Genomic DNA, 63,872 nt, shown 5'->3' with positions numbered 1-63,872 from the left:
AACAGGGACTGGCAGCCTGGGCCCTGCCTGGAAGGAGCATGCCAGTGATCGCAGGGAAATGTGGGGAGCTGATTACAGCTCAGCGAGGAAAGGGCGATGGCATTTAGAGGTGAACTGCAAAGGGTGAATGAGGAGCCTGCAGGAGGCATGGAAGGTAGAAGTTCCTGGAAGGTTTCCTGGAGGAGGTGGCACCTGAACTGAAACTGGAAGATGGAGCAGGAGAGAGGCAGGAAAGGGGTTTGGGGGTTTCAGCAGAGGCAAGAGCATGCTTGAGGCCACGGAGGCAGGGTGAGTCAGCACCGCTCCAGATTGTTTCCTATATGCACAGCTCCTGGTGCACAGTGGGCATGTGAGTGTGTGTGTGTGTGTGTGTGTGTGTGTAGGTGTGTGTAGCATGATGATATAACTTGTGACAAGTTCAGCAAGTCAGCTGGGGAGCTGGGGATCTAGCTCCACCCACAGCCCCCAACTCACCTGAAAGTCAATGCTTTCCGTGAGCTTTTGGAGGAGCTGGGGAGATTCGGCAGGTTTAATGGCCCTTGAAAAAGTGCGTCCCTGCAGGGAGGGTTGTGACGGGCTGGATTTCTGGGAGTAACGCAGACTGAATAAGGCTGCCCTTGGCTCAATGTCCACCCTTGGCAAAAACCAACAGAGGAAAGCAATCTGCCCTCCATTAGGGTGATGTGGAAATCCTTGTTTGAAGAAGAAGGAGCTGTGGAAAGTGGGCGGTACCCTGGAATTGCGGTGGGTGTCCTGGAATTGCGGTGGGTGTCCTAGAATTGGTGTGGGTGCCCTGGAATTGCGGTGGGCGTCCTGGAATTGCGGTGGGTGTCCTGGAATTGGGGTGGGTGTCCTGGAATTAGGGTGGGTGTCTTGGAATTGGGGTGGGTGCCCTGGAATTGCGGTGGGTGTCCTGGAATTGCGGTGGGTGTCCTGGAATTGGGGTGGGTGTCCTGGAATTGGGGTGGGTGCCCTGGAGTTGGGGTGGGTGTCCTGGAATTGGGGTGTGTGTCCTGGAGTTGGGGTGGGTGTCCTGGAATTGGGGTGGGTGTCCTGGAATTGGGGTGGGTGCCCTGGAATTGGGGTGGGTGTCCTGGAGTTGGGGTAGGTGCCCTGGAATTGGGGTGGGTGTCCTGGAATTGCGGTGGGTGTCCTGGAATTGCGGCGGATGTCCTGTGGGCAGGTCCCAGTTCCACCACTTTTGTTCTGCCTGACACTCCCAGGCCTCAGTTTCTTCCCTCACCCTCCTTACCGCTCAAGGTTGACAGGAAAGTTAAGCCTAGTGATATACATAGAGGTTCTAGCAAAAGGCTAAGCAAATTGGAGCAATGCTCTGCCCTCTTCTGGTCACATTCTTTTGCCCAGCACACATTATGGACACTTAACTGTTGTGTCAGACACTGTGCTCATTACAGGAGCACAGAGATACCCAAGTCATAGTTCTTGCCTCCAAGGAGCTTGGGTTATGATATTTTTAAATGTCATAATTGCTTTTTCATTTGGGCTCTAATACTTTTTAAGTTGTAATGGCTAGTTACAATGTAATGATTATTTCTTCAGGAAAGTCAATAGAACTTTCCCCTTCAATGCAATGTGAACAGAAAAGTTAATATGTACTCAATAGAAAGTGTTTGCAAAGCCTTAGCAAATCAAACGCTTTGTGTTTCCTGAGCTGGCTTGGAGGCAGGGATGGCACAAGGTGACCTGCAGATTGAGTGCAGATAAGATTCACAGGAGATAACGGGTTTGAGCCAGAACTAATTTTCTTCCAGCTTTGCCTGTTATGACTATATTTTTGCTCTGCTTATCCACTGTCTTGACATCAATAGCCACACAGTCACCTCTTGTTGACTTCCTAAAACCTTCAATTCTTGATGTTCACATCAGGGATGGCATAGCAGGGGTCTATTATGAGATTCATTGTATTCATTCATTCACTAATTCATTCATTCATTATGGAATGCTTAGTGCATCTGAGGATGATGCATTAAATACTGGGGAATAAGGCACAATCCTGCCCTCAAGGATTTTTTTTTATTTTAATGGCTTTATTGAGATATAATTTATATATTATACATTTCACCCACTCAAAGTGTGCCATTCAATATTTTTAGCATATTGACAAAATTATATAACCATCACCACAATCTAATGTTATTTTTATTTATTTATTTATTTACTTATTTACTTATTTATATTTCAATAGGTTTTGGTGGAACAGGTGGTGTTTGGTTACATGAATAAGTTCTTTAGTGGTGATTTCTGAGATTTGGGTGCACCCATCACCCAAGCAGTGTACGCTGCACCCTATTTGTAGTCTTTTATACCTCACCCACCTCCCGCCCTTTCCCCCAAGTCCCCAAAGTCCATTGTATCATTCTTGTGCCTTTGTGTCCTCACAGCTTAGCTTCCATTTATAAGTGAGAACATACAATGTTTGGGTTTCCATTCCCGAATTATTTCACTTAGAATGATGGCCTCCAATTGCTGTGAATGCCATTATTTTGTTCCTTTTACGGCTGAGTAGTATTCCACAGTATATATTTACCCCAGTTTCTTTATCCACTCCTTGACTGATGGGCATTTTGGCTGGTTCCATATTTTTGCAGTTGCTAATTGTGCTGCTATAAACATGTGTGCAAGTATCTTTTTCGTATAATGACTTCTTTTCCTCTGGGTAGATACCCAAGAGTGGGATTTCTGGAGGATTTTTTTTGTTATGGAAAAATGCAAACATACACAAAAATAGAGAGAATGGTATAATGCACCCCTATATACCCACCAGCAGCTTTAGTTATTTTCAATATAAGACCAATATCATTTTTTGATACCTCCCAATCTCTTTCTTCCTGTGGAATATTTCAAAGCAACTCCTATAAAATATTTCATTTTATGTGTAAAAATTGGGAAAATATCATAATTGTAATAGCATGTCACACTTTTAAAAACAATAATTTCTTAATGTTATCAAGCCATTAACTGATTCCTAATCATTTTTTTCTTTGAATGCCAAGTGTATTCTGTACTTTCTTTTATTAACATCACAGTCTTTGCATCGAGATACATAGCCATGATAGCAGATTTCTTTTTAAAGCTTAGTATTAAATATTAAATATCTTTCCCCATTTAAATTTCACATTACTCTGCCAAGAAAAAACAAATTAAAACTCAAGTTACTTCAAGCCTGGACACACTTCCGTGATTATCTGGGTTGTGTAAGAGTTGGAGGCTTTATTTTTTCTGCTATGTAAGCAGATTCAGGCCCTAGAAAGATGGGATCAGGTTATACAATTGCTTTTGAAAAGTGTGCTACAAAAATGGATGGCCTGGTATAAGCCAGGATACAAAGTAAGGATGAGGGTAAGGGAGGGACATTTTCTTCAAGAAAAAAAGCAAATTTCTCAAGAGTTCCACTCTATAATTTTCCCAAAATGGTTGGGGTAAAATCTCAACATGAGGTTCAAAGTACTGTCTCTGTGGGGGCTGGTAGTTGCTTTGCCAAAGAGAGTGACTGCCGAGGAGGGGATGGCTAAGTTTCACCATGCCCCATCCTTGGCTAGGAGAGTGGAAATGGAAAGTGTATTGCCCAGTGGGTGTGAAAGTGGGCTGAAGCTTGGTTGGTACTGAAATCTCTAAGAGTTTCTTCTAGAAACAGACAACTCAGACTCCTCCTCTCACTTCAGTGAAGAAGTTATTTTTAAAAAGCACCTGGGCTGGGCACAGGGGCTCATGCCTATAATCCCAGCACTTTGGCAGGCCAAAGTGGGTAGATCACTTGAGGTCAGGAATTTGAGACCACCTTGGCCAACATGGTGAAACCCCATCTCTAGTAAAAATACAAAAATTAGCTGAGTGTGGTGGTGCACGCCTGTGGTCTCAGCTACTCAGGATGCTGGGGCAGAATTGCTTGAACCCAGGATGCAGAGGTTGCAGTGAGCCGAGATGGCACCACCTCAGTCCAGCCTGGGTGACAGAGAGAGACTCTGTCTCAAAAACTATAAATATAAAAATAAAATAAAAGCACTTGGGAAGTTCCTCCTCCACCCCTCAGATGGGAAGGCTCAGAGAAGGGAGTCATCAGTGCAGTCACCTTCTCGGCTGTAATGGAATTCCTAAAGGTTGGAGACCCCACAGAAGTGGACAAAGGCCACCGTCACCATGAGGACATGGAAAATCTTCTGAGACTGGAACCATATGTCTAATTTTCCAGGAAAGAAGCGCTCAGGAATTTAAGCAGCATAAAGGCCAGCTCTGGTGATGTACATCACAGCCACGAGGAAGAACCAGCCCATCTGGCCCACTGTGGTGGCCTTGACGAAGCCCTCAGCAATAGGAAAGTGCATGGTGGGCACAATACCGCTCAAGCCAAGTCCCAGCAACACCCCTGCCCTTGTCTGCCGGTGCTTAGGAGTGACAAACCGGTCCCACTGTCACAATGATGGCAGAGATGCCCAGGACACAGATGATGGAAAGGTAGATGAGCCATGGCTGTGGCGAGCAGTAGAAGGAGTAACAGAGCCAGGGGACGAAGCTCCTTATGAGCAGTGGAGCAATCCCTGAATAGTACAGTTTGGAAAAAGTCCGAGAGACTTTCTCTGAATGACAGTAGACAGTGCGGACGAGCCAGGAGAAGCTGAGGCTAGAGCACTGCACCCAAAAAGAATATCCTCCAAATCACCTTCTCCTGTAGAGGGGCCGTGAAGTACATATTTGGTCTGAGTGTGGTCAAGATTTCCAAAAAGAGAAACAGCACGAAACCAGGCAGATGGGTCCGGCTGTTGCCGGTTTCTGTATGGATATAGAAGATGCTCTTGAAGCAAGCCCAGAAGGAGGATATGGGTTGTCTATGGCTATAGAGCAGACAGTCATTGTCCTGCAGACAGTCATTGTCCTTCAGCCAGTCAGGGAGCCCATCATATTGATGGTGGCAGCAGCTTGTCTGGAGCTGCAGCTGCAAGGATGCCAGCAGCACGGGGGCGGGGCGGGGCAGGGCGGGGGAAATGCACGGCCAGGGTTGCATGCTCTGTGGAGCCAGTTGGGGCTGGTAACAGTAGGGAGCCCTGTCACCTACTGAATTGGTGGGGTGGGACCCCCATGCGTTCAGGTGCAGCTGCAGCCGCCCATCCTCAACTCCAGACCCAGGCATCTCTGTGCTGTTGGGGACCCAGGAAGCCCCTTGCTCTGACAGGCTTTAAAGTGCCTGCTTCCACTCCCGGTGTCCGCTCCAGGGTGGAGCAAAGTTGTGGCCGAGCCCAGGTGCTGTCACAAGCCAGGTGGGTGTGTGCACACTCAGAGCAGTGCTGACATGCCAGTCCCCTGCCGCCTCAGCACCCTCCGGACTTTGAGCTCCAAAAAGCACAGGAGGGAGGTCAAGGGGATGCTGAGGGAGGCTTGAGGTGGGTCTGCAGACACCTCTCGTCACAAACAGCTGGAGTGCTGTGGACAGCATGTTAATGGCAGGAGGCAGACAGTTTGCTGGGCTGAAAGTGGTGGATCCCCAGTGAAGCCCCACCTTCAAGCCAGGGACAGGCTGAAGCCTGGGGACTGGGCTGCCAGTTCTGAGTGGGGTTCCGTGGTACAGAGTGAGAACTTATGGTGCTTTTTCTGGGCCTGCCTATGACCGCCCATGGACCAATTCGCATGCACTTCCTCCCTTCTGAACCTGTACAATTCCTGGGCTCAGCCAGACTCCAAAAGATGTCAGGACAACCTGTCTGTGGAAAGCAGCTACCCACTGCATGTCTCCTGAGAGCTGTTCTGTTGCTTAGTGAAGCTCTTCCATGCCTTGCTCACCCTCCAGTTGTCCATATACCTCATTCTTCCTGGATGCAGGATGAGAACTTGGGACACACCAAATGGAGGGACTAAAAGAGCTGTAACACAGAGCTGAAACACTTCCCACTGCTCACCACGTTGTAGGCAACAAGAAGGAGAGAATAGCTGATCCCTTTTGGGGAGCCCAGACCTAGGGGCTCTCCAAGTCAGGGCTGTGACACCCTCTTTGGGGCTCTTTGGTTCCTCATGTCTCCAAGCTTCTGGATGCCACCATGTTCCCCTTGTCCAGATGTGGGTGCCCATAACAGAAGCCACGTGTGGTACATCTGGTCCAGCCACAGCCTTGCATGGAGCCAGCACCTGTGCCAGTGCCTAGAGCTGCCCGCCCCGCCACAGCAGCCAGCATGCCTGGCTGTGTGCAATGGCCAGACCCTGCACTCACTAACTCACATGCCCTTCTCCACTCTGCTCCTGGCTCGCCCTTGGCAGGTGTGGGATCCAGGCTGATAGTTTGAGCTGAGTGCAGCCTGCTGGGTTGAGTGGATGGAACGAGCCCAGCAGACACAAACAATACTCAGGCATTAGGTGCTGCTGACCACAGAGGTTTCTGGGTGGCAAAGCAACCCCTTCCCCCCAAGGATCCCATGACAATATGGGATGACCCTCCAACATCTGTCCCACTCAGACCTTGTACACAAACTCCTCCATCTTCTCCATGGTGTGGTGGGCTTGCAGGGGAAGTGTCAGTACCCTAACCTCCTCCTCTTCTTCCTGGGGCACTGGGCATGTTTGCTTTTCTTCAGCTTTGTTTGGGTTGGTGATTACCCATTTGCCCTTCTCTTGTAGCAGGGGTCACAGTTCAGAGTTCAGCCAGTTCCACCATGTCAGTTTCCCTGTTACTGGCAGAAGCCCCATTCCTATGCCACCACAGACCCTTTGTGAGAAGACATCTGGCTGGTACCTCGATACCCTGCAAGTTCATCTTGGGGAAAGGTTGGGGTCTCTCAGCCCCAAGGGGCAGATATCTCCCTGCGATGGTAGAAAAACCAGGCCAGTGGGCATGAACTGGGTCATGATGCCCCACGCTACATCCCGTGGCACTGGAGGTGGCCTGCGGCTGAGATACCCTGATCCTCAGTGTATCCCCATGCCAGAAGAGGTGTGTAACTGTGACCCTAATGGTTTTTTTATTGTTGATTTGTTTCAATTAGAATCCAAATAACTTCTATATATGACATTTAATCTCTCTCTCTCTCTAACTGAGGTAAAATTCACATTACCTAAAATTCACCTTTGTAAAGTGTTCAATTTGGTGACATTTAGTACATTCATATGTTGTGTAACCATTACCTCCATTTGGTTTCAAACTATTGTAATCACCCTTAAAGGAGATTCCTTACCCACTGAGTAGTCATCCCTATTCTTTCTCTCCTTAACCCTGGACAACCACTAATCTGCTTTCAGTGTCTGTGAATTTACCTGTTCTGGATGTTTTACATAAATGGAATCATACAATATGTGGCCTTTGTGCCTGGCTTCTTTCACTTAGCATAATGTTTTCAAGGTTCATCCACATTGTAGTGTGTGCCAGTGCTTCACTCCTCTCAAACAAAGCTGGGTTTGTTAAACTCTCTGAGCAAGGGAGAACACCATCTTGGCAGCTCAGTAAAGTCTTGAAAGAGGGTAGTTAAGGGAAATACAGGGTCTCATGGGCTGAGTTACTCTATGGTGGTTTCTGAGTGATACTTCGAAAGCATGGCCAGGATTTGTAAACTAAGCGAGTAGTCGGTGTTTTTATCTATGAAACCCATGAGTCTGTCTGGAATTACTCTTAGAAGCATTTGCTGTGGCCTTGCCTTGGAGCACATGGGTCTGAACATGCTGCTGTCAATACATTCTGGACCTAGGCAGTACTTGTAACAAGTCATGGTTGGGTATAGTTTACCTGTTTTGCACATACTGGTTCAGTTTGCTTTGCAAGTTGTGATTTTTGTTTCATTTCTTATTGGGATCAACAATTTTGGCCAGAGAGGATGCTCTGGGTATCTGGGGAGAGGATGGTCATCAGGAAAGGGCTGTTGAAATGCACAATGGTCAGTGGGGTTTTCTTTGTAGAGAATTGAAGCTTAATTTCTCTGTGCCCTTCTTGGCCACATCAATCACAGCCATAAGCAGCACCCGTGGGCCCAAGAGGGCGTCATGTATGTTTCTGGTGTGGCAGAGGCTGTGGGCGGTGGAGCTGGGGTTGTGGAACCCAGCCAGGTCTTTGACGTGTCTTGTTATTATTATTCTTTGTAATCCACCTGATGGTCCTCTAGAGTAGACGCTCTCCCATCATTCAAGAGCAGAGGCAGTAACAGTGATGCCAGGTAATTTGGCTAAAGTCATGTGACCAAGATCTGAACTGGACCTTGAAGGTTTGCTGACTGAAAGTCACTATGGAGAGCTGTGTGGCAAGAGGAAGGGCTCTGAGAAGAAAGGGGGAGTAAACAGGAGAACCAGCTGCATGGAATTTGTGGGCATTGTTTCCCCATTTCCCAACTGGTAGATCTGTGTAAAACGGATGTTGAGCAAGTGGAAGGAAGCCTTTTAGCAATATATGAATCATCCCATGTCTTCAACCTCAATGCACCATGCTCTATTCAACTTCAAAGTACCATCTTGTTTCCAGACACCTCTATCACCCATCAGCTCCTCTTGTTATGGCTCCTTGATGCCCTGGAATATGAAAATCCCATCATTTGAATGACTCTCTGGTCAATATTTTCAGATATATTTATTTTTCCTTGTGTCAGCCACTGATGGTCCCTCTGTCCTGTAGCCAGGGGAAATTTTGGCTCCAGTAGCCACTTGCAGTCTGTCCCCTTTTTGTCTATGTCTGAACTACCGAGTATACCTAGAACCACACAACTGTACAGGCTAGTGACACAGTAGTCTCCAGCCCCCAAGGGACCCTTATTAGTGACTGCTAGAACATCGAGGTTTCCTGATGTGTCCTCGTCTCCCCTCCTCCAGACTTCTGGGTTTTATGCTCCCCCATGATGGACTCAGCAGATAACATCTCTTTGTATGGCACAGGGAAAAATAGAAGTCATTTGCCAGGGGTGTCCTCACATTTTTGACAAGAAGAAATCCTGAAATCCATCCCTCCTGCCCAAATTTTCCTATTGAAGTTCAGATCCATAGAGCCCATTCTCTATTGGACTTCTCTTCTTAGATGGCCTACAGACATCTCCAACTCCACATGCCCACATCAGGACTTATCTTCTTCCTGCACAAAACGTTCATTCTGTAATGCTTAGCTCGTAGAATGGCATGTGGATTTCAGTTCCCCAAGTTCCCAATCCAGCAACTTTGCTTCCTTTCTGTCCCCCACACAATCAGCCATGAAGTCTCATCAATTCTGTCTAATAAATATCTCTCCAATTAGTCTCCTTTCCTCTCTGTCCTCTCCCAATTCCTAGCTAAGTCTGAACCTCTTGGTCATTCTGCTTCTCTTCTTTTCACCAAATCCACACTCAATACTGTATCCATCCTTCCCTGCTCAGCCACGGTGATCTTTCTAATGAAACGTAATCAAAACAGCTCCCCGTGTATAATATTCACTGTGGCTCATCACTCTCTGAATAAACTCTGAGATCCTTAACATGATTTACAAAGCATTGTCTTGTTCATGTTTTTCTCTTTAGCTCCACAGATGACCATGGTTCCCTCAAACATCAGTTATCCAGAACATAGGATCTTCTTCTAGCTCTGTGGACACACTGCACTCCCTCTCCTTTTCTGCTGGCACATCTCCCTGGTGTCTCTTCTTCACTGTACTGGATTTTGCATTTGAGGACAGCTCTTCTAGGAGACCAAACTTGACTCTTCTAGTCTGGGGTTGATTCCTGCCCTCTCTGGGCATCACGTACCCTACTCCTGAGGGCTGCTGTCACATCCGTGTTCAGTTTTCTGTCTTGCTCAACAAATTGAACATTCTATGAGGGCAAATTCCAGGTCCACTTTCTTAACCTTGGAATCCCCAGGGCTAGCTCAGGGCCTGCATTTGGAGGGTTGGCAATTTTCGTGGGCTGAATGAGAGAGTAAGTAGGTGTCTTTTATTGGTGTCAGTGCCTCTCAGGATTGGACTTCACTTCTGGTTAGTGAGGGAGGTAGTAAATCAGGACAGGTGCTGTCTTGTCCCTGCAGCTAGCGTCAGGAAGCCATTTAAGGGCAATAGCTAGTGACCAGCAGGTGGATGGGCCCTCAGCACCCAGGGGAGGGGGAAGAATGAAACTAAGCCCCACCCTCACAGATCTGGGGCCCAGACGCTCCCTTAAGGGAGGAACTCAGTTTTCGGCCAGCAATTTCCAGACCTAAGTCACAGAAGGGAATGAATGCTTGGCTGTGGTAAGGCTCCTTAGACACCTGGACTGAGGTCAGGAGGGACCGGGGGCAGGAGCTGGGTAGGTGGGTAGGTCAGAGCCTTGTCCAGTGCAATGCCATCCAGCCCCAGCTGAGTGACGAGAAGCCATGCCAGCCTGGATGAGAAGTTAGTTCACATGGAAAAGATCATCTCAGGAGTTTTTAAATTGCTGTCAAGGGAACGTTCAGACTCAGGAGCAAGCATTTCAGTGACTTGCTGACTTCTTACACATGGATGCACACAGGCATGCACACACTGTCATGGTTTCCACTTTACAGTTGAGAAAACTGAGAGTCAATGTGAAAAAATCCTCTTTGGGGGGAAAAGTAGCCTTTATAGTTCATATGGCACTTCTAACAGGTCATTCTTGGACCTCCTAGGGACCCCATCTCCCCATTCTCAGTCTTCCTCAGTGATCAGCTCCCTCTGCCCTCAACTGTACCCCCCCAGTGCTGGTCTCAAGTCCATGATGTCAACCCTTCTGTAGTCTGTACCTCCAGCCCCCTTGACTCCTGTCCTTCTGATCAGCAGTTGGCCTTCTTGAAGCCCACAAAGGGGCTGGTAAGAATGGAGAAATATTCCACAAGACGGGGGATTCCACAACTGTCTGTAAAGCCTGGAACCACCAAGAATTCCTGCAGCTGGATCTCCAAGGTGCTCATCAGTGGCCTGGCTGAACTGCCGTGACACTGTGGCCCACTCTGTGTCCCATTTTGTGCCTTTTCCTGCCCCAACCTGTGGCAAATATCACTAAGCAGGTGACTTTGCCTCCTATACTAGGAATCTTCAGAGTCATTGGAGGAGAGGAGGTCCCACCTGATCCTACCAAGAAACACACACCCTCACCAGCCCCCTTGCCAGGCCCTGCCTGCATTCCCATCACAGTGGAATTCTTGATCCTTGATCCTGGCCCTCCAGCCCTCCACCTGTTCCCTTTCCAGGGATGCTTCATGCAGCCTGGCCGACTGCTAATTCTGCAACTCCGAGTTGAAGGTGATGCCAAACCACCTGTGAACTGTAACTTAGGATGGTGTCAAACCACCTGTGAATTGTAACCTGAGGAGTTGTGCCACTCTGCGACCCTGGTTGCTTGTCACCCTGCCTCCTGAATCCTTTCTATGGTTATGAAAGCTTGCTCAAGGCTCTCACATCTGTCAAGCACTGCAGCTAACTTCAGCCTAGCACTCACTACCCACCACCCTCTCTCTCACCTCCCCTAAAGGCCAGTCTCTAAATAGGCATTTGCACACTGTGAAGGGGTGGCCTGCCCCTCCACATCTGTGGGTATTTCTAGTCAGGTGGGATGAGAGACTGAGAAAGAGAAATAAGACACAGAGACAAAGTATAGAGAAACAACAGTGGGCCCAGGGGACCGGTGCTCAGCACACCAAGGACCTGCACCGGCACTGAGTTCCCTCAGTTTTTATTGATTATTATCTTCATTATTTCAGCAAAAAGGAATGTAGTAGGAGGGCAGGGTGACAATAAGGAGAAGGTCAGGAACAAACATGTGAACAATAGAATCTATGTCATAATTAAGTTTAAGGGAAGGTACTATGCCTGGATGTGCACGTAGGCCAGATTTATGTTTCTCTCCACCCAAATATCTCAGTGGAGTAAAGAATAACAAGGCAGCATTGCTGCAAACACGTCTCGCCTCCCACCATAGGGCGGTTTTTCTCCTATCTCAGAATTGAACAAATGTACAATCGGGTTTTATACCGAGACATTCAGTTCCCAGGGGCAGGCAGGAGACAGTGGCCTTCCTCTATCTCAACTCCAAGAGGCTTTCCTCTTTTACTAATCCACCTCAGCACAGACCCTTTACGGGTGTCGGGCTGGGGGACGGTCAGGTCTTTCCCATCCCACAAGGCCATATCTCAGGCTATCACATGGGGAGAAACCTTGGACAATACCCGGCTTTCCAGGGCAGAGGTCCCTGCAGCTTTCCGCAGTGCATTGTGCCCCTGGTTTATCAAGACTGGGGAATGGCGATGACTTTTACCAAGCACACTGCCTGTAAACATTTTGTTAACAAGGAACATCCTGCACAGCCCTAGATCCCTTAAACCTTGATTTCATACAACACATGTTTTTGTGAGCTCAAGGTTGGGGCAAAGTGGCTGGGGCAAAGTGGCTGGGGCAAAGCTACAAATTAACAACATCTCAGCAAAGCAACTGTTCAAAGTACAGGTCTTTTTCAAAATGGAGTCTCTTATGTCTTTCCTTTCTACATAGACACAGTAACAGTCTGATCTCTTTTTTCCCTACACGCTGTCTTGCCTTCCCTCTCTCCCTCTCCTGCTCACTCTCCAGCCCACTGTGGTCCTCCCTTAATTCTGCTAACATTGCACTTGTGATCCCCGAGTGGTTTTAGATCACTAAATCCCACGGACCCATTCATTCCATTCATTCATCATTTGTCTCTAGGTTTTCTCCCCTCTCGCCTGGATAAGTATCTCCTCTTGTTCCTGCGGCGACAGCTTTCGTCCTGTCCTCTTTTCTCCTGCCCCATGCTGGTGACTTTCCTCGGTGGGCTGCCCTTTCTTAGCCAGTCATTGAGGTTCCCCTTTTCTTTTCACTCCATGGCACTCATTTGAAGGGACACCCTCAATACTCACTTGCCCATCCCAGAGGAGGATCCTGAATGCTTCCCTCCAGCCCAGATTTCTCTCCTGACTTCAGCCTAGCTGCTTCCTGAACAAGCCCCTGGGGTGTTTCCCAGGAACCTCAGACATGGGAGGTTCAAATCTGAATGTATCGACTTCCCTTGCCAGCAAGCCCCTGCTGGGTTTCCTATTCAGAGAACTGGGGATCACCCAGGTGCCCAAACCCAAATACAGTTATTCTCCCTTCCACCCCACCTGCAATCATAAATTCACACCCATTCTCCTCAAAGCCTTCCAACAGAATCATCCCTGCTCTCCCTCCCCAGCTCTGGCCTATTTTGCCCCAGTTCCCACAGAGCCCCCTTGATGTCCAACCCACATCCTTGTCCTGGGCTATGAATCACTTTTCTACTCAGCAGCCAGAGTCCTTTTCTAGTGTGTAAAGCTGCTTCCATCACCTCTGTGTTTAAACTCGCTTAGAGCTCCCTGTGGCTCTAAGGAATCACTTGGGAATCCTTGCCAGTGGCCAGCCCTTCTGCAGCCCACCAGCTCTGTCATGGCACCTTCCTCTCTGTAGCCCCTCAGCCTCTCTGCTCTTTGCCCCAGAGCCACCCAACTTCTTTTGGTTTCTTGAATGCTACCATTGCTCTTTTTGCCATCTGAAGCATTGTCCTCTCTGTTCACTTGACCACCTTCTCTTTCCCTGACCTCAGCACAGAAGTTGCCTCCTCCAAGAAGCCTTCCCTGACTTCCCAAACTGAATTTGGTGCTCTCCCTCAGCTTCCACAGACTTGTTTCACCATCTATTTGCCATCGGGTTGTACGTTCCATGAAGGCAATCCCTACGGAAATCACTTTGTGGTTAAGAGGGCGCCTCTGGTGTCAGGAGGGTTGGGATAACATTCTACAGGCAATAATTACTAGCTCTGTAGCCTTGGGAAAATTACTAAGCCTCTCTGCACCTCAGTTTCCTCATCCATAGAATGGGACTGCTGAGAGCATTTATCTCATAGGGACGTGAGGAGGATTCAATTGGCTATTTCAGGGAGAGATCTTAGCAGATTGTCTGGCATCAAAACCTCAAGTATTGAGCTGTTGTCAACATTATCATTATTGCCTTTGTGATAGAGATTGCAAGGTGCCTGGGAGCCTCGGTTAAATGCCTGACTACACGATTGCTTTATTGCAGTTGTGCGCTGATGGCTCATTTGTCCTCAGCCCTGCATTCTGGTTGTTGAGGGAGATCATTCACAGAGCCAGGGCTAGGAACTGGTGAGGCAGTTGAGGGGCTCCATCTGGAAACCCAGAAAGTAGCTACTTCCCCCAAATTGGAGGTGCTAAAGGGCAGAAGAAGGATGTCGCATGATAAAGCCCTGCACAGCTGCAGGAGCGAGGAGTCCGGGGGCTGTGCCAGATGTGGTCAGGGCTAGGAGCTCTGGAAAGACCCAGGTGGAGCCTGTGCCCTGGGGGTGGAAGGAGAGAAACTGAAAGTGGGCACCCAGAAGCCTGGGGGGCAGGAATTGGCCTTAGAGCAGCAGGGTCCCCTCCCAACCCTTGGCCTGAGGTCTGGGCGAGCTTGGCCACAAGCTTAGGTGGTCCTGGGCAGGCTGCTGCAGCTGAAGGCAGAAGGAGCCCAGATCTTGGGGTGGAGCTGAGCCTGCATGGGAGCTCAAGGGGCTTGTCTTTGGGGCACAAGTAGCCTCAGGGGCGCAGAGTCTGGTAGTCAGCATGGAAAGGCACAAGCAACGTGTCCAAGGAAATTATTTATTGCTGTCAGGAGGCGCAGGACCCTCCAGACTGAAGAGTCCATGGGCCCCTGTGCATGTGGGAGCTACACAGGGAATCACTGTCACCTTCCAAGGATAAGCAGACAGGACCACACATGCCATGGCCACTCGGTGCACAGGGGCCAGGCTGTGCCCAGAGACCTAGGCATCCAGCTTGCATTCCAAGTTCCTTACTGAGAGCCCCACTGCTTGATGGCAAGCTCTAGGCTTGCTTGGGATTGGTGACTTTGCTCATGAAGAAGATGTTCTGGGTGTCTGTAGGGACAATGATCATCAGGAAGGGCCTGTTGAAACGCACAATGGTCCTTGTCTCCACTAATGCGGAAAGGAGGGTGATTTTGACTGCTGTGGCAGCAGATGCTTCTGTGCCCTCCTCAAATACATCAAGCACAGCCTTATGGACCACCTGTGGGGACAGCAGAACATTACACATGGGAAACACAGATGCGCAGGAGTTCAGCGACCTGCCTGTGTGCCACTAAGGGGACTAATGTGCATTGAGCACCTAGTACTGGCCTGTCTTTGTGCTGTTGAATGTTTGCTCCTCCCAACTCCCCTGCCAACTAGTTTTGCACAGTCCTGATGCCTAGATGTGCAAATGGAGACCCAGATGCTGAGTATGATTTGCCCAGAGCCATCGAGGTAAAGAATGGAGCACCTCATATGCATCCCTTTCTGTCTGAGTTGAGAGTCTATTTTGCCCCCAAAACAGCCACTACTGTTGGGAGGAAGAGCAAGAGCAATGTAAAGCATTTTTCTTCCAAGCAACATCCCGGCAGCTCTTGACCACAAGCAGCTGCTGCAAAAACCTCCTCAGCCAGGCCAGCATGGCTTTTGGCATCTCTCCTGCTCTAGCTTAAACATCCTTGGGGCTTTCAAGTACTTTTCATGGCCTTGAATTCCTGAATCATACGGGTCTGCTCCTCTACACACAACCCTCTCTTACTTTGCTGTTTGAAACGTGGAGTGCAGACTGCAACCGAATGCTGTGTGAGCACAGAGGGCAGACAAGAGCAAAAGGCTGCATGGCCACCCTGCCTTGGCGCCTCTGCTTTTAGTAACACAGGCTGAGTGTCCCAAATAGTCTTCTCTCATACTCTGAGCATATTTTCATTACAATTGCCAGATAATCATTATTATTACCTACTGGCATTCCCTGTCCAGCCAGGCACTGGATACTAGCCAAGAACTATCACTACATTTTACACATGAAAAGCTGGGGGTGGAGGACTTTAATTGTTTGCGCCCATGGATAGTAAATGGTATAGTGTGGAATGGTGTCCATGGCTCTCTGATTCCAAGCCTGGGTGACATTATGTTGTAGAGGCTTAATCCCTAACACGGCAGGAGGAGCTGGGCTGTAACCTAGCTCTTCTTGGCTTGGGGGTGTCCCAAGCAGGGTGAGTACATAATGAGAAATGCACGTGCATTAACCCAAGTTCAAGAGTACCCAAAAGTCCATCTGGCCTTCACCAATTCAAGTTTGGATACAAAGGATGAATTGACCCAAGTCTAAAGACTCACCTGGGAGACGGCTAGGTTCCTGGTCCCTGTGATCCCTGACAGGTCAGCCTTGCTGGTGAAGGCTTCCTCAATGCCCAGCTGGAGAAGTATGTCTTTCAGGTTATAGTCCCTCGAGACGGAAAACTTTGGCAGGTAGAGCTCACCTATCTCTCTAGAAAATGAGAAAAAAAAAGTACCTGAACCTCTGCTGATCAGTACCTACCTGCCTCCCACCTCGCAGGATGGTCTTCCCTGGTTTCCTCTACAGTCACCCCCTTCTGATTGGAAAATAAATAATCTGTTCCTCAATTTCTTAACCCCTGTCTTTACTCTTCTTATTCATTAATTATTCCTTCAGATCTGCAAGTGTGAAAGTCTCCAGGCAGCACACCAAGCCTGGAGTTGTGGCCCTGCTCGAGCCTGGCCCTGCCCTTTCCCTACAGCTTGCAATGCAATTGAAGCACCTTCACACCAGCAGGGACCCCTGAGTGTGTTGAGAGCCTGGGCTGGGCCAGCTGCAGTGGCTGCATGGCAGCCTGCTTCACGGGGGCACCAGGAGGGCTTCCTGTAGGAGGTGGTGTTGAGGCTGAGTCCCAAAGGCAGGAAAGGAGCTAGCTAGGTGAAGAGGTGGGCAGGAGGCAGGTGGAAGAACCTGGAAGAAGGTGGGAGCAGGAGGAGTTGCTCCACAGGGCAGTGGGTGATCTCAGTGTTTCAGGGAGGAGGGTAGTGAGGGATGAGGTGGGCCAGGAGCCAGAGGCAGGTCAAAAAGGGCCTGGGGGCCTCTGAAGAGTCTGATTGCGTTAGAAGAGCTTTGGGGATCCTGAAACAATCAATTGGAGGTTCCCATCTTGCCTCACCAGTGGGCACTGTCCCTCAAGCCAGGTGTGGGCTGGCATAGAGCAGGTAGCAAGCTCCTAGAGGCCCAGGTCACACCCCCCACCTGCAAACTCCCCCTCCCTTAGTTTATAGCCCTCTTAAGATGCCTGTCACTGTCTGCCTGGTCTTACAATTATACAGGAGGCTGTGTCTTCCATTAAACTCTGAGTCCCATGAAGGAGGAAGGTGTCCTATTTCTATTTTTATTCATTCATTCATGTGTTTGTCCGTTCATTCCATCCTTCATTCAACAAGTATCTATTGAGCATTCTCTGTGGGCCAGGAGTGTGTGGACACATGTTTCCTCAGCGTTTTGTAAATCAAAAGTGTTTGGAGAATTCTTTCCACTCAAAATTATTTGCTGAGCCCCTGCTCCCTGGTGGCTATTTGGTGCTAAAGGAGGAAGGAGTCTGGGAGTAAACAGATGGGTTGGGTAGGACCCCCACGTTCTGGGGTCTCCTGGGATCTAGAGTGAGGAGGGGCTGAGGGTCAGGCAATCCCGAGAGGTGTCCGGCCTTCTGGACAGTGGTTGGGGCAGGGGTTGCAGCCTCAGGTTAGTGTTGAAGCAGCTCCCTTGGCCTTAGTGGTTTATTATGGCTTCAACATACAATACCTCACCGGATTCTCATCATCACCCAGTGAAAACAGGGGTGGTGGAGAAAGGACACTCCTTTCTCTTCAGGAGGTAGCTGAGCTCCAGAGAAGAGCAGCGACCTGCTCCAGGTCACACCAGCCACCATGGTCTCAACCCAAGGCTGGTGCTCCTTCCTCTCTACCCCACACAGCTGCCCACATGCACTCCCTGGGCCCACTGCAGGGTCTGGGCCCGGAACTACTGCTCCTCCTCACTGTGTCCCCACGAAATCAGTCAGCTCAATTCCGTGTGTCTCAGCAAGTTCCCCTACCCTCAGATTTATCCAGAACTCAATGACTTCTCACATGCAAGGCTCCCTCCTGGATCCCAGCCACAATGGGCTCCCACTTTATGTCTGTGCCTGGTTCCTGTGGGTGTCACTGACTCCATACCTGCTCTACAGTTATTCTCCTCTCAGCAGCCAGGATTAGTCTTTTAAAACAACACTCGGATCACAGCACTCCTCCAAACCTCCTGATGGCTCTCCATTTCACAGACAGGAGGAAGGGCAAGGTTTTCTAGGGGTCTACGTGGCCCTACCTAAGCTGCTCCACCCCTTTGGGGACTCCTGACCTCTCTCAACTCTCTCCTCACTCTCTCTGCTCCTGCACCGTGGTGGAGCTGAAGTACACAGGCAATGCCAGCGCACTCTTCATCCTCCCTGATCAAGACAAGATGGAGGAAGTGGAAGCCCAGCTGCTCTGGCCTGACTCTTCTTTGACCACATCAAGCTCACTTCCACCTCAGAGACTTTGCACTGACTGTTCCCTCTGCCAGGAATGCTTTTCCCTAATATACCAACATGACTCCACCCCTCCTCTCTGTTATATGGATGCTCAAACATCACCTAATGGCTACTCTATTTAAAATCACAAACTAACACAAGTTCCAGTTTTCCTGATCCTTTCATCCTCCTCTACTCAATTTCTATCCCCTTACTCAATTTCTCACCTTCTAACATATCACTTAACTTATTTGTTATATTTATTTATTGCCTGTCCCCTCTCCAATTACAAATTAAGCTCCAGGAGGGCAGGGAATCTTGTGTCTTATTTGCTGATTTACTCTCAGGGTGCAAATTAGTGTCTGACACATAGTAGGTGCTCAGTTAATCATGCAGCAAATGCTGAGCGAATGAATAAATATAGTGGTTCACCAGTGCACAACTGATTCTCAGAGTCCATCTCACTGCAGCCCTCAACTGATCACAATTCCTTCTGTTTCTCTCTCCCTTCAAGAGATTGAGACCAGGAGAAACCATGCATGAGTGTTTGGGACTGTGCAGAAGATTTCTCATGACTTAGAACATGCTGGAGTCAGAGGAAGCCTCAGCCCTTGTCCTGTCTGATGTCATCGTCTTAAAGAAGAAAAAGAAAAATCAAGCCCAAAGCCATGCAGGCAGCATAGGGCAAAGTAAGTGTAAATTCCACCTGTCCCTGTATGAGTTCTCCCACCACCATGCCCTTGTCCCTGGACACTGGTGAGACCTTGACGTGGAGAGATGTGGGGTCTTTGGGGGCCAGGAAGAATCACCTGAACTCCAGAGAGTCTCTCCATCGCTTCAGGGTCTCTGGGAGCAGCATGGCTTCCACTTCCTCCATCTTGTCTTGATCAGGGAGGATGAAGAGTGCGCTGGCATTGCCTGTGTACTTCAGCTCCACCACGGTGCAGGACAGCTCCTCGTCCCGGAAGTAAGGTATAGTCAGGTGATGCAAACTCATCATGGGCACCATTACCCACTTTTTCTTGCTCAAGTAGAACCTTGACTGATGAGTATCTTGGGGGTCAAAGGGCATCTCCCATTTGGCTGAAGGTGGAGCAAGCAGTTGGAGAAGGTGTGAGTGCAAGGGTCGCCCTGCTCGACCCTGCTTCCCCAGCAGTGGAAGTGCCCAGAGTCCCTCATAGGAGTGACCCTGCTTTGGTTTAGAGAAGTAGCTTGGCAAGAGTAAAAGTTATTGGGGGTGAGGGAGAGCCCAGCAGGCTTGGATTGGGAAAAGGGCCACAAAAGAAAGACCTAGTTCCTTGTGCTAAACGAGAAATCAGTAGGAACCGGGGAATAAGGAGTGCAAGAGAGAAAGAAGGTTTAGGGAAAGTGGGGGAAAGAGGCATGACAACACGTGGGAGGCTGGTGCCTGAGGAGAAATGGGACAGCCTTTGTTCCATAAAAGGAAAAATGTCTCATTAGCAATTATTACTCACTGGTATTACAGGGATGTGAACATATAACAGTGGCTTGTGGGAGGGCTTTGGGTGGAAATAAGAGGAAAGAGACTGGGTTCTGTATGTGAGTTGGTGAGGGCAGACAGAAGAGATGCCAATCAGTGTGAATGAGGGGAGGAACAGGAAGAACCTTAATGGAAGATAGAACTCAGAGCCAGGAGAGACCATGGGAATAAAAGCCTAAGGACACTTGTGACATCTTAGAGGATAGCGGTGTTGGACATCACAAAAGCCATGAGCTGGCTATGGTCCTTAGCTCATATCTAGCTCATGTCCACCTCTACAGACCATGAATATTCAGCTAAGACTTGCCCTGGATTCAGTGTCTGTCAGGCCGAGGATTCAACTGTGGGTGTTCTGACTCTGAGGCTGCCTAGGCTCTCAGTGTTGCAAAGGTAAAATTCCATGAAACTGCCTCTGGTACCTCTAGCTATCACAAATATGAAATGCAGCCTGACTCCTAGCCAGGCTGACATAACTCCTCTCACTAAAGGCCTATTTACCATAGTAAAGAGAAAGAGAAAATCTTGAAAGAGGTAGAGGTAGAGGCAGAGGGAGGAAAACTCCACCTTATCTAAAAAGGAATAAGGATGAAAATGACAGCAGACTTCTCATCAGAAACTATGCAAGCAAGGGAAGAATGGAGTAAAATATTTAAAATGTTGAAAATTCCATGAAACTCATTCTTTGGGAATCATGACATAGGCCCATGATTTGCATGCATTTAGTTGGGTACAATTATTTTCCTCCCCTAGAACAGGGGTCAGGAAACTATAGCCTGTAAGCCAATACAGCCATAGCTTATTTTTGTGTGTACCTAAAGCTAAGAATGGTGCTTATATTTTTCTTTTCTTTTCTTTTTTTTTTTTTTTTTGAGACGGAGTCTTGCTTTGTTGCCCAGGCTGGAGTGCAGTGGCGCGATCTCGGCTCACTGCAAGCTCCACCTCCCGGGTTCACACCATTCTCCTGCCTCAGCCTCCCGAGTAGCTGGGACTACAGGTGCCCACTACCACACCCGGCTAATTTTTTTTTGTATTTTTAGTAGAGACGGGGTTTTACCGTGTTAGCCAGGATGGTCTCGATCTCCTGACCTCGTGATCCGCCCGCCTCGGCCTCCCAAAGTGCTGGGATTACAGGCGTGAGCCACCGCGCCCGGCAAAAAATGAAGAGGAAAGAGAAGTGAAGAAGATGCAAAGGAGGAAGTCAAAAAGAAGAATCTGCCCTCATGTGGACCACACAGCCTAAAATACATACTACTAGGCCCTTTATGGAAAAAAATTGTCAATCCTTTCTCTAGGTTGTGGGCTCCACAATCTTTCACCTCCATTCTTGGTTTTAGGAGATGCTTGGTAAAAGCTCATAAAGTCACAAACAGCTTTACTTTAGGGGTTAAAATGAGGGAGCAAAAGGAATTTTCAAATGGGCCCAGGTCAAGTTTGAATGTTTAATTATTTGCTTTTCTGGACTTCATGTCTCCTACCTAACAAATGGCAATACCACCATCCACCTTTCAGAGCTGCTGTGAGAATTAAACGAGGTATTGCATGTGAATGGCTGGTGAGAGTAGGTGCTCAATAAATGGGAGCTTCTTTCCTTTCTTTCTTTATTTTGGTTTTTCTTTCTGTAATTGCAATGAGAGCCAGCTTCTGGGTGGCCCTACATTCTCTTGTGCCCTCATCTTCCTTCTTGACACTTCCCCACCTTTGAGCTTTCTAGGACCAAAATAACAGTCCATCTTTCCTTTCCCCTCCCCAAAGACCATCTCAGCTTCTCTGGTCCCTGCAGCCTCCCAACATGGAATGACTGGGGACAAATGTGATTGTAAAGATCCCTTGGAGAAAGGACCCATCTCAGGGTAGGAGATATTTCAGTTGAACAGGTGTCCCCGTTACCAATTGCAGCAGCCATTCAGGGGCTTCTGTGGCCTCCATGTGAGGGCAGTGCCATGGAGCACCTTCCCATATTACCCAGGGCACCGAGCTCTTTTGGGGCCTTTCAGCTGGCCAGATCTCCAGCATGGGTCCCTGCCAGGAAGATGGGCTGCCTCTGGGGACCCTGACTGCTGCCTTGTATGCCAGAATGGGGAGAGAGGTAGGTTTGGTGGATGAAATCACCACCCAAGCTCTACAAGCCTTTAAATCTTCTCACATCTGCTCCCATCTCCCCCCATTTCTGTCTGCCAGCCACCAAGTTTTCCAATTCTGCCTCCTTAACATCTTCTGACATCCTCAGCTGTTCAACTGAGGGCCCGAATGTCTGGTTAGTCTAGTGTCTTTAGTATCTGATCTCTGCTTGACTCGACTTTCTCTCTGCTGTAATGGCCTTCGCTTCTTATTCTATCTGGATTTAAGAGAAAAGACAAAACCCGTTTTCTAGGGGAAACCTTCCTTTCTTGAATTCCCATCTTCTGCCCCTGATTGGATGCCCCCACCCCCTTACTTTCAGCTGAATACATAGTTCTAGCATCACTGGGTGAGTCAATCCTTGCATGCTCATGGGTCCAGTGGGTGCAATGGAAGAGGAAGAGCAGAAAGGGAGGGAACAAGCACTCCAGGGTTCTGAGCTGGGACTGTCTCAGCCTGAAGCTCATGCATGCTCGGCCCCCTCCACCTTCCACAGGGCGGCCCCCGCAGTGACCAAGCCCCATCACATACACTGTATGTAAACCAGGCTGAGGCAGGGAGCAAAACTGGCACCTGGAGAGTGAGGAGAAGTCAACAGAGGAAGGGGAGGGGCCCTGCAGGTCTCCACTCCAGGAGGACCAGAGCACTGAACAATGAGGGGGGTGGGAGCTTCCAGGGGAGGCTGGAGACATGGGGCCACCTCCACTGCCCACCTGTTTACCACCTGCCTGTTTCCCATTGTTAGAGGCAGGTGGGGAGGGGAAAGCTGGGCTGGCTACTGTGTCCTGGAGGGGAGAGTCCTAGCATAGGGCTAGGTGGTAGGAGGCGAGAACATGGGAAACTCAGAGAACAAATGGCATGTGAGGTGTGGAGTAGTCTTAGAGGGAGATCTGGATCCACGCCTTCATTTACAGATGAAAACCTAGGCCCAGGAGGGGAAGCGGCTTGCCCAGGAATCAACCAGTAGCTTCCAAGCAGGACTCTGCCTCCAAGCAGCTCATGTCTCCTAAGCACCTTTCCACCCTCTGGCTCAGTGATCACTCTTTGTGTCCCTATCTCTTTTTTTGTCCCCATCTGGACTGTGGGCTCCAGGAGGCAAAAGCTACCTGCTTGCACTCTGCCCCTTCGGAGCTTGCAGGCTGAGGTTTGCATTGGTTGAGTTTCTATCAATGGGATTGGGCACTGGACCAGTTAGAATCTGGCAAAGGGTCATGTTTTGTATACTGCCCACCCTTGAGGCTCTTCCCCAGATGGGAACAATGCCATTTCTGCCCTCATTTGTTATGTGTCAGTGACATATTTTTTAAAATAATTAAAGATGATAGAGTAGAATCATAGAATCTTGGGAGTGGTCAGGCTCCTTGGGGATTATCTTGCCCTGTGAAGATGGCCCCAGCCCCACCTGGCCACCTCCAGACACCAAGGCCCCTGGCTGGACCGTGCTCCTCCCACATATGCAGGGCAGGAGCCCCAGGTGCATCCAGATAGAGGGGCTTCCTGGCCTAGTCTAGCAGCACCCCTGCAAGGAGGGAGCTGTAGCTCCTACGCGCCCTGGAGTGGTTTGAAAGGAGAGCTCCTTCCTTCTGTTTGCCGGACAAGTTTAAATCAGAGTGAAAAGCACCACACTGACTCAGACCAGAGGCTGATGGGCTCCACTGAATTATGTCTTGGAAGGACAAACTGTAATTTGGAAAAACCCCACAGAAGACAGCGATGCCTATGGGCAGGGTGGGGCCTTGATGCTCATGCTGCCCCCACGCCATGGGCACTTTCCTCTACAGTGGTTTGCCTAATAACACCATTGTTGAGTCAGGACCGAAATAGCCCTCAGATCCACCTCTTCTGAACCCCAAGCCAGGCACTCACCTTTAAAGAAGATGTAATTCACCAGGACCATCATTGTCTGCGAGTCAAGGTCCTTGATCAGATCTGTGATTTTCCCCCTAGTTCCATTCTTCACATAGTCGTTGATGAGCTTCTTAGCTGCAGCTGAGTCCTGAAAGTCAGTGGCAAAGGCCTCGGAGCCATACAGCCTCTTGGCATCCTCCGTGAACCTGTCCAGCAGACTGAGTTGCTCTTCGACAAACATGGCATTTCCCATACTCAGCTGCAGCTCGTCGCTGGACTGGTTGAGGGTGCGCAGGAGGTGCTGGAAGCTCTGGTGAATTTCTGCCTCAGAAGTCTCTGTGAGGTTGAACTTGAGGCCTTTGAGAATCTCTGTCAGGGTGGTATTATGGGCCCCCAGAGACAGGAAGGCCAAGGCGGTGGAGATGCTCAGTGGGGAGAAGATGACATTCTTATCAGGGGCCTTCAGGACTAACTGCTTGTACAGGCTGAAAGCGAAGTCCACGTTGGTGGAGGCTAATCCGAGGTCCACATGTGTCCCTCGGTCTTGGTTATCCTGGGTCGGATTCTCTTCGTCAAGTGGGCTGTTAGGGTGGCAGAGGACAGCAGGGCAGAGCCCAGCCACCAAGAGCCCCAGAGCCAGGAGAGGTAACATTCTCTCCATTCTCAACTCTGAAAAGCAAAGCTCCTTTAAGTCTCAGAGGGCCAGATGGAGCCCCGACCACCTCCCGCTGCCCTCCACCCAGCCTGCGTCCTGGTCCCTGTCCTGCTGCCTCTTGCTAGCTTTGGAGCCTCCCTCAGGTAGGTGCTCTCTGGGGCACCCGACACATCACTCTGCTTCATTTCACCCTTTGAGGTAAGTACCATAATTGTTGCCATTTTCTTGCAGTGGAAAAGCTGGGCACAGAGCGGTGAGGGGGCTTGCCCAAGATCATACAGCAAACAGGTAAAGGAGCCCAGTGGGCAGCCAGGTTTGCCTGGCTCCTCGGTCTGTAAGCTGATGGGGGGTCCGAGGTTCAGTCCAATCAGAATGCCTGCTCCTCTCCTCCTGCTTGGTGAGCAGATCTCATCCTAGGGGATTAGAAAGCAGGGGCTCCCTTCCCCCATTCCCCCAACTGCCACCAAAGTAGAACCCAGGGATGAAGGAGCCCCGGGCAGGGACAGAGGCCACAGTGACTCTCCCAGCCTCTACATGTCACATGGTGTGGCCTCCGCAGGCCTCCACGATGTGGTGCTGGGTGGCAGTGAGGGTCGACTGAGAGAGGGAAATGAAAGTCCCTGGTACAGTGTCTGGAGCCTCGATGGCCCTGATGATGGTTGGCAGCAAGACCAAAGAAAGGCAAATGTTCTTTTCTGCCCCTGCCAGGTTGCCACGTGGTGTCTGTGTCCACCATAAGCCTGGAAGGACCTCTTAGTGGGGAGAAGGCAGAGAGGGCTTTGGAGTCTCCCAGACTTGTACTGGGATTTTATTTTGGCCACTTTTGATTGCTGTGTAGTGGCAAGCAGGTGACTGTACATCTCTGAACCTGTTTCCGTCTCTGCACAACCTGTTAAGTGGCTCAGGTGAGATAAATGATGAAGGCACCTGGTTCATATTAGACGTACCGAGCAGTCACCACCTCCCATACTACCCCTTTCCTGAAACTACAAGCCAGAGAAGAGCCATGAGCTACTGCACAAGAGACCCTGGAAGGGCTGAGTTCCAAGCCGGTGACCGCAGCAAACAAGATTATTCACCTTCAGCCTCCGCCCACTCAGTCCTAGAATTCAGAAGAGAAAAGGGGCAGTGTGGGTGCTGGGGAGAAGAGTGGTGAAGAGAGGCGATTGGAAGGGAGGGGAGGGGAGAGGGGTAGAGAGAGGAGAAGAAAAGGGGAAGAGAGGGTGGAAGGAAAGGAAGGAAGGGAAGGAAGGGAAGGAGGGGAAGGAGGGGAAGGAAGGGAAGGAGGGGGAGGCCAGTGGAAATGCCTTTGGCCAAGCCCAGGGACAGAGGCACCTTGTTTGCTTCAACTGTTCACTCTCAGGCTGATGCAATCATTTCTCTGGATAAATGTTAGACAATATTTTTCTCCAGAATTATTTCAGGGGCAAAGGCTTGTCTTTTCTGTTTGGGCAAGTTGGAGGGCTGGCTGTTTCCCAGCAGTTTGTCTTTTCTGTTGCTGGACAGAGACACAGCCCATCTGTCGACTTGGCCAGGGGTCCTTTTGGGGAAGTGGAGCCCCCGAGGCAGCCCCATGGAGACCCTGAAATCATGGTGAGGCCTGTGGCCTCTGCTCAGAGGGACCTGCTGCAATAATCACATCTGCCACATGTTCTGAGAGCCGCACCCTGCTCCAGGCAAGGGGACAGCACCTCTTCCCTGAGGGTCAGATGCACAGCTGACTCGAATCCGAATCTGTAAGTATCAAGGCAGAAATGACCATAGAGGCCCCAGGGCACCTCCACCCTTTGCAGGTGTGAAAACCCAGACACAGAGGATGCCTCTAAAAAAGGCACAGGGAATCAGCGGCAGCCGAGAACAGACCCCTGGCTCCTAACACCTGAGTACACCTCCTCCTGGCCTCTGCTTACCCCTCACACTCCACACACTCCAGGCTGCTGCCTAAAACTCTCCTGGAAAAACAGATTCCTCCGCTACCAGGATGTAAAACATCATGGATTACCTGCCTCAGGGAGCTGGATGTAGCTGGTGGATTCCAAAGCCGTCTGTCTGGAGTAATGGATTTTCATGAATGCTGAGGCTTATTTATTCCTGCAGAGAACTCCTCCCCCTGCTTGGGAAATGCCAGGACAACCAAGTGTTCTGTTCTCGGACTGGAAATGACCAGATGATAATTTCTGGTAATACGGGCTTGTTAGACCTTCTCAAATAACCTGGTTATGGGAATAGCTCTAATCTCTTCCTCCAAAGATCAAAAAAACACACAGAAAAAAATCCTTTGTTGGATTAGTTTTTATCTGCGTATTAAATACTCATTGAAGAACACGGAAAAACTCAGAGAATGTAAAGAAGGACTTTGGAAAATATCCCCCAGCACTTTACTACCCAGAGAGGACCCCAGCTAACATTTTGGTGTATTTCTTTTTATTTTTTATTTTTATTTTGAGACAGAGTCTTGCTTTGTTGCCCAGGATGGAGTGCAGTGGCATGATCTCAGCTCACTGCAACTTCTGACTCCCGGGTTCAAGCAACTTTCTGCCTCAGCCTCCCGAATAGCTGGGACTACAGGCACACACCACCACGCCCGGCTAATTTTTGTATTTTTCGTAGAGACAGGGTTTCACTGTGTTGGTCGGACTGGTCTCGAACTCCTGACCTCGTGATCTGCCCACCTCAGCCTCCCAAAGTGCTGGGATTACAGGCATGAGCCACCGCACCCGGCCACATTTTGGTGTATTTCTAAAGCACTTTTCTTTGGTGTCTCTGTGTGTGTGTGTGTGTGGCTGCATGTGTGTCTGTGTGTCTGTGTCATGTGAATGTCCATATACAAACCTAGATATATTTTTAAAATACAGGACTCTATTTTTCTGTGGATCAGTTTGCATTTTTGGCACCCCTTCACCAACCCCAGAGAGTAGGGCACCTAGAGAGGGGTGTGGAGGGGAGCTTTCGGGGAGCACAGGTGTTGTGAGGAACCCCTTGTCCTCAGGCTCTGTTTCTTTGTGGGGGCCTCCTCAGCCTTGGCCTCTGTCCTGCTGAGCCTCTGCGATTGGTTCACCCCAACAAGCGGTTGTCCCTCCTCCCCGGCCTTCAGGTATCCTTGGTCCTCTCTCTTAGCTAGTCTGGGGTTTTTCTTTGGCTCATGAAAAAGAAAAAAAAAAAATCCTGGCCGGGACTAGTGGCTCATGCTGGTAATCCCAGCATCTTGGGAGGCTAACGTGGGCAGACCACCTGAGGTCAGGAGTCCATGACCAGCTTGGCCAACATGGCGAAACCCCATCTTTACTAAAAATACAAAAAAAAAAAAACTAGCAGGGCATCATGGCGCATGCCTGTAACCCAGCTACTTGGGAGGCTGAGGCAGGAGAATCGCTTGAACCCAGGAGGCAGAGGTTGCAGTGAGCCAAGATCACGCCACTGCACTCCAGCCTGGGCAACACAGCGAGACTCTGTCTCAAAAAAAAAAAAAATCCTTCCTCTTGATTCCTCATGGTCACAGTCCCCATCCGGGATAGCCCTGACAGGCCTCTCTAGAGGGCATGCTTTGGAGGCCACCAGACCAGTGGCGAGGTTCTAGCTCTGGCATGAGCTGACCTGGCTTGAATCTCTGATGTCTGACTCACCAACTGACTCACTTCAAACAAGTCATGGAAAATCTCTACAGCTTAATTTCCTCATGTCTAAGATGCAAAGCAGTATCCCTCACAGAGTGGTAATCAAGATGAAATGAAATGATATTAAATGTACACTCTATGAGGACAGGATTTTTTGTTTGTCTGTTGCGATAGTGCTGCATCTTTAAAGGACTTACATATTTGTTGACTGTAAGGCACTAAGATGACCAATAACTGTCTGGGCCCATCTTCCTTAAATGACTTTCAGGCTCCCAGTTTCAGAACTGAATATGTATGTGTGTGTGTGTGTGTGTGTGTGTGTGTCTTTATATCTCTCTCTCTATGGGTGTGTGTATATATATATATACATATATACATATACACATATATAATATTATATATATATTTTTATATATATTTTACATATATATATATATAGAGAGAGAGAGAGAGAGAGAGAGGGAGAGAGAAAGAGACTCGCTTTGTCACCCAGGCTGGAATGTAGTGGTGCAATCATTGCTCGTTGCTTACTGAAGACTCTGACTGCTGGACTCAAGATATCCTGCTGCCTCAGCCTTCTGAGTAGCTGGAACCATAGGTGCACAACGCCATGACTGGCTAACTTTTAAATTTTTATTTTTTTGTAGAGGCAGGGTTTCATTGTGTTGTCCAGGCTAGTCTTGAAATCCTGGCCTCAAGGGATCCTCCCACCTCAGCCTCCCAAAGTGCTGGAATTACAGGTGTGAGCCACTGTACCTGGCCAATACATATGTTTAAGTTACACAGAATCCTAAAGAAATAGTGGCTAAAATGAGACTGAAGTTCATTTCCCTCTCCTGCAGGTCCAGCTGGAGGCAGTGGGTTGATATGGTGCCTCCACGTTGTCAGAAACTACGTCCTCCTGTCTGGTTGCTCAGCTGCCCCTCCACATCTGTTTGTCTGGGCTAAGATGGCTCACTGCTATGTCCACCTTCCAGTCCATAGAAAGGGCCACAGGGGAAGGGAAGGTCACACCCTTTCTTTTGAAAGGAATGCCTCGGACATTGCCTGTTATTTCCACTTGTGTTCTGTTGGCTGGAGTTTTGTCCCATGGCCATACCTAGCTACAAAGGAGGCTGTGCAGTGCAGTCAAGATTCTAGGTAGCCACCTCCCAGCTAAAAACTCAGAGTTCCATTACCATGAGAGAGACAGAGTGGACATTGGGGATGACTAGTCATCTTGCCTCAGAGCATTACCTGAGTGTTCTCAAGTTCTCCGGCCTCAGAGCATCATTTTCCTTCTTTCTTTCTTTTCTTAAATTATACTTTAAGTTGTGGGGTACATGTGCACAACGTGCAGGTTTGTTACATAGGTATACATGTGCCATATTGGTTTGCTGCACCCATCAACTTGTCATTTACATTAGGTATTTCTCCTAATGCTATCCCTCTGCCAGCCCCCAAACCCCAACAGGCCCCAATGTGTGATAGTCCCCTCCCTGTGTCCATATGTTTTTGTTGTTCAGCTCCCACTTATGAGTGAGAACATGTAGTGTCTGGTTTCCTGTTCCTGTATTAGTTTGCTGGGAATGATGGTTTCCAGCTTCATCCATGTCCCTGAAAAGGACACGAACGCATCCTTTTTATGGCTGCATAGTATTCCATGGTGTATATGTGCCATATTTTCTTTATCCAGTCTATTATTGATGGACATTTGGGTTGGTTCCAAGTCTTTTCTATTGTGAATGGTGCCGCAATAAACATACGTGTGCATGTGTCTTTATAGTAGCATGATTTATAATCCTTTGGGTATATATCCAGTAATGGGATTGCTGGGTCAAATTGTATTTCTAGTTCTAGATCCTTGAGGAATTGCCACACTGTCTTCCACAAAGCTTGAACTAATTTACAGTCCCACCAACAGTGTAAAAGCATTTCTATTTCTCTGCATACTCTCCAGCATCTGTTGTTTCCTGACTTTTTAATGATCCCCATTCTAACTGGTATGAGATGGTATCTCATTGTGGTTTTGATTTGCATTTCTCTAAGCACCAGTGATGATGAGCATTTTTTCATGTCTGTTGGCTGCATAAATGTCTTCTTTTGAGAAGTGTCTGTTCATATCCTTCGCCCACTTTTTGATGGGGTTGTTTGTTTTTTTCTTCTAAATTTGCTTAAGTTCCTTGTAGATTCTGGATATTAGCCCTTTGTCAGATGGATAGATTGCAAAAATTTTCTCCCATTCTGTAGGTTACCTGTTCACTCTGATGATAGTTTCTTTTGCTGTGCAGAAGCTCTTTAGTTTAATTAGATCCCATTTGTCAATTTTGGCTTTTGTTGCCATTGCTTTTGGTGTTTTAGTCATGAAGTCTTTGCCTATGCCTATGTCCTGAATGGTATTGCATAAGTTTTCTTCTAGGGTTTTTATGGTTTTAGGTCTTACATTTAAGTCTTTAATCCATCTTGAGTTAATTTTTGTATAAGGTGTAAGGAAGGGATCCAGCTTCAGCTTTCTACATATGGCTAGCCAGTTTTCCCAGCACCATTTATTAAATAGGGAATCCTTTTCCCGTTGCTTGTTTTTGTCAGATTTGTCAAAGATCAAATGGTTGTAGATGTGTGGTGCTATTTCTGAGGCCTCTGTTCTGTTCCATTGTTCTATATATCTGTTTTGGTACCAGTACCATACTGTTTTGGTTACTGTAGCCTTGTAATATAGTTTGAAGTCAGGTAGCATGATGACTCCAGCTTGGTTCTTTTGGCTTAGGATTGTCTTGGCTATGCAGGCTCTTTTTTGGTTCCATATGAAATTTAAAGTAGTTTTTTCCAATTCTGTGAAGAAAGTCAGTGGTAGCTTGATGGAGATAGCTTTGCATCTATAAATTACTTTGGGCAGTATGGCCATTTTCACGATATTGATTCTTATTATCCATGAGCATGGAATATTCTTCCATTTGTTTCTGTCCTCTTTTATTTCGTTGAGTAGTGGTTTGTAGTTCTCCTTGAAGAGGTCCTTCACATCCCTTGTAAGTTGGATTCCTAGGTATTTTATTCTCTTTGTAGCAATTGTGAATGGGAGCTCACTCATGATTTGGCTCTCTGTTTGTCTGTTATTGTTGTATAGGAATGCTTGTGATTTTTGCACATTGATTTTGTATCCTAAGATTTTGATGAAGTTGCTTATTGGCTTAAGGAGATTTTGGGCTGAGACAATGGGGATTTCTAAATATACAATCATGTCATCTGCAAATAGAGACTTGACTTCCTCTTTTCCTAATTGAATACCCTTTATTTCTTTCTCTTGCCTGATTGCCCTGGCCAGAACTTCCAATACTATGTTGAATAGGAGTGGTGAGAGAGGACATCCTTGTCTTGTGCCAGTTTTCAAAGGGAAGAGCATCATTTTCTTTACAGTTGAGCTGACTTAGTCTTAACCTCCATCCAACGTGAAAGCAGAAAATTTTTGACCTTCTGCAGGTCCTACTGAGGATGCTTTGGAGGACCTGCAGAGGGTCAAGAATTGTTCTGGGTGCCACTGGTCACCTGGAGCTCCAGGCGGATGCCCCAAGGCCACATTTACCCCATTCCTGACCTTCTCCCAGCCTCTTTTCTGGGCTCTTACAAGTCTTCATTGGTCTGCTTTTCCCCAGGCATCGGTACAGGCCCTTCCTTCGGTTCTGCAAGCACCATTCATACAAGGATGGCACATGTCATCGTGGACTCCCATGACCAGATGAAACCACAGGGCAATTAAGACAGAAAAGTGAAGCAACACTAAGGCCAAATCATACTCTTCCAGGCCCACTGCTCTTCCTTTTTGGAACAGCCCCCTGTGGGTCATCTCCCCACCAGCCCGTGGGCTGCAGGATCGCTGGAGCCTGTTTGCCTCCCGAGTCAGCAATCCCTTGAGAATGTTCTCTCATCAGAATCCAGGGCACTCCTACTGTTTTTTGGAACCCCACAAAAGGAAGCAAAGAGGAAATGAGGATGATACTAGGGTCTGAAGAGATGCTCCTGCCTTTGAGGAAGAGAGCTTTGACATCCTTGCTGTACAGCAAGTGTGATTCAGGGACCAGTAGCTGCAGCAACACAGAGGAGCTTGTTAGAAATGCTAATTCTTGGGGCCCAGCCCAGGCATGCTAATTTAGAATTTGGATACTAATAATAACCCCAGGTGATCTGTGTGCACCAGAAAGCCTGAGAAGCTCTGCTTCTTAGGCTAAGCAGAAGAGCAACCTCTGTAGGAGGTTCCTGCCTTTAGATTTCCTCTGTCTCCAGCTCCCTGGGTTGGGATCTGCCCTGGCTCTGCATAATGTGGCTTCAAGCCAGGCTCTCCCAGAACACACTGAGGGCCTTGTCCAAGGGCAGAGTTCAGCATCCACTCCAGAATAAGAACAGGTGCAGTGGATTTAAAATAGTATGTAGGCCGGGCGCAGTGGCTCATGCCTGTAATCCCAGCACTTTGGGAGGCCAAGGCAGGTGGATCACCTGAGGTCAGGGCTTCAAGACCAGCCCAGCCAACATGGCAAAACCCCATCTCTAATAAAAATACAAAAAAATTAGCCAGGCATGATGGCACATGCTTGTAGTCCCAACTACTCAGGAGGCTGAGGCAGGAGAATCTCTTGAACCCAAGAGGCAGAGGTGGCAGTGGGCTGAGATCGTACCACTGTACTCCAGGCTGGGCAACAGAGCAAGAGTCCATCTCAAAAAAAAAATTAAAATAAATAAATAAAGTATGTATTTTTATTTGTCCTATACTTGGACTTTATAGGTTACCAAGTGCTTTTCTATACATTGTTCATTCACTTATTTTTTCCTTTATTCCACAAATATTTACAGAGTGATTTTACGTGCCAGGCATGATCCTAGGCATTGGGCATCCAGCAACGAGCAAAACAAATAATGCTCCCACTCTCAGGGTGACACTGTCTCTGCAGTTTTGGGACAGTGGCCTTAATGGAAGGGAGCAGGGCCTACATTCCAGGGGTCTGCAAACTTTTTTCTGTAATGAGCCGAATAGTAAGTGCTTTAGACTTTGATGGTCGCATATGATCTCTGTCTCCTCTTCTCCCCCTACTCCTCTTTGTCTTTCTCCTTTTCTTCCTTCTTCCTCATAATCTTTTAAAAATGTATGAAGCTTAGCTTGTGAAATATATAAAAGCTGTCTGTTTTGGGCCTGGGTTTGGCCAGTGGGTCTAGTTAGCCGACCCCTGGACAATCTCCTTAAGCAGCTGTGAAGTGATCAGTTACATATGGAGTCCAGAATACTGAGTAAACACCCTTACTGTTTTAGCTCAGGCTCACATTATAGCTTCAAGCCTATGCATTGCCCCCAGAGGTTTGAAATGCAAGTTAATTTCGTTGCTTCCATCCCACCTCTCAACTCCATCCTGCCCTACTTGAAATTGCAGGGAGCCCCTTCCTGATTGAAATCTTCTCTTTCTTCTCTCTGGGAAGCAGAGTCCCATGCAATGGTTATCAATCTGGGGGGAGGACTCCCAACATGTCCCCAACACTGTGCACCTGCCTCGCTCCTCAGAGAGGACTCTAAGCATCTTGCTAATTTCTGCTTAATTTCCTGGATGTGGGAGGAAGTTTTACACAAACCCAGTTGCTAGAGTATGAGTTTGATGTGACAGAATACTATGCAAGCCACACAAACCAACTTCATTACAGATATAGGCAGCAGGAATCAACAGACGCCTAGGATCCATGGTGAACCAGTCCCCCAAGGCTTGGGAAAGCTGCCCCGGCAGATAGGGTCTTGTTTGCATGTGCCTCACTTTGCACCACAGCTAACGGGCCTCAAAAACACCCCTCCCTGGGTTTTATATCTCAGAAGTCACTTGGATGGCTGAAAACAAGTTTTAGGAGGAATGAAGACAAAGCTCAGATTGTTCCTGATATTTTCTCCTTGTCTCAGGGCACTGCATTCTTAGCATATTCTACAGTTATCCTGAGAGCTAAGAGTTGGAGGAAGGAGAGCCAAGGCCAAGGCCATCTGGGGATTGCTGTTCTGTACTCTGCATCCCCCACAACCTCTTGATCCTGCTAAACCCTGCCTCCTTTCCCCATACCTCCCAGTAGGTGCAGAAAATTCCTTAGGCAGAACATGTACTGGCTAACGAATGTTTTGACATTGCCATGGCTGACTGTCTCCTCTCTTTGTATAGCTTGTATAGCTCCCATCTCTGATGATGTTGAAAAAAATCTCTGCCCTCTTTTTTTCTTTGAGATAGGGACTCACTCTGTAGCCCAAGCTGGAGTGCAGTGGTGCAATCTCACCTCATGTGCAGCTTCAACATCCTGGGCTCAAGTGATCCTCCCACCTCAGCCTCCCGAGTAGTTGGGATTACAGGTGCACACCACCATGCCCAGCTAATTTTTGTAATTTTTTGTAGAGACATGGTTTCACCATGTTGCCCAGGCTGGTCTCAATCACCTGGGCTCAATTGATCCACCCACCTTGGCCACTCAAAGTGCTGGGACTACAGGCATGAGCCACCTTGCCCGGCCTCTGCCCCTTCGTTTATCCTAAGTTTTCTTACCAAGCTTTGGTCTGTGTCAACCTCCAGGAAGGGGAGTAGGAAGGAGGAAAAAGCTTCCTATGTCTAATCATGTGATTTGCCCACATACCCCTAGCTGTTAAATGCAGGAGCTGTTGGAGATTAGGAAAGACGAATCCAATGCCAAATCCAGACTCTCACCACCGTCCCCTGCTCCTTCTTTAAAAATGAAGGAAGGCATTTCCATTCTTGAACACAGGAGAGAAAATGACATTTTCACAGGCTTTAGGGTTGATGCGTTTTTAAGGCTTTGGTTGTCTGTAGATCTGTGTAGGGAAAGATTTTCTTTACTGATTGGGGTCTCAGCTGAATGGGAGCTTTGTCCACATCGGTCACCACCCTCTTCTTTGACTGTGGATGGGTATAGTCCTCTGACTTAAAATGGACACAGGGGGTCAGCCTATGGTGAGACTGAAAGTTCACTCTGGCTTTTGGGAGGTCAGGGCCAGGGGCTCCAGGGGACTATTTCTTTTCTTTTTTTTTTTTCTTTTTTTCTTTCTGAGATGGAGTCTCACTCTGTTGGCCAGGCTGGAGTGCAATGGCATGATCTCAGTTCACTGCAATCTCTACTATCTCTACTTCCTGGGTTCAAGCAATTCTCCTGCCTCAGCCTCCTGAGTAGCTGGGATGACTGCCACCACACCTGGCTAATTTTTGTATTTTTGGTAGAGACGGGGTTTCACCATATTGGCCAGGCTGATCTCAAACTTTTGACCTCAGGTAATCCGCCCACCTCAGCCTCTCAAAGAGCTGGAATTACAGGCTTGAGCCAGCAGGGCTGGCCTCCAGGAGACTATTTCTAAAGGTCAGGGAATCTGGTGGAATGCAGGAGTGGAGATGGCAGACGTAGTGGGTGGCACTGGCCTTTGGGACCTGTGTGAGTGTGGCTGTAGTGCCTGTCTCAAAAGTGAAGAGACTAAAGATTCACATCAAATGTTCAGCCTGGGACCTGGGACAAGCAGATGCTTAGTCCAAGGACTAGTGACTCTCACTGTCCCTGGATTGCAGTCACCTTGGTACACACAGAGTCCATCAGACAATGGAATTCTGCAAGCTTGATCACTGTGATGCTGCTTGTGGTCTTCACAGCTATTGCCTTTGTGGTGCCACTCTTGATTCCTAAATGCTGACTTGGTGCAGTGGGCTAAGGAACACCCTAGGAAATGGGTTGTGTCCACACATGGGCTGGGACTGCAGATAGGGAAGAGTGTGCTTCTGGGGCATAACCAGCAGGAGCCCAAGCACAAGCGTGCCCACCTGCATGAGAAGGTGAGGCGGAAAGAAACCAACTCTGGTGCCTTCCAGAGAGGCAGGCACCATCCAAAGAGTGTCACCCACCAGGGTTTCTTTTGCAACATGGCTTTGCCACATCTACTTGCTGGGTGACTTTAGGGCCATAACTTTACCTCTCTGAAACTCTTTTGTCAACCGTAGCTCCTTTAAGAATTCTTAGGAGGCTGGGCTCAGTGGCTCATGCCTGTAATTCTAGCACTTTGGGAGGCTGAGGCAGGTGGATCAACTGAGGTCAAGAGTTTGAGACCAGCCTGGCCAACATGGTGAAACCTTGTCTCTACTAGAAATACAAAAATTAGCCCTGTGTGGTGGTGGGTGCCTGTAATCCCAGTTACTCGGGAGGTTGAGGCAGGAGAATCCCTTGAACCCGGCAGGCAGAGGTTTCAGTGAGCTGAGATTGCACCATTGCATTCCAGCCTGCGCAACAGAGCAAAAACTCCATCTCAAAAAAAAAAAAAAAAGAATTCTTAGGAAGAAGAAATAGATACTCACTGACACCAGCAGATCCAGAGAACCCTGAGAAGGCCCCATCTTCTCTGTGGAAGGCCAGAGGACCCTGGTCTCTGTTAGAAAAGGATGGAGTCAATAGCCTGTTTTTGCCCGACACCCATGCTGCTCTCTGGCTGGGTTCATGCTGGCCTGGTTTGGAGGCTGCTGGGGGAGATACTGGCTGCAGATTTGAGGCAGGATTTGCAAATTTCCTTCAGCACAGCTAGGCCTTTGGCTGTGTCCCTGTATGGATAAGAGGTGCCTGCAGAGGGTTTGGCAAAAGCAGGGAGAACTCCTGACTCTGTTTTGAGGGCTGCTGAGTCATCCCTTCCTCCTTGGTGTTGGGTCCGTTCTCCCTCCGGGAGGGAGTGGCTGCTGTAGCTTGCCATCCCTGGCTTCCATTTCAGAACTGCTGCACGCTGCATGCTGCATCTCAGAGTTCTGGCAAACCAGGCCAGCCCCCACCCCTTACTGCCTAGAGAACATCACACATGTCCTAATTCCTCTGAGCCTCAGTGCCTTTGCTGCATGTGAAATGAGACAGAAATATCCTGCTCACTCACTCGTTCATTTATTCCTTCAGCTAGTCCATCCATTTTTTAAAACATTAATAATCTACTATGAGGGCAATTACTCTGCTGGATTCTGAGGTTCTAATGCTCTAGTCATTTTACAAATGTGTCCACAAATGTCTGATACCACTTCCTTGAAGAGATAGAGCTTAATTACCTTCTCTCACATTGGACTGGACTTAGTGACTTCTTTCTAAGGCAGAAGGGGTGGGGTGTCATTTCTGAGATTGGGTTATAAAAAGACTGATGCTTCTGGCCAGGTGTGGTGGCTCAGACCTGTAATCTCAGCACTTTGGGAGGCCGAGGCGGGCAGATCACGAGGTCAGGAGATCGAGACCATCCTGGCTAACACAGTGAAACCCCATCTCTACTAAAAATACAAAAAATTAGCTGGGCGTGTTGGCAGGCGCCTGTAGTCCCAGCTACTTGGGAGGCTGAGGCAGGAGAATGGTGTGAACCTGGGAGGCAGAGCTTGCAGTGAGCCGAGATCGCGCCACTGCACTCCAGCCTGGGCGACAGAGTGAGACTCTGTCTCAAAAAAAAAAAAAAAAGACTGCTGCTTCTGCCGTGGGTTCTCTCTTTGTGTCCCCCTCTCTCTGTCCCTTACTCTGTCTGTCTTTCTCTTTTCCCCTCTCTTTTGTGCTTTCTCTCTTTTGTCTCTCTCTTGGTCCTGGACATTCAACAACTGTCTGTGTCTCTGTCTCTATCTCTCTCTCTGCCTTTCTCTTTTTTTCCTCTCTCTTTTGTGCTTTCTCTCTATATCCTCTCTCGGTCCTGGACACTAAACAAACAAGCCTCTGTCTCTCTCTCTCTCTCTCTCTCTCTCTCTCTCTCTCTCTCTCTCTCTCTCTAAGTCACATTTGAGCAGCCCTGTGAGTAGCCCACATAGGGAGGAACTGAGACCTTCTACCAACAGCCTCATAAGTGAGCCTTCTGGGATTGCCCTGGCCAACAGCTTGACAGCAAACTCAAGAGAGACCTCGAGCTGGAACCACCCAGCTTAGCCCCTCCTGGATTCCTGACCCTCAGGAACTCCGTGAGATAATCATGGGCTATTTACTCTGCAGCAGTAGATGACTAACACATTCCACAGCTCCCGTCCTCTTGGCTCTCAGGAATCATGGGAAGTGGGTAAGGAGGGAAATTTGAGGACGAAGTAAGAAAACCGGTCAATCTCATAATACAATCTGTGCCACATGGCTGACGGTTTACTACCTTCCTCTGCCTTCCTTCTACTTAAGCAAATCTGCCTCTCCTTCCCTCACTTCCAGAGGCCCAATGACACAGATGATGGTCATCATAGCTGCTCTGTTCTTTATGCTTAAGAGCACATGGAATCCACATGAACACCCACTGAGGCGGGTCCCATTACTCCCTCAATTTCAGATATGAGGAAATGGAAGTACAGGGAGGCGGAGCTCATTCCCAAGGCCTCACCACCACTGCTGGTAAGTGCCAAGCTGAGCCAGGATTCTGAACCAGGCAGGTTGGCTTCGACGTCCACCCTCGTTCCTTCCCTGCAAACACAGCTCCACTCCCAGCTGACCTGTGCCCAGCCTGGCCATGAAGACACAGTGACCCCAGAGATAAGGAGACACCCTCTGAGGTTGCCCAGCTGGGGAAGGTGGAGGCCTCCTGACTCCTCTGGCAGTCCTCTGTGCCAGCCCTGGAAGGAGCCTGGGTTTTGCATCAGAAATAACGGGCTTGCGTCCTGGCGGTGTGGATGATCAATCGTGCTTCTCTCCTCACCAGGACACAGATAGGCTTCTGATTTTAGGGTCGAGGGGTTGTGCCTGCTGCGTTTTACCTGTGGCTCTGTCTTTATCAGAGGTCTCTGGTAACTAACATTTTGACCTGGGATTTTGACACAGGGGCCTCCTTGGCACCTGTCCTTAGCTACCCTCACATGGAGCATTGCCCCCAAATAACCCCCTTGACTTCCTCGCTTGCTCTTTTGCTCCTTCTCCTGCTCCTCACAGTCATTCAGCAAGCAGGAAGTGAGTGGGTGGTGTCTCTTCTCCCGGCTCAGCCTCCATCTCCCCTCGGGGCCCCCAGCATGGGGCTGGGTCTCCCCCTCCACATCCCTACTCCCCACCTCTGCTGCCCACGTGGGTCCCAGCCTGTCTGGCTGCACCCTCAGTGACCTCTGAGCTGGTCCGTACTTCCATCCTCACCCCACCTGACTGTTTTCTACGTGGCCACCAGGATATCCTTAAGAATATGAGTCCTTCAGGTTACTGGCCAGTTTGAAGCACCCCTACTGGCCTCCCAGTACCCTGAGGCCCAACCGCATCATCCCCAAGTCCAGAAGACCCCCCTTTCTGGACTAGCCCCACCAATCTCTGCAGCTAGGATGCCCAGGAGCAAAGTCCCCTAGAGCCAGACCTTCCGGGCAGAGCTCACCTTTGGCCAGGGGAGGGAGGGAGAGGAGGTCTAGGAAAACCTGCAGTAGAAAAGCCTCTTTGTTACTCCCAGGCTGGCTACTCCTGGCACAGGTTGCAACTTCCCAGACAAAACTGTGTGAGTTAGCTCCTCTGCAGTGAACAAGGCGACCTCACAGAATATTGTGTCTCAGGCTTCAGTTTGATGCAATCATGGATAAGGCAATCCTTTGTTATGCTCCCGGCCCTCATATTATGTAGCAGGAAGCCTCCCAGGGTCCTTCCTTGTGGCCCTGACCCTCTTCTGACCCAAGCCCCAATCCCACTGCCAGTGCAGTGCCTGGACTTTCCTGCTGTCCCTGGGACTTCCCGCATCTCTGCAGGGAAGGCTGTTGGCTTCTGGCCATCGGAGCAGCTGCTTCTCAATCATCCCTGTTCCCTACAGGTAGAATTGTCAGATTTAGCAAACAAAAATACCTCACAATTCAAAGGGCATGGGTACTTGTGCTAAAAAGTTACTCATTATCTGGAATTCCCACTTCACTGGGTGTATATGGCCAGCACTTCCCCACCTGTGGGGCACGCCCAGCGCTTGTGTGTGGTAGGGGTCCCAAGCTCAAGGACTTACAGAGTCCTAGGCAGCAGCTGAAGACTTGTAGAGTCTGAGATATCAACGTGGGAATGAGCATGGGGAACTCGCCTGGGCGTGCGTGCTTGTTACCTGGTGAGTGCTCTGCAGTGATTGGAGGAATGAATACTTACATAGCTAAGAGCCTCTGGGCCTGTTCTAGGAGGAGTCTGAGGACCACCCTCAGGCACGAAAGCTAGGTGGGTGGCACTGCAGGGAGCAGGGGGAGTAGGGGAGTTCCTTGGGCCTGAGTATCCGGGTCACAGTGCACTGAACAGGACAGTCCTGCCCTCTCTTGTACTGTAGGCGGCAAAGCACCAAAAATCTGTGTGCATTTGAATCCCGAGGGGGAGCTTAAAGACTCTGTGTCAAATATTCTGATTTATCTGATCAGGGCCAGGAATATGTATTTTTAACAAACTCCTCAAGTAACGTTAATCAGAGTTTGAGAAACACTGCTATAGGGAGGTCTCAGGTCATAGCTTTCTTTTTTTTTTTTTTTTGGCCTGGTCTCCCCTGAGCCTTCAATAACCTTGTAACATCGGCCTCATTACATTCATTCCCCCTGCATGGCCCAAGAGGTGGTCATGTGTGTGTCTGCTTGCGATCACCCAGCTTAGGATACCGGGCAGCAGAGACTCCACCCACTCTCCATCCCCACAGCCTTGTACCTTAACATTTGTGATGGATCAAGATAAGGATCATTTACCTTGATTATCCTGATCAAATCCACATGCTTCAGAGCAGCCCCTCTGGGAGAGGCCGGGAGAGAAACAGAGACTTCTGCTTAGTGGAGACACCGCTCTGGGGGTCCTGACGCAGGTTCTTCCTCTGTCCATCGGGGACAACAGGGACCACATCAGTGGGGCACTGAGAGGGCTAAACGGGGTCGCGCAGGGAAAGTGCCTGCCCTCACCCCACCCCAGCAGGCAATGGGTGCTCAGCTCAGCACAACCAGAGGTGGTAGCTGTGTTAGCCACCCAGAAGCCACAGTGCTCCAGGAGGCTGTGTGTGTGTGCACAGATGTGTGAGTAGCAATCCAGATGTGTGCAGGAGCAGCTGGTTAACTGCACTCTGCATGTCTACATAAAAAGTCACCATCAGGAAGGGCATGTGGATGCCCATACTAGGTTCTCCTGGGAGTCAAAAGTGTCCTGTGTCTTGTGTCTGTGGCTCCTGTGTGTGTTGTCACCTTAGAGCTCCTTACTCCCACCAAGGTGGTCTTGGAGAAGGGTGGCAGAGAAGGATCAGTACTGTAGACCTGCTCTAAGGACGCTGGAGAGGACTGGAGATGTCACCTGCTTCCTGTCCCCCAGCCCCTGCCCCAGGTGCCTCTCAGTTCACCTCTGCATTAACTCAGCCAATGTGCGCAAAGGGCTTAGGCGAGTGCCAGACACACAGGACGCAGCCTCCAAGTGCTGCCTGTTATTATTACTGTTACTCCCATCTCAGCACCCTACTCAGTGTCCTTGTGGCCAAGGAAGGGATGGGCCTCCCACCCCACCTTCTCTTTCCCTCCTCAGCTGCTGCCACAGGCACCGTCTCTCAATTTTGTGCACAGCACTCCCCTTTTCCCACTTCTGAGACTCACAGTGTCTACACCTGCTTGTCCCTCAGAACTCCGCTTCAATGGCACCACCTCAGGGAGCCCCTCAGGGCCCTGGCTGTGGAAGGTCCTCCCGATTGTCTCTCTTAGTGCCCCGTTTTCTTCCTTAACTGGTCTCCTGCTTCTGCCTTTGCAATTCCCAACCCCACTCATGTGCCCTCCCCTACTTGGTTGTTTTTCTTTTTGAAACATTTTCTTAAAAAAAGGGGGTGCAGCAAACCACAATGGTACATGTATACCTATGTAACAAAACTGCATATTCTGCACCTGTACCCCAGAACTTAAAGTATAATTTAAAAAAACTATTTTAAGACAGTTTTGGATTTACAGAAAAGTTATAAAAACAATACAGAGAGGTCCCATATACGCTCTCCCTGCTTCCCCTAATGTAAATGTGGACAGACCACAGCATGTTCCTCAGAACGGGGAAGTGGACATTGGTACAGCCTGGACTTACTTGGGTTTCACCAGCTCTCCCACTAATGTCCTTTTCTGTCCGAGGATTCTACATTGCATTTAGTCGTCATGTCTGCTTAGTTTCCTCCGGCCAATGACGATTTCCCAGGCTTTCCTTGCCTTTCAAGACCTCGACACTTTTAAGTAGGAGTGGTGGGCTATTTTGCCAAATGTCCCTGAACTTGGGATTGGCTGTCATTTTCTTGTGATTAGACTGAGGTTCTGGGTTTGGGGGAAGATCCCACCAAGAGGAGGCAGCCTGCTCATGACGCCATATCAAAGATAATAAGATGTCAGCACTGCTCACAGCTGGCGATGCCAACCTCGATCCCTTGGCCAAGGTCATGTCTGCCGGGTCTTTTGGCTGAGATGTCGCCATGTTCCGCTTTCTGTGCTCCATTTAGATGACAGCCTCATTCCACAGTACTTGTCATCAAGTGACATGCAATCCATTTTACTTTTCTGTTTTATTCTTCATTCTTTTTCATTATGTTATCTTGCCACATTATAATGTCTCCTCTACAAGGGCAGGGATTTTTGTTTTCTTCATTTTTCTTCAGCACTTGGAGCAGTGCCAGGCACACAGTGGCCATTCAGTGAATATCTGTGGATGGATGAATTGTTGTCATCATAGTTTGTAGTTCTGTTTATTTGTTTACCTGGTTATTGCTGGGGTCAGTGTCTGCCAGGCTCACTCTTATCATTCTGCTTGCACTAGCTCCATGCCTGGATTTCCACTAGGCAACCCAGGAATAGCCTTTGGATGGATGAGCTAAGTAAGCCCCACAGTCAAGTGTAGGCTGGGCATGGCTGTTCACTGTGGTGGGAAGTTCTTCCCCCGAAGACCAAGGTCATTTTTTTAAAAAATCTGAGTCTCTGCAGGGAGAGGTGGGAGAAGGAGTCCTGGGCCCTAACCTTGTATTACTTCTCTGCATTCTGATTACAGCTCACAAGAGGAACTTGTAGAATCCATATGGCTAGAGAGGAAAATAATGCTGGGCTTTCTAAGAACAAGAATGATCTTGGCAAGAGCTGCAAAAACTCAAAGGGCAGAGCGGGGCTGAGTGTGGCCTCTGCTGCAAGTCATTGATGCATTTCCTGCATTGAAGCACCGTGCTGGGGGTCATTGCAGCCTGTTTAACTCAGCATTTCTTTCTTCTTTTTCGTTTTTGCAGCCTGTTCAACTCAAATGTCACACGTTCCTGGGGGCACAAAATGATAGAGGAGTTCAGAGAAAGATCGACAGAAAGAGAGAAAGCATGAAGTTCTGAGAGGTCAGGACATTTTTTTGTACAAAGGAGGACACCGAGCTGGCTTTGAAGCATGAAAAGGACCTCCCAGACAGTGGATGTGGGAACAGGTGTGGGACTTCCAGGCAGACAGACCGACTGGAGACGAGTGTGATGTGATGAGCTGTGGAGTGTAGGGGATGTCACAGGACATCACTCTGGATGGAGGGCTGTTCCTGGGGTGTCCACTGGGAACCAGGCATGGCACTAGTGCAGCTGTAATGATAAGAGTGAGCCTGGCTGAGTTGCGTCCTCCCAAAATTCATACACTGAAGTCCTAACCCTCAATATTTCAAAATGTGACTGTATTTGGAGATAGAGCCTTTAAAGAGGTTATTAAGTTAGAATGAGGTCATTGGGGGGCCCTAATTCTATAAGACTGGTGGAGATGAGGAGAGGAGAGGAAGTTAGAACTCAGGCACATGCAGAGGAGGACCATGTGAAGACATAGGGAGAGGAGAGCCACCTGCAAACCAAGGGGAGAGGCCTCAGGGAAACCAGCCCTGCACTTGCCTTGATCTTCGATTCAAGCTCCAGAATCAAGCTTGAATCAATTTCAGCAATGCTAGCAAATCAATTTCAGCAAATCTACTGCAGCCTCCCAGACGAGGACACTTTGTTTTGGCAGCCCCAGCAAATTAATACAGTGGCTGTGAATGAGGGTCCTGAGGGGAGTAGTCAGGCCTATATGTGACCGTGACCTGATTTTACCCTGTAGGTGAGCTCGTTCCATGGGAGGGCCTGGTGGGTTTTGGAGAAGCATCTGTGGATAGAGGTGAGCATCCTGGGAGGGCTGCGTGGAGGCATCTACTCATGTGCAGACAGGAGGGTGAGGGAGAGAAAGGGCCCAGGGGACACTTGGAATGTGGCATGGATGACCAAACTACCCTGAAATTGGTATGAAAGAGATCAGACAAAACATTGGCCTCCCATTTAGGATCTCTGTCACTGAACCGCCGGCACAGCCACCTCCCTCCTCCTTGTCTCCTCCACATGCCCTGTGCAGGCCCAGACTGAAGTTCTGTGGGGACCCATACACTCCATGGCTCACCACATCACGCTCGTCTCCAGCCAGTCCCTCTGCCTGGAGGTCTCACTCCTTTCCCACATCTGCTAGGTGAAGTCCTTCTCACGCTCCAAAGCCATCTTAGTGTCCCTTCATCCACGAAAACCTGACTCCTCAGAGGTTCATGCTCTCTGTCTGTCCATCTCTCTCTGAGCTGCTCTACCATTTTGTGCACCCAGGCTCATGTGACAATTGAGTTAAACAGCCTGCAGTGACCCCCAGCACAGTGCTTCAATGTGTGACACGCAACAGAGACCACAGTGAGCCCACCCCTGACCCCCCACACAGGAGCTGCTTTGTGACTGTTTGCTGAGTAAAGTTTGGACAGTGCTGGACGTTGACCTTCTGTGTGAGACACAGACAGGGCTTCCCTGTGACCTTGGACTGGCTGGGTAAACTCCAGAGAAATATTTGCCAAGACAGGCAAGGCATGATGCAAGGGAAAGCACATAGGAGTGCATGACCCCACGAAGGGGCCCCGTCGTAAAGAGCCACCCTGAGCCCACAGCACAACTGCAGAGAAATGTCTGAGTCTGGTTGCCGCCATCTGCCCTGCCACCAGCCCGCACATGTGCGATCTGGGCTCTCAGACCCTGGGCCCTCACTGTCACCAGTGTGGGACCCTGGGAAAGCACTTATGTTATTGCCTGTAAAATGGGAACAATAATAGAACTTGCTGGGTTGTCAAGGGATGGGTGATATCACAAGTGCAAAGCATCTGGCATGGGCTGGTGCATGGTGGGGGCTCAGTACTTTGGGGGATGGATAAGGTTTGGGGTCCTGACCTTGTTACCTCTAGTAGGCACTCATCTCTGATACAGTCCAGGCTCTAGAATCAGAGGGTGGGGCACAGCCTTATGGAAGCATGCTTAGAACATGCAGGGTGGGGTGAGCAGGCGCACAGAAAATCAGACTTGGGTGCAGCGAAGGACTCACTCACCCACTCATTCCATTCTTGAGTATCTAATCCTCTTCATTCAGCACATGAGGAAACACATGGTGCTTGGTGAAGGGAGGGAGGGAACTTACCTGGCTCATGGGGGAGCTGGTGCCTGAGATGCCTCTGAATGAAGTTTCTGCTCCTGGTCATCTCTCCTCCACAGCACAGAGCACAGGACTGAGTGTAGGGTTCTTGGTCGCACTCCCCCCGCCAAATTCTGGCTGCACCACTTAGAAGATATGTGACTGGGTAAGCCACCTAACCACTTCAAGCCTTGCCTTTCCCATCTGTGAATAACAGATGGGATAACAGTGGTGCCTTTCTTCATGGGAGTCTTATGAGCGGCAAATGCGACCATCCAGGTGAAGGGCCAGGCACCCGGCCTGGAGCATGGTAAGCTATCAATGTCACCATTCCCAGAGCTGCCTCCATAAAGACAGTTATAACCAGTGTTTGCAAAATGCTTTATTGTTAATGCCAACATAGAATTCAAAAAGTTAGTCATTGGCACCTGCAACTGATACTCTACTATTTGCAAAAGGCTTCCCTTCTTCCACTCCCAGCCAGGCCCATCAGATTATAACTATATCCACAAAATGATATAATCAATCGTTAAATGGGCCATTTCCACCTTGATATCCAGATGTTTTTCTTAAAGGATGAATGGCACTTGAGTGTATTGAAATCAACCATGAATGACAGGGCCCACCCCAGCCTTTCTATATGATTTCAGGAGTTCTTGGGTCACAGCAAGAATCTGATCCTTGTATACAGAGGGAAACTGAGGTCCAGAGAGGGAAAGTGTTGTCCCAATGTCACACAGCACGTTAGGACTGAAACAGTAGCCCCATTTCAGACTCCCATTCCAACATTTTTCCCATGCAGGATGAACTGACAGTTGTTGTTGCTGGTAAGTGTGGGACCAGCCTTGGACCTGTGCTTCCTGGTGGCCCTCATCCACTGGAACATCCCTCCTACTGAGCTTTGTGGCACTGAGCTGGGCATCAAGGGCCAGGACTCTGGACCTCTCTTTGCCACTACCATGCTGGTGAACTTGAGCAAGTCATCCAGCCTCTCTGGATCTCAGTGCTAATCTTCATTGATGAATAGTGACGGCAAGATTGAATGTTCTCCACATTTCCCCAAGGCACCTGTATGTTGCAGTTGTGTGGGTGGAAGCAATCATCATAGAGTAATATTATTTGTAATGCCTCATTAGTCAACTAAACCTGTGTAAATCACTAGCTACCAGCATACAGATGGGCCATAGCATAGCCTCCTTCATCTCCCACCCTGAGGCCTGTAGATTTCAGGAGAAGCCCCACCTCAGGGGCGGTTCACTTTGCCAAGGAAGAGGATGTTGTTATCCACAATGAACATCAGAAAGGGCCTGTTGAACACTATCCTCTGAGAGTTCAGGCGGGCCGACCTGAAAGTGAAGATTGTCCCCGTGGCTGCCGCTGCTCTGGTTCCCGACTCATCCACCTCCACCACAGCTTTGTGCACCATCTGCAGGGGAGACACCAGGCATCACCAGGCCACCAGGGGCAGGTGAAGTCATCATAGCAAATGGCAAAGCTTCTGCCTATGGGCATCAACCTCTAAGTATCTGTTCAACTGAGCCATGGAGCAAGTAGGAAATGGAACAATGGAGCAGCTACTCTGCCCCAGGCACTGTTCTGGGGGGTGACTTCGCATGTGTCTGTCATTGAATTCTCATGGCATCTTGGAGCAAGGCGTAATTCTTCAATTTTATAGAAGAGATAAAGGAAGCTCAGAGAGTCAAGTATTTTTTGGAGATCACATAGCTAGGAAGTGCCTTCTTAGTTTTGATTGTTTAAAACAGGACTCCTTAACTCAAGGAACAGTGGTGGATATGGCTTCCCATTACATGAAGGATAAGACACAAAGTGAAACTTTTGCTACTTGTGGGAAAAGAGAGGGAGAGGGAGAGAATAGAATAGAATAGAATAGAATAGAATAGAATAGAATAGAATAGAATAGAATAGAATAGAACAGAACAGAATAAAGGAGTGGAGTGCAGTGGAGTGGACTGCAATGGAATGGAGTGGAGGGGAGAGGAGTGGAATAGAATAGTAGAGAGTGGAGTGGAGTTGACTGCAATGGAATGGAATAGAATAGAGTAGAATGGAATGGAATAGAATAGAATAGAGTGGAGTGGAGTGGAGGAGTGGAATGGAGTGGAGTGGAAGAGTGGAGTGGAGGAGTGGAATGGAGTGGAGTGGAATGGAGTGGAGTGGAAGAGTGGAGTGGAGGAGTGGAGAGGAGTGGAGGAGTGGAGTGGAGGAGTGGAGAGAAGTGGAATGGAATAGAATAGAATGGAGTAGAGTGGGATGGAATGGAATGGAGTGGAGGAGTGGAGTGGAATGGAATAGAGTGAACTGGAGTGGAGTGGAGGAGTGGAGTGGAGTCGAGTAGAGAAGTGGAGTGTAGTGGAATGGAATAGAATAGAATGGAGTAGAGTGGAATGGAATGGGACGGAAGGGAATGGAGTCGGGTGGAGTGGAATGGAATAGAGTGAACTGGAGTGGAGTGGAGTGGAGGAATGGAGTGGAGGAGTGGAGTGGAGTGGAATGGAATAGAATAGAATAGAATGGGGTAGAGTGGAGTGGAGTGGAATGGAATAGAATAGAATGGAATAGAGTGGAATGGAATGGGATGGAATGGGATGGAATGGAATGGAGTGGAGTGGAGTGGAGTGGAGGAGCGGAGTGGAGATGTGGAGTGGAGGAGTAGAGTGGAGTGGATGAGAGGAGTGGAGGAGTGGAATGGAGTGGGATGGAATAGAGCGAACTGGAGTGGAGTGGAGTGGAGTGGAGTGGAATTGAATAGAGTGAACTGGAGTGGAGTGGAGTGGAATTGAATAGAGTGAACTGGAGTGGAGTGGAGTGGAGTGGAGTGGAGTTGAGTGGAATGGAATGGAATGAAATGGGGTAGAGTAGAATAGAAAGAATAGAACAGAATAGAACAGAATAGATCTTGGGAAGCAGATGCATAGGAGCTTCTGAACCCACCTCAGACACCTGGATATTTGAGTGGTTGCTGATGCCGGACAGATCAGCACGAGAGGTGAAGACGTTACTGATCCCCAGATTGGGGAGGACTTTCTCCAGCTGATAGGAGCCCTCAATGGAGAATTTGGGAAGGTAAAGCTCGAGCTGCCTGGAAAGGGAAAAGGAGCTTTCTTAGACTGTTCTGGGGCATTGGCACACTGAGCCTCACCCCTTGGCTTCATAATGCACTGGATTCTTAGTTTTGATGGTTTTAAAAAAGGACTCCTTAACCCAAGGAACAATGGTGGTTATGGCTCCTCTGGCTTCTTTTCTAGGATGAGCCTCCCCTTGCTCTGGACTTGAACGTGGGCTGCCCCAGAGGTCTCTGCCCACTCTGGCACCACCCTAAGGAACCCAGTTTCCAGCTCTTGTCCCTCCAACTGGGCTAGGCCCCCAGGACCTGGATGTCACAGGATGCCTCTGGGCCTGGAGGCAGCTCCTTGGCTGGGTGAGTCCTTCCCACCAGTGCTGTGTGGCCCTGGTAGGGCGTGTGTGTCTCCCTGGAGCTGTGTGGGGTTAGGCTGGCCCTGGGGTAGTCTGAAAGTACCTCTTTTTGAACATCTTAAGCCACTTCCTCAGCGTTTTCTCACTCAGTCCATTCTCCACCTGCTGCATCTTTCCCTCACTGGGGAGAATGAACAAAGCCGTGGCATTGCCTTGGTAGGGGACCCCCACCACCCTGCAGGAGAGGTTCCGGTCCAGGAGGTAGTGATACTGATCCTCGCGGCTCATCATGGGTACCCGCACCACAGTCTCCGAGGTCACGTAGAAGTCTTGCTCTTGGGTGCCTTTGTGGTTGAAGCTTGTCTCCCACTTAGCTAAAGATGAAAAAAGGGAAAAATGAAAAAGAATTTTGTGTCAGAATTAGAAATTCTCAGCTGCAAATAAAAGGAGTGAAGACAGTAAAGATAGCCAGCAGAGACCATCTTTATGGCAGCCTCAGAGCGGTGACTGTTGAACCTCTTGAATATCAAGGCAAGTCTCTTTATAACATTGGGCACATTCTTGGACTTTCCGTGGGACTTTTCCTTCCACATTTGCAAAACAAGGAGGTTGGTTTTCACATCTTCAGAGGCCCTGGACCCCTGATGTTCTCTGATTCTCTAACGTTTTACTCGACCAAATCTCCAAGTGAAGAGGGTGAAAAATGTGGCTGGCTGTGAATGCTACCTGATGTCTGGGTGAGCTTCTCTGTTTGCACTTTCATTCCAATATTTTGATTTAAGTTTTAGAAAGAAGTTAGTATGGATCCTGGAAATGAATGGTTTTTCCCATTGGGAAGTCTTCAATGACCCTTCTCTGACCTTCCTATGGGAACTTCTGAACAAAACGCTACAAGTGATTGTTTCCAACTTCTTTTTATTTTATTTCTTTTTTCTTTTTTTTCTTTTTCTTTTTTTCTTTTTTTTTTTTTTTTTTTTGAGATGGAGTCTCGCTCTGTGACCCAGGCTGGAGTGCAGTGGCGCGATTTTGGCTCACTACAGCCCCCACCTCCCAGGTTCAAGTGATTCTCCTACCTCAGCCTCCCAAGTAGCTGGAATTACAGGCGCCCGCCACCATGCCTGGCTAATTTCTGTATTTTTTTAGTAGAGATGGGGTTTCACTATGTTGGCCAGGCTGATCTCGAACTCCTGACCTCAGGTGATCTGCCCATCTCAGCCTCCTAAACTGTTGGGATTATAGGTGTGAGCTACCGCGCCTGGCCTGTTTCCAACTTCTTAATCGTTATCGAAGGAAGACCCCAGTCAATACCGTCCTTAGCTTATTTCCCAGCTGCCCTCAGCAATCTGGTGTAATGGGGACTGCCCTGCACCAGGGGATAGGAAATCTCAGAGTCCAAGTTCGACACTCACTGCTGTGGTCTCAATGTTTGTGTCCCCACATTGTTCATATGTTGAAACCTAAGCCCCAAGGTGGTGGTATTAGGACAGGGGGCCTTTGGGAGTTGATTAGGTCATGGGGGTGGAGCTGTCATGAACAGGATCGGTGTCCTTACAAAAGAGACCACAGAGAGCTGCCTTGCTCCTTCGAGCAAGGATATACTAAGAAGGCACTCTCTATGAACCAAGGAATGGGCACTGCATCTGCCAGTGCCTTGATCCTGGACTTCTCAGCCTCCAGAACTATGAGAAATGTATGTTTGTTGTTGCTAAGTCACCCAGTTTACGGTATTTTGTTATAGCCACCCAAATGGCCAAAGATACTCACGATCTGTGACCACAGGAAGGGGAGGTGTTAACAATTTACCTTCCTTCGCAACCCTTCCCACCCTCTCCTCTCTTCTCTTCTCCTTTCTATCCACTCTTGCTTTCCCCAGGGTCAGCAACTGGCAGGAGCTGCAGAGGCGAGCAGGAATGCTTACAAGGAGTGTCAGGGAGATAAGCAGAGGTCAGCTCTTGCTGAGGAGTCAGGAGGAGGCATTTCAGAGGAACAAGCATTTGTCTGAGGGAGTCTTGGCCTCTATGAGGGCAGAGGGGCCAGGATCTGGGGGATACGGGGGACTGGGAAATGCCCTTTAAGCCCTTCTGGGGTCTGTGTCCTGCCCTGAGTGGCTAAGGTGTTGGTGTCTTTGCCATGGTGGCCACAATGGGCTCATGCTTCAGAGCCTGTATGAAAGCTGGGTCTTCAGATGTCCCCAGAGGCCCAAAGACAGCAACCAGCTCTTCCTCCATGGAGGAAACAGCATCTCAGCCTCACTAATCCCATCCACAGCAAGAAGGCATTCATCTTACCTTCTCTGGCTGCTTGTTTACTTAATTTTTCTCAACAGGCACCCAAAAGAACTTAATGTACTCCCCGTCTTTTATGTATGTGAGGGAATTGGGTATTCTTTAGATAAAAGCAGCAGAAAAGCCAAAGAAAGTGCAGGTTTGGGCCCAAGGGCCTTACCTTTAAAGAAGATGTAATTCACCACGATCACGACCGCATTGCTATCGAGGTTCTTAAGCAAGTCCACAATCTTGCCCTTCGTTTGCTTTGCCACATAATCATTGATCTGCTTCATGGCCCCTGCAGAGTCCCTAAAGTTGGTGGGGAAAGTGTCTGCCAGGTACAGCGTCTTCATGGCACTTACGAAGGTGTCCTGCAGGTCCACCACCAGGTCGGTGAAAAGGGCGTTGCCGAGGCTCAGCTGGAAGTCATCTCTGGGCTGGTTGAGTTCCTGAAGGAGCTGCTGAAAGCCTCTGTGCAGCTCCTCCTCTGAGCTTTTCTGGAGGTTGAGGCCCAGGCCCTCCAGGATCTGCATCTTTGTGCTGGACCCAGCCCCCAGGGAGAGCATGGCCAGGCTCATGGAGATGCTCACAGGGGAGAAGAAGATGTTCTGGCTGGGGGCAGCAGAAGCCAAGGCCCTGTAGAGGTCGAAGGTAAAGTCCCTTCTGCTGCTGGGGGCCACCGTGGCACCTACATGGAGGTCCTCGACTCTCTTCTTCATCTCCCGGGGGTGGTGGCGGTGAAGGGAGGCCCCCTGAGGGCTGAGAAGCACCAGGCACAAGAGGAGGAAGAGCTGCATGGCGGCTGTTCTTTGTTCTGAAAGGGAAAGAAGGTGTCCTCAGAGAGGGGTGGAGCTGGTCCAGGTGCTGACTTTCCAGAGATGTCCCCACCCAACACTCAATGGGTAGGTTTGGTCCATTCAGCTTCAAAGAGAAGGGATGGCACCCCCGAGACTGGGCATGAGGGCTTACACAGGGTGGCAGTGGCTCGAGGACAAGATTTAGGGATGATGGGGAGAGGAAGGAGGGAGAGGAGGTGCAGACCCAAGGCAGGGGTCTGGCTGCCAGGGCAGGAATCCTGTCTACCCATCCACATCAAGGGACACATTTTGGAGGATGGGATACGGAGGGAGAGGGTTCCCCCTGCTCTGCTCTGTCTCATCAGCATCTCGAGGTTACCAGGGAACTAAGCTGCTTCCATGTGAGCTTCTGGCCTTCACTCTGGTGTCCTGGTTTGGCACATGGCAGGGCGCTGTGGTCCTTCTATGAACTCAGACCAGCTACATGCCTGGGACCGTCAGCACTGCTGGCCTTGCCCTGTTCATTCAGCAAACGCTGAGTGAGTGTCCACCCTGAGGTAGGCAGAATACCAGTATGCAAGCTGTCCCCTTCTCCTTCCCCCAGGGGCTGCTCCATGCCACCCTTGTCCCACAGAGAGACACCTTCCCCTCCTAAAGGAATTCTGCCTGAACCTCTTCATGTGGACATCCCCACCGTCCTCCTGCTCTGGCTGAATTGTGCCCCCAAAATGCATATGCTGAAGTCCTTACCTTCAATACCCCAGAATGTGACTCTATTTGGAGACAGGGCTTTTAAAGAGGGGACTGAGTTAGAATGAGGTCACTAGAGTGGGCCCCAACCCAATATGACTATGTCCTTACACAAAAATTAAAAAGAGGAGATCAGGATAGAGACATGCACAGAGGGAAGGCCAGGTGAAGACAGGGAGAAGGCAGCCACCTGTGAGCCAAGGAGAGGGGCCTTGGAAGGAACAAATCCTGCTGGTGCCTTAATCTCAGACTTCCAGCTTCCAGAGTTGTAAAGAAAGAAATTTCTGTTGTTGAAGCCCCCTAGCCCCTGGGACTTTGTGACGGCAGCCCATGCAGGCAAAGACATCTTTTCATCTTCCAGATGAGGAGGCACTCATCTTTGTCTCTAGCGCTTCTCAGGGAGGCCTTTGTGGGGTCTCCCATCACTCCTGAAGTGGCCTTCGCCTTCAGTCCTCCTCTTCCTCCCTCCACTTCACCCAAGAGCCGTTCCTGTGCCCATGCCTCCCCATCTGGCTACAGGTAGAAGTCTTGCCTCCTGCCTCCGCAGTAGGAAACAGCCCAGGCTCTGAAGCCGCTGCCTGGGTTCAAATCTCAGCCCTGCTGTGTCCTTGTAGTGTGATTTTGGGCAAGTCAGTTACACCTTGAACCACTGCTCCATAACTGTAAGATAGTGATAATAACAGCACCTACACCATGGGGTGCTTGGGGGCACGTGCTATGGAAGTGTGAGCAGTAGGCATGGCAGTTTCCGGCAAAAGCCCCATCTGAGGCCTCCATATTCTCAACTGTACCATAGGGTACATGCTTTACACACACATACACACACACACACACACACACACACGTGTGAGCCTGACAGCACCCGGGCCGGCTAATTACCAGGTGCAGAGGGCCTGCCTGGCGTCTGATGTGAGCTTTGCCCTGTGTGTCGCCTTGGAGGGAATCCCTTTCTGCTGGGCTCTCTCCATGGGCACAATGTCATCAGTGACCCCAGATCCCCACCAGGCAGAGGCAGCCTGTCACAGCATCCCGTGTCCCAATTAAAACCAAACTCCAAAGGGCCCCAAACAGCTGGGTGGGAAATCCCTTGCAGAGTGGCCGTGGGGCTCAGCAGTGGAGAGAGAATGGTCTCAGGAATTGGGCAGGCTTGGACTGCAGGCCTGTCTTTAAGTGAAGTCGAATAGCTCCAGCAGGTCACCCTTGCCAGCCCAGCCTCCAAATTGGGCCCTGAGCTCCCTCCAAGAAGGAGGCTCATGTAGAAGTTTCCGCCTGCAGAATCGAACCCGGCACCAAACCCAGCAGCCACAGCAGTTGGGTGCATTGCCCGCACCCTCTTTCAGGCACTGTGCCAACTCCTTCAGCCCTGCACCACCCAAAAAGTTACGTCTTGCTGCTAGCTCTATTTTACAGATGGGTAATCCGAGGTTCAGAGAGATGGAGTCGCTTGCTAACATTGGCAAAGCTTGGACTCAGACTCGGTTATCACTCCGACTCTGCAGAGTCCTGCCTCCTCTTTTCCTGGCTGCATCTTCCTGATTTTGAAATCCCTGACTTAGTAGCCACCAACAATAGCCCTAATCTGCAGATAATGAGTGAGCAGAGTCTGGACTTCCCCCCACTGACACTCCCTACCTGTTCCCACCGTGGCACTTGCCTGGAGAGCTTCGAAGGACATGGGTGGGTGGTTTAATCTCCGGCTTCTCTAAATGAGTCTATTTTACAGCACAATACGGTCCCTCCTGCCAAGTGTTGGAACCAGCCATGTATGGAGATGCTGCTAAAGAAACAATGTGGCTCAACCCCCCGCAGGGTCACACTGAGCTGATAATTTCGAGAACAGCTTCAGAAGCAGGGGAGTTTCCTTATTGGATACAGCCCAGGGGCAGCTGACCAGAGAGTCTCAGTGAGGCCCTGGCCTCCATTCTCCCATCTATGCAGCTACTAGGTCACCCTGGGCAAGCCTCACCCCCTCTGGGCCTCAGTTTCTTCATCTGCAGTCTGCCATGTGTTGTGGACACCCCCTCAAGACCCCGCCCCCTGCCAAGCCCTAGAGATCCGATGGGGAGGAGCTGCTTCTCCGGGTGAGCACTGAGTCTCTCCCAGGATCTGTTTGGAGAGGGCCCCAGGTTCACTTAGGCTCTCCTGGGCCACATGTTTGAGACCCGGAAATCTTGCTCCCTCTGGGCCAACTCTCTCTACTTTTCAGTAAAACCACTAATTATTAAAGACATACTAGACACTCCATAAATATTACTGTGTTTAACCTTCACCAAAAGTAAGCTCTCTATTTTACAGAGTTTTCCAAAAGCAAACTCACTCTATTTTACAGACTGAATAGACTGAAGCTAAGTGAAATGGAATAGCTTGTTCCAGCTACTGAGTGATAGAACCGGAATTAAAATCCAGGTTCCTCTGACTCGTGCACAGCCTGTCTCTGAGTGGCTCTGAGGAGTGATACCTCGTTCCTCCTCGACCTCACCTCCTGGTATCCCCAGGCGGTTCACCTGTATTAGCTCATTTATACTTCTCTACAACAACATGGAGTTAGTATCATTATCCTAACAGTGCAGAAGAAACAGAGGGTCAGAGAGGTCACTTCAAGAGGCAGTGGAGTCCTCAGTGCTTGTTTTAGGTTTCTTAGTTTCAAACCCAGGGTTTGCCATCACACTCTTGGGCCTCTGGTGGAAATATATGGCTTTGACAGAGACAGGTGAAGCCCTGGGAGTCTCCCATCCCCCAGACCAGCCTCTACTGAGTGCTTTGAAAGCTTGGTTGGGCTGCCCCTCTCCTGGTCCCTGGCTTCAGTGTTTCTGCAGAGGGAAGAGAGAGGATCAGTCATGTTCATCTGTCATCTCAGGCCAAGGTGAATTGAGGTGGGAGGTGGTGGGGATGTGATGGGTAGGCCCTGGTCAGTCTTCCCGCTGGCCCCCCACCATCCCCGAAACCCAAATCTGCTGACTGATATTTCCCGTGTTGGGCAGTGAAGTCCTGCCCAGTTCTACCGTGGACTCAGCTGTGGGAATTGTGTTAGTGAGGACGGTCTGTCCAATATCTTCTAATTACAAAAAGGGATGTGAGGCTTGGAGCCCAGGCAGAGATGAGAGACAAAGTCACAGCTTCCTCTAGATCCTAAAGACCCAGGAACAGAACTTCCCAGAAGAAGTAATCTTGACTTCCTGTTCCACTCCAGCCCATCAGCAAGGCTTGTCCGTTCTATCTCCAAAACAGGTCTTAAAGCTGCCGCCTCTCCCTGGCTTTCTCACTGCCCCCAGTGGAAGCTCCCACCATCTCCCCCAGGGCTACCCCAGCAGCTTCCTTTCTTTGCCCTGCAAGGCTTTCTATATACAGCATATAAAAGAATCTCCTTCAATCATAAATATGGTCACAGCGCTTCCTCACCTAAGAAACTCATGGCCAACTCCTGTGTTTCAGATAAATGCTAAACTTTGATTTGTGCTCTAACCCACTAGGGCTGCGGTGACCTGGCTGCACCTGGCCTGGACCTGCTCTGCCCTGGATCACGTGATACCCCCAGGCTCACTCTTCTTTTCCCAGTTTCTCAAACACAGCAAGTTCTGTCCTAACTCTGGGCCTTTGCATACCTTCCCTCTCTACTGGAACCCTCCCCCAACCTTTCTCACTGAGGCCAACTTCTGCATAGGCTGCAGGCCTTTGCTTAAATGTCACTTCTTTGCAATACCTTATCACACTGGACCTTTTCCCCTTCCCCGGCTATTCTCTGGAACGGTCCCTTGACTGTTTCTCTCAAAGCTCTTTCAATTACACATGTGCCTTTATATATGCATTTGTCATTGACATTTTTCATTCCGGCCTCTCTCTCCATGGGACCCTCATTTGTGCTGCTCTCACCTTCAAGATCTTGCAGTCATGAGAGATGCTCCATAAACCTTTGTAGAATGAATGAATGAATGAACTGACCCATCTCCTTCTCTGTAATTCAGAGACATTAGACTGCAAGCTGGACACTGAGCAGTGGAAAAAGCCAGGCTGGCCACCCAGAGCTGAGCTCTCCCCGCCCCGGGGCTCACTTGCCAGGTGACCTTGAACAACTCCCTCCCTGTCTGTCAGCTCTGGCTTCCTATTATTTCTTTATTAAAACCACTTGATTGAGACATGACTGCTATTCATAAAGTTGCACATATTTAATGTCTATAACCTGACAAGTTTGGAGATGAGTCTATATCTGTCACTTATCATCACCGTCAGCACCATGAACACATCCATTACCTTCAGGCATCTGCCGCTTGTATTCTTCACGCTTCAGTTTCCCGATCTATGAGCAAGGACACTGGCCCAAGGAAGCAGTTTGCTCTTGTATTGCTGCATATCTGGCCAAAAGCCCTACCTTCAGAAAAACTAAAAATTCTGCTTACTTTATTTCTACATTTTGTTCATTTAACAAACTGCCAAATGGTTACTGTCTCTCATGAGCAGCTGCCATGGCCAGCCTGGGTGGCAGCCTCCAGGCAAGATGCCCTTATCTCAGGGAAGCCGATAATATTGGATCATTGTTCCTGATTTCTAAAGGCCCAAGACTCCAGGCACAGAAAACAACAGAAGCTGCCACTTACTGAGCACCTCCTATCCAGCCGACATTTTGTCCCCATGGCCTTATTTCAGGGTCTCTCAACCTTGATCCTGTTGACCTTTTGAACAGGATGATGCTTTGTGATCTTGTCCTGGGCATTGTGGGATCATCAGCAGCATCACTGGCCTCTAGATGTCACTAACCCTCACCCCCCTTCCAGTTGTGGCAACCAAATGTGTCTGCAGACATGGCCAGATGTGCTGAGTGAGAGCACCCGCTGTATTTAATCTTCAGTCACACCATTCAGAGGGTGTAATTATTTCCATCTTACCTATGAGGAAACGGAGGCTCTGCCAGAGTTAGTGTGGAGCATAAGGTCACAGAGCTCAGGGGACCCACTCACCTCTGCTGCCTTGGATACCTGAAACTGCAGAGATGAGGCTCCTTCAGAGCTTTGCAGCCCCCAAACCCCAAAACTCTAGAGTCCATCCTCTCCTCGCCTCACATGCCCTCAAGCCCTCGGGACCTCCCGTTGCGGCATCGGTACTTACTGTGTCCCGTAGCTGAGCGTGCACACAGTGGAGGTGGCAGTCCCTCGGGCTCAGAAAGGGCAGAGAGCTGGCTGGATTGCAGCCAGCATTTGTCACTGACCACAGCCGGCCCTGTCTCCACCCCTCCCTGGCCCCGCCCCGGGACAGCCCCTTCCTTTCCTGGCAGGTTTCCAGCCAGCAGGCCTGCCTGCAGAGGCAGCTGCCTGATTCCGAGGCTTTGACCACGATGCCCACTCGCTGCCCGCCAAGCCTTAAGCCACCAGCTGGGCCATCATTTTCCTGGAATGGCATGGGCACTCCTGAGAGACAAGACCAAAGAGCCTCCCTATTGTTGGCATTCCAGAGACAGGGAAAGGGACAGCTCTAGCAAACTCTCTCTTTTTCCAGGTTCTATTCCTTGGTTTTCTGCAGCTAATTTCTTGTAGATTAGGGGGGGCATATGCTTGAACCTGAGAGCTCCCCACAGGCCTGCTATGCTGACTGGGTCATAGATCCCAACAGTTAGATTCTAGTGGAAATGAGAGGGATTGAGAGTCTCACCATGCCTGCAATGAATGGGTCACTGTAGCCAAGCCTGTGATTGCACCAATCACTGAATTGGGGCTCAGAAGAATGAAGGGAATTTTCAAAGTCATGCATTTAATTAGGGGCAGAGTGGGGTTGGTGCCTAGGTGGCTGACTCCCAGGCCAGTGCTTGTTGCTGAGAAAGGAGTGGATTCAGGATTTCTATGGGCTTGGGTAGATTCTCCCTTTCTACTTTGAAATCCTGGTTCCCTAACTCAGCCATACACTCTTAAGAGCATTTCCAAGACACCGGTGCAGAGTGCTGTCTCAAGCCTGGTTATGTTTCTAAGGTCCCCTTGCCTGGGGGACATGGTGTGTTGTGTATGGCCGTGATCATGGAAGGTTATGTGGCTGCGGGTGGGGTATGGAGTTGGTAGAGAAAATCAGAGGTAATACTTGGAAAGTGATTTTGATGTTCAGCAAACACTGTCAATCGACAACCTTTAAGACATTTCCTCTTCCTTCTTCATGGCTTTGGGGCCCAATTATGTGGCTGTTGGATATCCACAGAAATAATAACTAGTATTTATTCACACGTTTAAAAAGACCACCTATTACACCAAGTGCTTTAAACACATTATCTCTTTTCAGCCTTACAATAACCCTTCAAGGGAGACACTGATCTCAGCCCAGTCTAGAGATGAGCACTGGGTGTCTAGAGCTAAGTTCAGCTACTACTACATCTCTAGAAGCAAGCACAATACCTACTGGGTATCTAGAGGAAACATAATTACTACTGGGTATCTAGAACCAGGCATGATCACTTCTGGGTATCCAGAAGCAGGCAAGATTGCTACTGTAGGATATCCAGAAACAGGCGAGATTGCTACTGCAGGATATCCAGAAACAGGCAGGATCACTACTGTAGGATATCCAGAAACCGGTGGGATTGCTACTGTAGGATATCCAGAAACAGGCGGCAGGATCACTACTGGGTATCCAGAGGCAAGTCCCACTACTACTAGGTATTGAGACCTTAGTTTTTGCTCAGTGCCCTCACCATTCATTCCCATTGAATTGGAGAGAAGACAGAACCTAGCAAGTCAGAGAATCAGCCCCAAATCCCACAGTTAGTAAGAAGAGGCTCTAACAAGGGAACCTGAGTCCCCTTTTTCTAGGTTTGACTTTCTTCCCATTACGCCATGTAGCATGAGCAAGAGTCCATTATCTCATTGACCTAGAGATCCCTAAACTGTACCTACAGGATGGAAATCAGCACTGCATACCAGTTATGGGTGAGTAATGGAACCCCGCAGATATCCGTGTCCTAATACCCAGAGCCTGTGAATGTTATCGTTCTATGACAAAAGGGACTTGCAGATGTGATTAAGTTAAGGATCTTGAAGAGATTGTCATGGATTATCCAGCTGGGTCCTAATTACAATCACAAGGATCCTTGCAAGAAAGAGGCAGGAGATTGGAGTCAGAAGAAGGTGATGTGATGGTAGAAGCAAGAAGGGAAAAGTCAATGTGATGTCGGAGCCAGGTGCCAAGGAGTGAGGAAGCTTCTAGAAGCTGGAGAGGGAAAGGAATGGATCCTCCCCTAGAGCCTCCAGAAAGAGTGGAGCCCTGCCAATATCTTCATTCTAGCCCAGTGAGGCCTCTGGCCTCTTCAACCATGAAAGAATAATTTTGTGTTGTCTGAGCCACTGTTTGTGATAACTTCTTAGAGCAGCCATCAGAAACTAGTGTAACACCGCCCAAATGGGTTCCAGATGAAACTACTTTGGGAAAGGTGGTTAGCCCACCTTTCCTGTGGGCCGTCTCCAGCCTGTATGTGCTGTCTGTGCTCTGACCACCCACGAGGGAAAGACATCACATGCCGTTTCCCAAGCTTACATCTTAAGGAATGTCTTGAGAATTTGGGGGAAAGTCTGAGGTAACTCATGACTCCCACTGCCACGCAGAAAGAGCTCTGAAGGAATCAGGACCGAGAGTGGTGTGTTTTGAAAGGAGAGATTTGGAAGGAGTCTCGGGGGCATGGCACCCCAGTGTATCAGTCTTCTCTGGCTGCTGTAACAAAATACCTCACACTGGCCTGGCTTAAACACACACTGGATGTCTTAAACAATAGAAATGTATTTTCTTACAGTTCTGGACGCTGGAAATCCAAGGTCAAGGTGCCGTCAGGGTTGGTCTCTGGTGAGGGCTCTCTGACACTTATATATGGTTGCCTTCACTCTGTTCTCCCACGACCTCTTCCCTGTGAGCCCACACTGGACACACACACACACACACACACATACACACACACACACACACACACCCCAAGAGAGGGATTGGGCAGAGGAAGAGAGCAAGCTCTCTGATTACTCTTCCTCTTCTTAAAAGGGCACCAATCTTATCAGATTAGAGTGCCACCCTTATAACCTTATTTAACTTTAATTACTTCCCTAAAAGCCCAATCTCTACAGTCACACTGAGAGCTAAAACTTCAACATAAGAATTTGCGGGAGAAGCAATTCAGTCCATAACACCCAGGGTGAGTGCCTAGGGTGGGCCAGTGGCCAGAATATGAGAATTTGGTGTCCTAGAGCCTAGCAGGGCATGGGAAAGGATCAAAGTGGGGAGGTGGTTTCTGGGAGAAGGGCAGAGAAACCAATGTTGGCCCCTGTGATGCCTTACCCTGCTGAGCACAGGTGCTCCTCTGCTTGGCCCTCAGCCTCCCTGCCCTCTGTTCCATGGTACTGGGCCTCATGGGGATTGAGTGAGACCAGTTCAAGAGCCTACAAGATGTCACTCAGGGCCTGGCTGATGCTTTTGCTCTGAAGTGGGGCACTGGTCTTAATTACTAGTAGGGTGACCAACCATTCCAATTTGCTGGGACTGAGGAATTTCCGATGGTGTGGGATATTCAGTGCTAAAACTGGCAAAGACCTTGGCAAACTGGGATGAGTTGGTTACTCGAGTCATTAGGCTCTTGCCTTGTTCTGGGATCCAGCCTCTAGCTCCTTATCTAGGTCTTGTGTCTTAATGACTTTCCCATTTTTCTTGTCTTCTCTTCTCAGTCTTTGTGGGGCTGTCAATCTTGCCTTAAACATCTGCTATGATCCTCCTGTAATCAGCCACCATGCTTCCCTCTGCCCATCATCTGTTTGCCTGCATGAGCTAAAGCATACTGGTACTACCTTTCTTCTACCATCCTTCCTTCCTTCCTTCCTTCCATCCATCCACCCATATATTCATCCATCCATCCATCCATCCATCCATCCATCCATCCATTCATCCATCCACCCATCCATCTATCCATTTTTCCATCCATCCATCTATCCATCCATCCATCCATCCATCCATCCATCCATCCATCCATCCATCCATTTATCCATCCACCCATCCTTATAGCCTTCCATCCACCCTTCCTTCATTTCATCCCTCCAGTATCAATGTTTATTGAGATCTAACCATGTCCCAGAAAATACCCCTGGCCTCAAGAAGAGAGATCAATATCTCAATAGATGAACTAAAGATAGAGAGTCCATGCTCTTACACATGTCTCCACAATAAAGACACACAGGAAGGAATGGTCCATTCTCCCGTGGTTGGAGAGAGGAATGGAATAGGAAAAGCTTTGTGAAGGCGATGACCTTGGATCTGGGTTTTTGAACCTTGTCTAGGTTTTTATCAGCCCTGGCTGGGTGGAGAGGAGTGAACAGACAGAATAGCTTACAGCACAGCAGTGGGAGGCTGCATTCTGGGCTGAGAGAACCACAGGAGTGATAGCAGTACAGCCTGAGTGGGTGGTGGGGCACCGGGAGCCCATCAGAGAGGAGGAAGGGAGGACAGAGAAGCCAGATCAGGGCCAGATGGAGGGCTTGGAAGTCCTGCTGGGTTGGGAACCAGGGTTGAACTTCATTCTGTAAGAGAAGGAGGGATAAATTATCTTGGGCTGTCATGGGTATGGTCGCCTGGAGATCAAGACAGGACCAAGTGACACTGCTGTGATAATCCAGGCGAGAGATGATGGTGGTGTGGGCCAAGGCAGCAGGGGTGAGGCTGGAGAGGAAGAGACACATTAAGGAAGGAGAATGGACCTGGTGTGAGCTGAGGGGTAGGTTTTGGAAGCCTGTATGGAGGATGATGAGTTCAGTTTTGGACCTAGTGAGCCTGAAGGGCCTGCGGTGCCTGCTGGCGGAGATGACACAGGTGAATGGGTCTAAAGAGAGATTTGGAGGCAAGAACAGAGACAGGAACTAAAATGAAGGAAGCACAAGGGATCAGGGGTGTCCTGGGGCAAGGAGAGGACAAGAGAAGAGGATGAAGCATAGAACACTGAGACCCTCGGCATAAGCCTGAGCAGAGAGGGAGAGAGCTCACAAAGGTGATGATGGCTGGGAAGGAGGAGGACCAGGGCAGAAAACAAGGGAGGACAAGGGATGTCACTGTCAGTGTCAGATGCAGCAGAACATTCAAGTAGATGAGGATGGTCACTAGTCCATGGAATCCACCAGGGTGATCTGGGTGGGAAGGTGGGAGCAGGAGCCCAGGGCCAGCAGGCTGAGAAGTCAAAGAGACGGTCAAGGCAGATTGCTTCTTGATGAGAAGGCTGGGAAGGAGGTGGGGCAGAGGGAGCTGTGGCTTGGAAGGAGGGACTTCCCAGGTTTGGGGGAAGAAGCTGAAAGGTGATTATTAATGGAAGGAGACTCCTCCAGGGAGCAGGAGGCCAAGAGAACACACAGCTGTGTGTCAAGAGGAGCAACACCTGTTCTTATGAAATTGGAGGAAAAGAGGAATGTTAGTTTGCTAGGGCTGCCATAATTAATCACCACAAACTGGGTGGCTTGAAACAATAGGAATTCACTCTCTCACAGTTCTGGAGGCCAGAAGTCTGAATCATGGCAGAGCCACGCTCCCACTGAAGTCAATCACCCCAGGAGAGCTAAACACTTGAGCGGGTGGCTCTGAGGATGTGCGAACTTGGCTGGCCCCATTTGGTCTGTTCTCCAGCCCTGCTCAGAAACTCTGCAGCCAGAGAGCCAGCCAGGGCTGGTGAGGGCTGACCTCCGCTGGCTTGATGGGGCAGCCTCATTAACTCAGTCTTGATAGGCTTAGGCCTTGGCTTAAAGGCAATTGTGTCCTTTCTAGACCACATGGTTGGCTTCACGCCCAGTTCTTGTCAAATCAGCATTCTTCTTTCAGAATAGCTGTTAACCCCACCTAAGGACCAGGTAGGTCATGGTCAATTTTTTCCATTGACATCAAGAGCAACAAGGAGCTCTCGCCTCCATAGGTGAGTTTCATGCCATAGATTATTATGTAACAATGTTGAGCAGAATGCCTTTAAATGGGGGCTCTTACTGTCTCACCTGCCTGGGCCCCATCACTGGCAGCCCACTTCGTCTGTTTGGGTGACCTGCCCAGCTCTGGCAGGCATACCAGTCGTCACCCTTGTTGCACAGCACACAGTTGTTACAAAAGATGAATGAGATAACAGCAGTTAACATTTGTAAGGCACTAATGCTGAACCACTAGCTTAAGTGCTTTACGTACAGGAACTCAGCAAACACCCACGATAGGTTATGAGTTAGGTATTGTCATCTCCATTCCACAGGTGAGGGA

General features: G+C 49.3%; 2 protein-coding genes and 1 pseudogene across 9 annotated transcripts; all 3 read right to left on the bottom strand.

Annotated features, from left to right (window-relative positions):
* Positions 1-4,061: 4,061 nt before the first annotated feature.
* On the bottom strand, positions 4,062-6,725 carry LOC101152729 (adiponectin receptor protein 1-like; annotated as a pseudogene).
* A 7,817-nt stretch (positions 6,726-14,542) lies between these two features.
* SERPINA3 (serpin family A member 3) lies at positions 14,543-42,138 on the bottom strand. Of its 4 annotated transcripts, XM_055361386.2 has the most exons (7): positions 42,027-42,138; positions 40,673-40,794; positions 26,441-26,591; positions 23,802-24,452; positions 19,126-19,399; positions 16,104-16,254; positions 14,543-14,985 (listed from the first exon to the last, which is right to left on the bottom strand). In XM_055361386.2, exons 3-7 carry the CDS (start codon positions 26,505-26,507, stop codon positions 14,782-14,784), a joined length of 1,347 nt encoding a protein of 448 aa, XP_055217361.2. In that variant the 5' UTR covers positions 26,508-26,591; positions 40,673-40,794; positions 42,027-42,138; the 3' UTR covers positions 14,543-14,781. The 4 variants fall into 4 exon arrangements, with proteins under 4 accessions (XP_055217361.2, XP_055217362.2, XP_018865162.4 ...); XM_055361387.2 differs by lacking the exons at positions 40,673-40,794; positions 42,027-42,138 and adding an exon at positions 36,386-36,630; XM_019009617.4 differs by lacking the exons at positions 40,673-40,794; positions 42,027-42,138 and having other exon boundaries at positions 26,445-26,509.
* A 3,632-nt stretch (positions 42,139-45,770) lies between these two features.
* SERPINA5 (serpin family A member 5) lies at positions 45,771-57,997 on the bottom strand. 5 transcript variants are annotated; one of them, XM_055361388.2, is made up of 6 exons: positions 57,753-57,863; positions 56,901-57,628; positions 51,284-51,919; positions 48,942-49,212; positions 48,356-48,503; positions 45,771-46,829 (listed from the first exon to the last, which is right to left on the bottom strand). In XM_055361388.2, exons 2-6 carry the CDS (start codon positions 56,908-56,910, stop codon positions 46,647-46,649), a joined length of 1,248 nt encoding a protein of 415 aa, XP_055217363.2. In that variant the 5' UTR covers positions 56,911-57,628; positions 57,753-57,863; the 3' UTR covers positions 45,771-46,646. The 5 variants fall into 5 exon arrangements, with proteins under 5 accessions (XP_055217363.2, XP_018865159.3, XP_063554224.1 ...); XM_019009614.3 differs by having other exon boundaries at positions 57,605-57,628; positions 57,753-57,857; XM_063698154.1 differs by having other exon boundaries at positions 57,533-57,628; positions 57,753-57,818.
* Positions 57,998-63,872: the final 5,875 nt, after the last annotated feature.

This window comes from Gorilla gorilla, chromosome 15, assembly GCF_029281585.2.
Source record: "Gorilla gorilla gorilla isolate KB3781 chromosome 15, NHGRI_mGorGor1-v2.1_pri, whole genome shotgun sequence".
NCBI lineage: Eukaryota > Metazoa > Chordata > Mammalia > Primates > Hominidae > Gorilla > Gorilla gorilla.
Note: the sequence above shows the minus strand (reverse complement) of the source record. Positions and strands in the feature narration are given on the sequence as shown.

Excerpts from the sequence above, each read along its gene's own strand:
- SERPINA3 (XM_055361386.2), bottom strand. The coding sequence starts at position 26,507 with ATGAAAATCCATTACTCCAGACAGACGGCTTTGGAATCCACCAGCTAC. Across the intron at positions 16,255-19,125 it reads AGAGACTCTCTGGAGTTCAG|AGAGATAGGTGAGCTCTACC; the intron begins GTGATTCTTCCT and ends CTCATTTTCTAG. Across the intron at positions 14,986-16,103 it reads GGAACCTAGCCGTCTCCCAG|GTGGTCCATAAGGCTGTGCT; the intron begins GTGAGTCTTTAG and ends CTGTCCCCACAG.
- SERPINA5 (XM_055361388.2), bottom strand. Across the intron at positions 48,504-48,941 it reads CTTAAGATGTTCAAAAAGAG|GCAGCTCGAGCTTTACCTTC; the intron begins GTACTTTCAGAC and ends TTCCCTTTCCAG. Across the intron at positions 46,830-48,355 it reads CAAATATCCAGGTGTCTGAG|ATGGTGCACAAAGCTGTGGT; the intron begins GTGGGTTCAGAA and ends TCTCCCCTGCAG.